This window comes from Limanda limanda, chromosome 2, assembly GCF_963576545.1.
Source record: "Limanda limanda chromosome 2, fLimLim1.1, whole genome shotgun sequence".
NCBI lineage: Eukaryota > Metazoa > Chordata > Actinopteri > Pleuronectiformes > Pleuronectidae > Limanda > Limanda limanda.
Genome location: NC_083637.1, coordinates 1,690,049 through 1,751,640, shown reverse-complemented (window position 1 = coordinate 1,751,640; position 61,592 = coordinate 1,690,049). Strand labels below are relative to the sequence as shown.

The 61,592-nt window shown below is 46.4% G+C and overlaps 4 protein-coding genes across 8 annotated transcripts; 3 read left to right on the top strand and 1 right to left on the bottom strand.

The window, feature by feature from the left end:
* The first annotated feature begins 1,460 nt into the window (after window positions 1–1,460).
* Window positions 1,461–16,294, top strand: socs7 (suppressor of cytokine signaling 7). Its single transcript, XM_061091730.1, has 10 exons — window positions 1,461–2,905; window positions 5,177–5,256; window positions 6,496–6,600; window positions 8,423–8,551; window positions 8,697–8,842; window positions 9,220–9,388; window positions 13,356–13,484; window positions 14,264–14,399; window positions 14,584–14,727; window positions 14,943–16,294. The coding sequence occupies exons 1-9, from the start codon at window positions 1,461–1,463 to the stop codon at window positions 14,702–14,704; spliced, it is 2,460 nt and encodes an 819-aa protein (XP_060947713.1). The 3' UTR covers window positions 14,705–14,727; window positions 14,943–16,294.
* Window positions 16,295–21,368: 5,074 nt separating this feature from the next.
* Window positions 21,369–32,204, top strand: sp2 (sp2 transcription factor). Of its 5 annotated transcripts, XM_061088650.1 has the most exons (9): window positions 21,369–21,419; window positions 23,377–23,453; window positions 24,771–25,337; window positions 25,455–25,520; window positions 25,759–25,977; window positions 26,279–26,576; window positions 28,100–28,274; window positions 28,512–28,705; window positions 28,791–32,204. In XM_061088650.1, exons 1-9 carry the CDS (start codon window positions 21,413–21,415, stop codon window positions 28,889–28,891), a joined length of 1,704 nt encoding a protein of 567 aa, XP_060944633.1. In that variant the 5' UTR covers window positions 21,369–21,412; the 3' UTR covers window positions 28,892–32,204. The 5 variants fall into 5 exon arrangements, with proteins under 5 accessions (XP_060944633.1, XP_060944609.1, XP_060944626.1 ...); XM_061088626.1 differs by having other exon boundaries at window positions 24,771–25,520; XM_061088643.1 differs by having other exon boundaries at window positions 21,386–21,423; window positions 24,771–25,520.
* A 1,467-nt stretch (window positions 32,205–33,671) lies between these two features.
* LOC133015876 (tripartite motif-containing protein 16-like) lies at window positions 33,672–35,351 on the bottom strand. The gene has a single exon (XM_061083167.1). The coding sequence runs from the start codon at window positions 35,349–35,351 to the stop codon at window positions 33,672–33,674; it is 1,680 nt and encodes a 559-aa protein (XP_060939150.1).
* Window positions 35,352–36,320: 969 nt separating this feature from the next.
* On the top strand, window positions 36,321–54,206 carry abcc10 (ATP-binding cassette, sub-family C (CFTR/MRP), member 10). The gene is made up of 22 exons (XM_061083232.1): window positions 36,321–36,349; window positions 38,222–38,435; window positions 40,344–41,721; window positions 41,843–42,070; window positions 42,381–42,537; window positions 42,650–42,807; window positions 43,702–43,781; window positions 44,184–44,355; window positions 44,597–44,695; window positions 45,886–46,075; window positions 47,033–47,110; window positions 47,196–47,387; window positions 47,810–47,930; window positions 48,351–48,543; window positions 49,295–49,638; window positions 49,864–50,033; window positions 50,117–50,277; window positions 50,359–50,612; window positions 51,053–51,198; window positions 51,688–51,785; window positions 52,284–52,396; window positions 52,819–54,206. The coding sequence occupies exons 2-22, from the start codon at window positions 38,260–38,262 to the stop codon at window positions 52,946–52,948; spliced, it is 4,638 nt and encodes a 1,545-aa protein (XP_060939215.1). The 5' UTR covers window positions 36,321–36,349; window positions 38,222–38,259; the 3' UTR covers window positions 52,949–54,206.
* Window positions 54,207–61,592: the final 7,386 nt, after the last annotated feature.

Sequence of the window (61,592 nt, the reverse complement as noted above, 5' to 3'; positions counted from 1 at the left end):
CTGAGATTAATGAATAAGGGCCATACAAATTTGATTGATTAATTGATGATTTGTTTTGTCTCTTAATCTCTTTGTAAACTTGTTTTTCCAGATTTGTTATGATTAATATTATAATTTCTATATTCTAAATTAGGTTGAGACCCTTTCCACTGACATTTGCTTTCTAACAAATAATTCGTTATGCTGATGACACCATGTTGTATCCCTCCATGACTCCAGCTGATCTTCCATCACTTATAAACCCGCATGGCACTTGTGTTATTTATCACAGAGAGAATTCCTGAAGTTATCTAACCATATATATTTTATCTTATCTCTTCCACGCAGCATCACATGCGACTCTCTGAGGTTTCTACGTTTCCTTTCCCGGGTTAGAAGGTTTTTTTAGTAGTTTTACTCTTGTACACACAGGATTTCCCACCTTGTTAAGATTTTTGAGGCAAACTGAGATGAATGAATATGGGCCATACAAATACAATTTTATTGATTAATTGATGATTTGTTTTGTCTCTTTATCTCTTTGCAAACTTGTTTTTCCAGATTTTTTTATTAATATTATAATTTTCATATTTTAAATCAGGTTGAGACCCTTTCCACTGACATTTGCCTTCTAACAAACACACCGTTCTTGCAGCTGAACCTGAAGATGTGAATTTTGGATCCAGATTATAATCCATCCTGTCTACAAGGATTGTTCTGGAGCGACGTGACGATAATGTTGATATTTGGTGAACTATTCTTGGCCCATTATTGTTTTTACATGTCACCTCTGTGTCACCGTTATGCTGATGACACCATGTTGTATCCGTCCATGACTCCAGCTGATCTTCCATCTCTATGTGATAATAACACAAGTGCCATTGATGATTTGTTTTGTCTCTTTATCTCTTTGTAAACTTGTTTTTCCAGATTTTTATTTTTAATATTATAATTTTCATATTTTAAATCAGGTTGAGACCCTTTCCACTGACATTTGCTTTCTAACAAATAGACCGTTCTTGCAGCTGAACTTTGGATTCATAAACCCAGCAGATGAATAAATCCGGTGCAGGATCAGAAGCGGAATGCATGTTCCGGGTCCGGTGTTCGGCGGCGGACGGGATCAGAGCCACTGGTTCCTGCTCCTCGGTGTGAGGAGCTGCTGCTGCTGGGGGAGGAGGAGGAGGAGGAGCGGGTGGGGCCTGGCTCTGGTCACTGACCGGAGACTCTCCTGGATTTGATTCGGCTGTGATCCGACCGCATGATGACCCAGGGCTCCGTCTGCTGCCGGGAGCGAGCCGCACTCCCCCCCCGCTCCATGTGACCGATGGCCGCGCTGCAGGAGGACCAGGGGAGCGTCGAGCTTCTTCTCCGCCGCTCGGCCCTTTCTTTATTTCTTTCTTTATCATAGGGACGAGTCATCCGCGGCTCGCTATGTGAAGATCATCCCGATAACTCTCATCTCGCGATCCTGACGAATAATGATGAACAACGCGCAGGATATGTCGCCGGATTTCGTGTTGATGCGCCTGGTGTCCGCGGCGGAGGATGACCGCCTGGACCCGGAGAACGGGACCGTGCCGCCGGGCGGAGTGGGTCCGGGGCTGGGGAAGGAGGTGCTGGGTCCGGGGCTGGGGAAGGAGGTGCTGGCTCACAGCGGCGTCAAGGCGGGTCTGGATCTCGGCGTCGAGCCTCCCGGGGGCCGCCTGAACAAAGGCCCGGTGCTCGGGCCGGGCACCGAGGCTCCTGCCGGCGGGCTGCCGGAGCGCAGAGTCCCGCTGCCCGCCCGGCCGCCGCCGCCGCAGAGCCCCATGGAGGCCCAGGGCTTCGCTCCCAGCCCCGGCCCCGGCCTCCGGCCTCAGCTGCTGGTCTTCTCCAACATAATGCGGAACGAGGAGGGGATTCTGGAGCTGGACCGACGGAACCAGCCGAGGGACGCGGTGGGTCTGGAGCCGAGCCCGGGCTCCGGCTGCTCCGGCCCGGCTGTCAACAACAACAGGCCCGGGGACGCGCAGCAGGAGCCGGGCTCCGGGTCCGCGGACCTGCGGGGAGCCGCGGAGCTGTGCCGCCGGCAGAGACTCCTCTCCACCCCGCCCGAGTGGCCCTTGTTGTCGGAGGGATCCAGCCCTCTCTCCGGGGTGGAGTCCTCCTGGGGCTGCGGCTCCAGGGATCGGGACGGGAGCGTGTTCGAGCTGGCCCGGCGCTTCGGGGAGCTGGGGGTCGGCGCGGTGCCCAAGATGCTGTTTAAAGCCGGGGAGCTCCCGCAGTGCTCGTGTCAGGGAGCCCACGGGCCCGGGGGGGGGCGAGGGCAGCCCGGGGACGACCCCACGGAGACCAGCGATGCCCTGCTGGTGCTGGAGGGGCTGGGCACCGGGGGCATGGAGCCGTGCCCCGGGGAGGACGAGCCGGACGACGAGGCCGGACGCCGCGAGTTCCTGCTCCACAGGAAGAGGGAGATCGTGCAGACCATGTCCGGAGCTTTCTCCATCAGCAGCTTCCAGGCGGAGCTGCGGCGGCAGGTGGAGGTGCTGGCCCCGGCCCGGGGCTGCAGCCTGCACGGGCCCGGGCCCGGCCGCCTGGCGCCGGGCAGCCCCGGGGACTCCGAGGTCCTGGCGCAGGTCTCAGCCGTGTCCCCGGTGCAGAGCTCCCCCTGGGCCGCGAGTCCGACCCTCAGCCAGGCCTCGACCCCCCGGAGGCGGCCGGAGCGCACCCCCCCGGGCCGGGCGGCCGGGCCGGACAAGAGCCTGAAAGTCCCGGGCAAGTCCAAAAAGGGCTCGTTGAAGATCCGGCTCAGCAAACTGTTCCGGACTAAAAGCTGCAGCGGCTCCAACCACCTGCTGGACAAGAGGCCGTCGGTCACCTACTCGGTGTCCTCGGCCGGGAGCCTGGTGGACATGGGGGGCTCTGCTGGAGCCGAGCAGGACAGGTGAGACCCCCCCATGACCTGTAGCATGTAACATGTAACATGACCCCGGGGTCAGCCCTATGTTCCCACAGACCTATGTTCCCAGATTTATTTTGAAAAATTAGGCCCCGATGTTCCCACATTTCTAGATTTACTGAGAGGGTTAGGGCCAGGTGAACCCTTAACTACCAGGCAGGGGTAGAAGTGTGGGAACTGTAGGAACATAGGGCTGTGGGAACATAGGGCTGTGGGAACATAGGGCTGTAGGAACATAGGGCTGTGGGAACATAGGGCTGTGGGAACATAGAGCTGTGGGAACATTGGGCTGTGGGAACATTGGGCTGTGGGAACATTGGGTTCTGGGAACATAGGGCTGTGGGAACATTGGGCTGTGGGAACATTGGGTTGTGGGAACATAGGGCTGTGGGAACATTGGGCTGTGGGAACATAGGGCTGTGGGAACATTGGGTTGTGGGAACATAGGGCTGTGGGAACATTGGGCTGTGGGAATACAGGGTTGTGGGAACATTGGGTTGTGGGAACATAGAGCTGTGGGAACATAGGGTTGAAGGAACATAGGGCTGTGGGAACATAGAGCTGTGGGAACATAGGGTTGTGGGAACATAGAGCTGTGGGAACATTGGGCTGTGGGAACATTGGGCTGTGGGAACATAGGGCTGTGGGAACATAGGGCTGTGGGAACATAGAGCTGTGGGAACATTGGGCTGTGGGAACATATGGCTGTGGGAATATAGAGCTGTGGGAACATAGGGCTGTGGGAACACTGAGCTGTGGAATATAGGGCTGTGGGAACATTGAGCTGTCGGAACATAGGGCTGTGGGAACATTGGGCTGTGGGAACATTGGGCTGTGGGAACATTGAGCTGTCGGAACATAGGGTTGTGGGAACATAGGGCTGTGGGAACATAGAGCTGTGGGAACATTGGGCTGTGGCAACATAGGGCTGTGAGAACATTGGGCTGTGGGAACATAGAGCTGTGGGAACATAGGGCTGTTGGAACATTGGGCTGTGGGAACATTGGGCTGTGGGAACATAGGGCTGTGGGAACTTAGGGCTGTGGGAACATAGAGCTGTGGGAACATAGAGCTGTGGGAACATAGGGCTGTGGGAACATAGGGCTGTGGGAACATTGGGCTGTGGGAACATTGGGCTGTGGGAACATTGGGCTGTGGGAACATAGGGCTGTGGGAACATAGGGCTGTGGGAACATTGGGCTACGGGAACATTGGGCTGTCGGAACATAGGGCTGTGGGAACATTGGGCTACGGGAACATAGGGCTGTGGGAACATAGAGCTGTGGGAACATTGGGCTGTGGGAACATTGGGCTGTGGGAACATAAGGCTGTGGGAACATAGTGCTGTGGGAACATTGGGCTACGGGAACATAGGGTTATGGGAACATTGGGCTACGGGAACATAGGGTTGTGGGAACATAGAGCTGTGGGAACATTGGGCTACGGGAACATAGGGTTGTGGGAACATTGGGCTACGGGAACATAGGGTTGTGGGAACATAGGGCTGTGGGAACATTGGGCTACGGGAACATAGGGTTGTGGGAACATAGAGCTGTGGGAACATTGGGCTACGGGAACATAGGGTTGTGGGAACATAGAGCTGTGGGAACATTGGGCTGTGGGAACATTGGGCTACGGGAACATAGGGCTGTGGGAACATAAGGCTGTGGGAACATAGTGCTGTGGGAACATTGGGCTACGGGAACATAGGGTTGTGGGAACATTGGGCTACGGGAACATAGGGTTGTGGGAACATAGGGCTGTGGGAACATTGGGCTACGGGAACATAGGGTTGTGGGAACATAGAGCTGTGGGAACATTGGGCTACGGGAACATAGGGTTGTGGGAACATTTGGCTGTGGGAACATTGGGCTACGGGAACATAGGGCTGTGGGAACATTGGGCTGTGGGAACAAGTGTGGGTAAATAAGCTTGTGAAGATGTAGGTCAGGACGTTAGGTGCGTCCTTCTGAAGGTGAGACGTGTGAGACGTCCTCTCAGATGTCCAGGACGTTTCACACCCGTGTCCTCCACCTGGCCGCTGCCTCCTAGGTGTCTCACTGAAGGAAGCGGTTCACAACACGTTCAGGAGGAGTGACCACCAGAGCATCGAACCGCCGACACACACACACACACACACACACTCACAGATTTAATTTTCTGAGCCTCTGCAGCTACTAACACTTCTTCTCTGCACTCTTCTTCTTCTTCCTCTTCTTCTTCCTCTTCTTCTTCTTCTCACTGTGCGTCCTGCAGCCACCACCAGCCCAGACTGACCCGGGCCCACAGTGCCTTCTCCCCCGCCTCCCTCTCCGCCTCCCTCTCTGCTTTCACCGGTAAGATCTGTCTCCCTCACTGGCGCTTGCTTTCCTTCTAACTTCACCTGAACCAGGGGACAGAACAGGGATTCGGATGAGGACAGACTTGGTTTAGATGTTGCGGATGAAGCCTGTGAACCATCAACCTGGTTCATCAAGCTCGACTTATCATCCTTTAAAGGTCCAGTGTGTAGAATGTAGTGACATCTAGTGGTGAAGAGTCGTGTTGCAGCTGAGCACTCCTCACCTCACCCTCCGCTTCCAAACATGACAGAGAACCTGTGGTGGCTTCAGGTGTCATAAAAACTCAAAAGGGTTTACGTTTGTCCAGTCTGGGCTCCTGTAAAAAAACATGGCTGCCTCCATAGAGAGGAGCCGCTCCTGATGTAAATATAAAGTATTTAAATATAAAGGGCACATTCCACGTTAAAGAAAACAACAATTCATACGATTTAGAAGAAACACACGAGTGAAAACTTCACTAGGATTATTTTATTTGTATTTTCTGCCAATAGACTCTTTCACCTGAGTTCTACACACTGGACCTTCATGGTAACAGAGCTGTCACCAGTCCGATTGTGTAACTGTGTGTAAGAGCTGAGGAGGTCTGGAACATCACCTCCATCACCTCCATCACCTCCATCAGGCTCAGGGACCCGGCTCCTGTCCCACATTACTCTTCAGCTTTGACTAAATTAGCTTCTTGAGACATTTAGATGTTTCTCTGTAGTTTGACGAACACATGGGACTCAACCCCCAATGAGACAGAAACATTAAAGCAACCCTGGTCCCATCGGAGGCCGGCCGACTTATTCGAAATCCTTCAAACCAAAAGTGGCGTGCAGCTCCACACGCTCCTGTTGTCCCGCCTGTGATGTCCTGGTGCCTTGGAGAGGTCAGAGGTCATGTGACTCAGGCCGGTTTCCTCCGACCAGACGCTCGGGATTCGACTCGTGCAACATTTGAGTTTGTTTCCCTCGCTGCAGAATTTCACTTTAAGTAAACAGTGAATCTGCAGCTTCTCAATTAGTGAGGATGATGGGATGTTCCTGCTCTTTTTTTTTTTTTATGGCGGTGATTTAGGCTGATTAGCTGGGTGTAATTTTCCATAAGCATCCTGGCTGCTGCAGCTTTAATGTCTCTCTGCAGCAACAGGAGGCCAAGACACAGAAACACAAACCGTCTTCTTCTTCTTTACTCTCACTTCCCTCTTTCACTTTCCCTTCCTTCTGTTTCCCTTCTCTCTGCTTCTCTCAGGTGAGACTGTTTCTCTGGTGGACGTGGATATTTCTCGGCGAGGGGCGAACACGCCACACCCCCCCACGCCGCCCCCTCCTCCACGCCGAAGTCTCAGTCTGCTAGGTACCTTTCTCGCCTTTTTCCTGCTTCCTCCTCTCTCCTCCTCTTCGTCATCTGAACACACACACACCCCCGACAGTGTCGTGTGTGCAGTGAGGGAAATGGCAGCAAGCAGCTGAAGTTACAGGGTTTACTGGAGAGGAACTCTGCTACTTTCTCTCTTAGTCAAATATTGTCTTCATCTGTCATTTCTGGAAACTCAGATGCAGAGCAAGTTTTTTTTGTAATCTGCTCTAATCTGATTGGAGGAGCTTTGAAAGGTCGGCTGCAAACTACAGATTTAATTTGAAATCTGGAGGAACAGACGATGGCAGAGAGAAAGTGGACGGCGAGGTGGCCACGGAATCTGGGGAATGAAAACTCAACATTCCACCTCCTCGGTTCAGGGACTCGTTGATCCACATGTTTGACTGAAAGTCTAAAGCGGAATAAAGGGAAGTCCAGATTCCTAATGCAGGCGCCCGGTCCCCGAACAGAAAGGAGAACCACTTGACGTGTTAAAACTATAGTTCTAAGTATCAGGTGTGATGGAAATCTGGAGATACAAGAGGCTGGAAACACCAAAGTTATCTAAGTGTATTTAATAAAGGGGGCTTTCTGCAGAAAGGATCAACACAGGGAAACCGCAAGGGTCTCATATAGGAGGACTAATCTCTCTCAGCCAATCAGGACTGGCTCTGTAGGGGCAGGGAGAGAGATATCTAAACACAGACAACTGATTTACATGTGTTTCCTTTGGAGATAAGGAGACATACATTCAGTTCTTTGGGGGTCTAAAGGGGTCTGACAGTGTTCAGGTCATACACAATTCAGACCCTTAAAACAGTCCAAGTCCTAAAGTATTTAGACAGGTTGTGTATCTATGTAGAAAGGTCATAAAAGCCTTTAGACACAGCTACACAAACTTACTTTCCAACTACAACATAGGTTTCTCACATACTTAGTTAATGTTTCCATTACACAGAGCTTTGGTCCATCCCCTCATTTCTAATTCCAGGACCAGGCTCTGACCTTTCACAGACTCTTCTCCTTCGCTCCGAGCCGCTGATGCTTGCCGACCCACATCCGCAGCAGCCCTTAAGCAGCGGGTCGGATTCTTTAAAAGCTGGAGATGGTGATACTCTGTGTTGTTGTTGCCGTGAACACAACCAATTAAAAAAACACCCGAACCAACGACGCGTTAGTGTGTCGCTCGATGTTGTCGAAGCCGAGACGCCTGAAGACGTGAGGACAGATCGTTGGTTTCAGGAAAGACGTGAAGAGTTTGATTCTGTAGCAAAAGTATCTGAAGCTGCGTCTGTGTTTATGGATGTTTTCATTGGTGGATTAAGGTTAGGGCTGCTCTGCTGAGTATGTGGGGCAGCGGGATAGTGTGTGTGTGTGTGTGTGTGTGTGTGTGTGTCTCTGTGTGTGTGCGTGTGTGTGTGTGTGTGTCTCAGCCTGATCAAAATAAAGTGCAGAGTGTGTGTGTGTTCAGAGTAATGAAGGAACATGTCACCCAGTGCGACAGTTTGGTTCACTGAGGTGTTTTTAATTGTTTTTGACAACAATGAAGTTCAGTGAGACACACACACACACACACACACACACACACACACACACACACACTGAGGACGACGACTGAGGCTTTCTGTCTGATAGTGTTGAAGATGTCTTCCTTCCTTCCTTGTTGTTTTTCATTTGTTTATTTGTTCCTGCCTTCCTTCCTTCCCTCCTTCCTTCCTACCTTCCCTCCATCCTTCCTTCCTTGCATCCTTCCTTCCTTGCATCCTTCCTTCCTGGCGTCCTTCCTCACTCTCTCCTCTCCTTGTTGTCCTTCCTCCAGATGACATAGCCGGGCCTCAGCCTGGGCCTTTCCTAGTTATGGGCGCCTCCCTGCAGTCCCTCCCCCTGCCTCTCCCTCCTCCTCCTCCTCCCTCCCACGCCACCATCCAGCACAGTCTCAGCCTCAATGGTAAGACCCGTTAGGGGGTGGGCGGGTGTGGGGGGGGGTTGACTTGGGGGGTGTGGACCATCTCCTCCGGACTTGATTGTAATTTATGGCGTGTTGATGTTACATCCTCCTCAGACGGGACTTTAACATGTTGTTGTTTGTTCAGACGCCTTCCTCCGGGCCCTCCCTCATTCAACCCCATCGCCGGTCGACGCGTTACCCCCGTCCAGACAGGCTCCGCCCCCTATGCTCTGTGCACTGCGGCGCTCTGAGGCCAGCAACTTCACCGCCAGTCTGAGGGAGCTGGAGAAGGTAAGACCGGCCAAGTGACACCCAATCACGTCGCTGCAAAACTGTCACAAGGTCCTCCTTCTGAGATGTGAATATTTGCTAATATCTCTGTGGTGAATTGAGTAAACAAAAAAAAATCATACATCTCCTTTAAATAAATCACCAGTTTTAATAAATAGACTTTAATTAAATTCTGCTTGAACTGGTTGTGAGCTGATGAAGAGGAGGCAGCAGCTCGGATCGGACTGGTTCCTCTGGTGCTGGTCTCGCACTGATCACTGGTTCCAGTTGTAGTTTTTCTCTCCACCTCTATGATAGTGCCAGGTCTCCATCTTACTGTGTGTAGATGATGTGTGTTGTGCCTCGGTGCTAAGTAAGATGTGTGTGTCCGGCTGCAGTGCGGCTGGTACTGGGGTCCGATGAACTGGGAGGACGCAGAGATGAAGCTGAAGGGGAAACCGGACGGATCCTTCCTGGTCCGAGACAGCTCGGACCCCCGATACATCCTGAGCCTCAGCTTCAGGTCGCAGGGAGTCACGCACCACACACGCATGGAGCACTACAGAGGTGAGACACACACACACACACACACACACATATGGACACATTATAGCAATTTTCAGAGACGCTGTGGATAACGTCTAGACCAGGGGTTTTCAACTGGTTTTGTCCCAGGGACCTGTGTGTGTGTGTGCATGTGTGCATGTGTGTGTGTGTGTGTGTGCATGTGGATAGAAGGAAGTTTTAACATTTGGTTTTCCATTTTGGTTTTGTTTAAAAACCTCAAACAAATCTAGAAAAATCTGTGCAAAAAACAACAAAAACGGTTGATTTTCAGTGCTTAAGAATTGGAAACAAAATTAAAATGCAGTTTGTAGTTGTACTGCATCTCAGAACCATATGTGCATCAATATATAACGTTCATGATTTAAATGTACAGACGTGTAGCTGACATGTTGAGAGAACGTTAAAGTAACGGTGATCAATAACAATCAACATAAACTGGGGCTACAACTGAAGAGGGAAGATGACAAAGTAATGCAGAATATGTCACAAATGATAATCATACAATATCACACAAACATTTGAGGCCTACTTAAGTTTAACCTCATGATCACCAGCACCTTTATATATTCAGTAATCTGGAAATGTGTTGAAATATCAAAGCGAATTTCGCGGACCCCCTGCAATGCCGTCCCGGACCACCAGGGGGCCGCGGACCCCCGGTTGAAAACCCCTGGTCTAGACGATTGGGTCTGGACATCTTCCAGAGTTTCAGCACGTCACTTCTTCTGGTGTTTACACAACCTGTCCTATATTTGGATGTGGAGCTGCAGTCATGTGACGGAGGTGAACGGAAGAAGCCTTTGAGTTAATATGTTTAATATCCTCCAGATCCTCTGGAGTTTACCATGTTTAAACTCGTCCATATCAAATCATACTTACTACATGTCCAAATATGCTCTTTCTTAATGGAAACACGTCAAATGTATAAAGATCCTTCTTCTCTGATTGGTACCAAGCAGCTCACTGACCATGAGACTCTGAGACACAGACTGTTATGACTCCACCTCGTCTCACCCTCTACTACACAGGGTCCGCACTATGACCTTGGTTGCTATGGCAACAGACACAGTTAGAGAAACACAAAGCAGGAAAACCTTCCTTCACATTTAAAATTAACCAGAAAGATGTGAAAAGAAAGTAGGACGCAGGAAACGCTCGTGTGTGTGACAACATCGACATGATCTTTTTTACCGTTGTTTGTGCTCCTGTGCTTTTATTGTGACATCCAGTGGAAGTTCTGAAGCTAAACCACGGAATCGAACTTGCTCGCTTGCTGAGTAGTCATTTGTGCGAATGTTGACATTACTGCACGAGCAATTCTTGTGCCTCCTATGAAATATAATCCTGGTAGCACCCGTGCCCCCCCGCAGGCAAGATGCAAACCTAACACAGAAAAGCCTGAACCTGAGGTTTGAACCCTCCTGCTGTGAGGCAGCGGTGCGAACCACTGTACCACCGTGGACTCGGAAATTTACCCAAACCATCACATCTACCTGAACTTTATCTGTAATGTAAAGTGACCTGAACTGTTTCTACACGCACGCACACACACACACACACACACACACACACACACACACACACACACACACACACACACACACACAGACACACACACACATGCAGGCACACACACACATACACACACACACACACACACACACACACACACACACACACACACACACACACACACACACAGCCATATGCTGGTCGTCCAACACTTGGGGCGTGTAATATGGACACACCACATGAATGACATTAGCATGATGAGTCAGACAGGACATGAATGTACACACACAGACACACACACAGACATCCTGTACCGACACACAGCACATGTTGTACTTCTTTACATTCAGCTCGTTCACAGCAGCAGATGAACTGTGTTTGACGGACAGAAGCAGTTTTCAAATACTCGACTGAAGATTTGTTCTGAGAATCCTCTGGATGACGAGTGAGTGATTGTTTCTCTGGTTCCATCGTCACTCTGCAGGTAAACAGTGACGTGAGTGATTTGTGAGATCAGACGCTTCCAGAGTAAGACTGTCAACATCAGAAGCAGTCGCCAGACATCACATGTCACGTGACTTGTCAATAATATTATTAATTATAATGCATTTTATTCATATAGGGCTCCTGTTCCATCAAGGCGTCATCGTTTTCAAAGCCTTCACAATAAGGGGCGGGGCGATTTCATCTGTCAACAATACACCTGTCGTTCTATTGGTTGGGTAATTTTGACAGACAACAGTTCTGCTCTCAAACTGAAACTGATTCAAATAAACGGATTATTCATTTATGAAAACACTGAAGGAAAAACAGTAGTTTGTCCTCATCAGCTGTTTGTCATTTATGCTTAAAAACAACTTTTCAATGATTGATGGGAACTGAGGATCAACTTTACTGTCGATCAGGAAACGCTACTGGTTCATTTAATCTATAATCTACAGAGCTGAAAACATTCAGATTGTTTTGTTGTGTAAAATCTGACAACTTTCAAAAATTTAGGACAAAGTTTGAGAAAAGAATACCTAAAATTGTCAGTGTTCCAAAATCGACTTCTCTCCGAAGTGAAACTCAAATTTTAGTCAAGAATATTTCATGTTTCTGTGATAACAACTTTTAATAAGTTACATTCGTCACTTTTGATTCGGGATCTTCTTCACAAAAACACAGTGGAAACAATCAGAGCGTAAGAAAAGGACGAGAAGAGAACAGCGTGAGAAACAAGCAGCGAGAGGATGAACACAAACACGACCTCAGAGCGATTCAATAAGGTCACACTCCAGAGCTGGAGCATGAATAATACTCACAACGCCATGTGTGTGACAACCAACAAGGTGATTCACACACACACACACACACACACACACACACACACACACACACACACACACACACACACACACACACCAGAACCTACAGAAAGGGGCTCTACTTTAATGAGTCATCATCATAAAGCTATAGAGTCATGCCTGGAAACACATTCATTATTCAGACGCTCAGCCTCGACTGACACAACATGTTCACATCAACACGACCGTGTCTGCATGAACGGATCTGGGCTCGACTAGATCCAGAGCAGGGGAGGTAAACAAGCTCTGAGCGAGTCCACACACACACACACACACACACACAGACACACACACAGACACACACAGACACACACAGTTTGTAGCCACGTTAGCACCTTGATCAGTCCTGGTGATGATCACTACTCTCTGTGTTATTTGATTGTTATTTGAGATCAAGCTCTGGAGACAACTGCTCCACTAACAAACCTCTGACCCCCCCCCCACACGCCCTGCAACAAACCAACATCAAACCCACAAACCAACAAACAAACCCACAAACCACTCAACAAATTCACCAACCAACCAACAATGAAACTATCCAACAATCATAAAACCAAAAACTGACAGGGATGAAAAATAAAACCTTAGATATTAACTAAGGATTTTATTATTAATTCAGTATTTTATATTTAAATATTTCACATGAACACATACAGTAAAATATATATATATTAATTTTTTTATAGGGATTATTTAAATTTAGTTGTTGATGAATTGTGATCAATATATAAACTGAGCGAAATATTTCACAGTTCAACATCCACAGCTGTCTCTATCTCATCTGGTGAAAAGAAGAAACGTCGACTTCATCCGTGACGTCGACATTAAAGACGCTTGATTCGCTCACAGAGACAAAACAGTTTCCAGGAAGTTGAAGTCATTTTGTTGTAAATAACCATCTCGTCCTCTTCAAGCCGTCCAGCGACTGCTCACACAGTCTCAGGGAACATTCCCACCGGACTCTGAACGTCCTCCTCCAACACATTTGCTTTGACGCACACAGAAAACTGTAACGATGTTTCATAATTAATGTGGGGATGGTTTATATATGATCAAATGCGACGTACGACACATGAAGAAAACCCCTTCCTCTCTCTCTCTCTCTCCAGGGACGTTCAGCTTGTGGTGTCACCCCAAGTTTGAGGACCGCTGCCACTCGGTGGTGGAGTTCATCGAGCGAGCCATCATGCACTCCAAGAACGGCAAATTCCTCTACTTCCTGCGCTCCAGAGTCCCAGGTAAGATATGGGTCATACGTCCTCGTGCATGAAACATGGATGTGAGCTGCCACTTAGTGAGAAGCGCCTGAGAGACGGAGGAGAGGAGGAACGTCTCTGATCCTGTGTCTGTGCTCAGCCGCTGCATCTTTCATGATTGTGAGAATGCAGTGAGTGTTTTACGGTAAGTTTGACAGGTTTAGGATTTGAATGAATCTGTGCCTCTCATCCGGTTAAAGCTGAGTGGGACCTGCATCTAGAGAAGGGGGAGGTTCCACTGATACACGCTCGACCAATCAGGAGTCGGTCTCAGCTGTCAATCATCACGTCTCAGCCTGTTCAGATCATCAATTACTAATTAAATCCATTCAAACATGAACAAACTCCTCCTACAGCTGCTGGAGATGCTCCGATCACATCTTTCCTTCCTGATACAGATTCTGATTCCGTTAAAAACAAACAACTTTGTGTATCTGACGTCATTTAGCCGCTGTACACAACTGTACACAACAAGTTTAACATGGCTCAAGTTAAACCCTCACACACACAGAGCGCATAACATAGAACTCCTTTTATCATTTCATTTGTATCATATAAATGTCAATAAATCTAAGAATACACAACAATTACTTCCTTTGAATGTCAGTTGAAGTTCAGCCAATTGAGAACTTTTAAACAGGAAACATCGACATTTTCAGGAAATCAAAGGAAAACCGGGCAGCAGATTATTGTTTAACAGGTGATAATGTGTGTGTGTGTGTGTCTGTGTGTGTCTTTGTGTGTGTGTGTGTGTGTTTCAGGGCTTCCTCCCACTCCAGTCCAGCTGCTCTATCCCGTGTCTCGCTTCAGCAACGTGAAGTCACTACAACACCTCTGTCGCTTCTGCATCCGGCAGATCGTTCGCATCGACCACATCCAGGAGCTTCCACTGCCCAGGTACTCAGCTCCGGTCACTCACTCGCTGGTCTACACACCTTCCTGATGTTTGTGTGGTGCAACGAGAAGACATATTTAAAAAACACCAAACCGACCTGTCTCTGAAATCAGATCTTTAGGACCGACTCTACCTGCTGTGAGGGAACAAACTGATTTTCACGTGTGTGTCTCCCTCTCTGTCCAGACCTCTCATCTCCTACTTGAGTAAGTTTTATTACTACGACCCGGAGGAGGAGATGTACGTGTCAATCAAGAGCATCCCGAGGCTGGTGGGGGCCGCGCAGGAGGCGGAGTCACAGACGTAGCATCGGAGATTTCCTCAGCTCAAGTGAGTCGGTTTTGTTTCAGCTGCTCTGATGGATTTGATTGATTCATTATAACAGAGTTTTCTTCTGAATTGAACTCAAATGGTTTTAAGAGGAAAGGGCAGCAATGAGAATTGAGTTTGACTGGAACGTGTCCAGTACTTACGGGTTTTTAGAAGAGAAAACCTGCAAAACTAATGATTAGCATGTGGCTAACTGTCCTCCTGTGTCTGTCCAGGTTTCTGTGTGGAGGACTGATCTGAACTGGTCTTCCAGCATCAGCCGATCCCAGTCCCTGAGAATCCCTGTGTCCGGTTGGACGGGGCCAGAACCGCCTCTCTGTTGATTTGGACTAATGAAAGGAGGGACAGTGTTTCCAAACTGAGGTTGTGCCGAGGACTCCGACTCGTCCGCGGAGGGACGGCAGAGACGCTCTCGCCTGCGGACATGTCGGTGGAAACGAAAGGAAATTTTTGAACTTGATTTGCAAATTTCCCCGAAACCTGCTGAACTGGACTCTGAAAACACAAATGCACTGGTCAGTTTTTACAACTGTTGTTTGCTGCCGTTTTCTTGTTTTTCCTTCCATTCTGTCAAGATGAGTGATTCTGGATGAACCGTCGCCCGGAGGATGGAAACACACACGAGGCAGGGCCGAGCTCGACCAGCGCCGAGCTCGACCAGCGCCGAGCACGCCACAGTCGGCACGGGTCGTAGAGATGGAGGCGGAGAGAAATGTGTCAAAATCAAGTTTCCATTGTTAGCAAAAATACTACGACTAGCAAAATGACATGACGGATTAAATGAAACCAGAACTTTATTCTGCTTGTGACACCAGCTGACCCTGACAGATGTGATGAACTCTTCCTAACTCCTCAACCTGAAGTTCATTTCTGTTTCTCTATCGGCTGATCACTCTGAGTCTCTGTTGAGTTTCACTTGGCTCTGATCCGACAGCAGCGACTGACGCCTTCCTCCTGCTGATGGTGTTTCTCAGAAGCTCCAGACGCTGCTGTCAGGAGCGTTTCTCCAACAATCAATGAAATACGCCAAATTAAAAACCATTATTTATTAAAGTCCACTTAACCCGGGTCTCCTAAACACTAAGGCTTCATCCACACTTAGAAACACATCAACCCTGCTACAGATTCCTCGTGCGTCCACACTGCTCCGGAGTTCTAGAGTGTCACTGGAGAACCAGAACCTCCAATCCTTATTCTTTTAAAGAAGTAGTTTGGTTAAAAATAATAATGATAGATGGAGGTATTTATCCTGACACCACCAGAGGGAGACACTTGATATCTGAGGAGTTCTTTCTAAACGTTTAACTCCTCAGTCAACAGGAGACACTAAAATTCACTTTATATATAAAACTATGTTTTTAACAGAGCTACAATGGCTTAGAGCAGATTTATCTTTTACAGTGTCACAGCTCATTGGGACTGAAGGCGGGACGATGAAGGAGTTTTGTAAATAAACATCAAATCTGTGTTGAGACATTGGTTTGAATTTGGAGTCGATGCATCGGGAGGTTTTGAGATTACACCCAGATGCCTGGTTCCTCCCCTCATGCCCTGCCTCATGAAGTGTGTCCGCCCCCCCCCCCCCCCCCACCCCCCTTGCTCTCCACCTGTTCTATCTGTTGAGAGGCCCGGGTGGGTTCTGTTCTGTTTCTCAGTTCCCTGAAGCTGCAGCGACCCGCTCAGCGTTTTCAGTAAAAAAGAAAGAGAAGAAAAAGACAAATAAACGTTGGTATGTGTCGTAATTTTTACTTTTGAATGTGTTTATGGAGAAATCGATTTTTTGAAATGAGTTGGTTGGAAGTTTTTTTTCTTCTGAACATTTAAAGTTTAAAAATATGAAACACAAGAGGGTCACTCAGGGGAGTTCATATCAGGAAACCACATTTCAATTCACTAAAAAGCCAGATTTTTATTTAGATCTGCATCAACTCACACACTATTTACTTAATATTCTGTATTTTTCCAAGATCAATGAATAATTCTCTGAGAAATCAAGGAAAAAGCTGAAAAACAAACTTCTTGGATCCGCCCCCTGATCCTCAGCCGAACCCCCCTAAAATAGAAAATTAAAACAAATTGAGCATCTCAGAAATCTATTCCCTCAAAGCTGAAAAAAAGTTTTATGTTTAAAAACTAAAAGGTTTTCACCCCCGTCCATTTGTTCTACACAGAAGCAAGTGAACGGATTTCCTGGAAACCTGGTGAAAAGGATGTGATCATCAGGGAAGTTGGACCTTACGTTAAAAACGTTTGGGCTCTGAACAGATGTTACAGCAGACGTTCATGTTCGGGACATTTTTCAGTAATACAGAAACTTTCCGTGGTTTCTTGTCAGATTGTTCAGGAAACTTTTAACTTTATTGATTCATGTTCTATTTCTAAAATCCAGGCTGTTGTCCTGCTTCCTCACCTCCACCACGGAGGTTTGATTGTTCGCAGGATCACACAATAACTACTCGTGAATTTATTTTTTATTTTCTATAACATTATTCCATAGGTCATCATCTTCCTTGGTTTCTAAGAGAGAATAATTCCTGGATCTTGATTGAGCAAATCTGACATATTATATTCGGTGCAGATCCAAATATGAATCAGGATCTGGTGACTGAATGTGGTTCCACGAGGAGCCTGTTGGACCTCGGTGCAGATCTCAACTCCGATGAGTCACTTTCAAGACAAATTTTTAGCAGATTAATCGATTAACTGAGTTTCAGCTGCAGTTAAGTTCGGTGATAATTATCCAAGCAGCAGCACAAACCATTGAGCGACCACCATGGACATGAATGTGAGAGATAAATGCAGCTGTGATTTTCATATCTGTGAGTTATAGTTTACCTCCTTTTTTTAAATCAGCTATTTCCTTTTTACATGTTTAAGGCTGAGAACTCGGCCTCGGCTCGCTCCAGGAGCCTGTTAAGTGAAGAAGTGAGATATCCCAGTTAAATTATGCAGCTCCTTCCCTGTGAGGCTCACCGCTGAGGAGCCAGGGGAGAAGGTGAGAGACGGAGCTGCCTCCTCCTCCTCCTCCTCCTCCTCCTCCTCCTCCTCCTCCTCCTCCTCCTCCTCCTCCTCCTCCTCCTCCTCCACAGCACCGCAGCACACTCGAGGTGAGGAGGGAGAAAAGGCTTCGGCTAAGAGCAGGACTCTCGTTCCCTAAGCACTTTAAAACGCTGGCCGTGCTGCAGGACGCAGCGGGAGCAGCAGGGATGTGAATAAGGTCAAGTGCACTCTTTGGGAAGAAGCCTGTATGAAAAGGGCCACATGCATTGTGGATGTGAAAGGTCCAGTGAGAAAGAGACTGAAGTGCTGGGGGCCAGCTGGGAGGATTGTTGACGACAGAAGGGACTGACGCTCACGACTGGAACATCTTCACTGAGGCACTGACCGACCTTGTTTGTTTTGTGATATAAGAATAATCTAGAGAAGACGAGTCTCCAGTGTTCAGAATCTGGTCCGAGTCCGAGTTACAATAATCTTCACGACAGGGAACATCCACCTTGTTCGAGGAGGATTATATTCTGTCCAACAAGAGCCTCGTCATCATTTCAGTGGCTTATTGTTCATCTAAGTTCCAGGATGAAAAACTCTCGAAGATTTCAATAATCACAATTAAATTTCTTATGCACAGACACACACACACACACAGACACACACACACACTATCCTTATTAGGACTGTGCATTGACTTCCATTCATTGTGGCCGGCCTAACCCAATCTAATCCCAAACCTTAACCCAACCAATCCATGACGAACCCTATAAACCTAACCTGACCACAACTGCATCTGATCTCTGACCTCAACCAGGACGTCAGAGCAGATGTTGAGCCTCATGAGGACCGAGCTTTGGTCCCATGAGGTCCACTGGTCCTGACAAGGTCAGTGTTTACATAGGAAAAGAGGTAACACAAATTAGTAAACACACACACACACACACACACACTTCTGACATATTTTGTGACAAATTTGTTATAAACAACTTGTTTGCATCAGTTTCACACTGACACAACATGAAAATCCCTTTGGAGCTCTGGGTCACATCCGATTCTGACTCCTGGTTCTGGGTCACATCCAATCCTGACTCCTGGTTCTGGATCACATCCGATCCTGACTCCTGGTTCTGGATCACATCCGATCCTGACTCCTGGTTCTGGGTCACATCCGATCCTGACTCCTGGTTCTGGGTCACAACAGATTCTAACTCCGGGTTCTGGATCACATCCGATTTTGACTCCTGGTTCTGGATCACATCCGATCCTGACTCCTGGTTCTGGGTCACATCCGATCCTGACTCCTGGTTCTGGATCACAACAGATTCTGACTCCTGGTTTTGCTCACATCTGATTCTGACCCCTGGTTTTGGATCACATCCGATTCTGACTCCTGGTTCTGGGTCACATCCGATCCTGACTCCTGGTTCTGGGTCACAACAGATTCTAACTCCGGGTTCTGGGTCACATCCGATTCTGACTCCTGGTTCTGGGTCACATCCGAACCTGACTCCTGGTTTTGCTCACATCCGATTCTGACTCCTGGTTCTGGGTCACATCCGATTCTGACTCCTGGTTCTGGATCACAACAGATTCTGACTCCTGGTTCTGGATCACAACAGATTCTGACTCCTGGTTCTGGGTCACATCCGATCCTGACTCCTGGTTCTGGATCACAAAAGATCCTGACTCCTGGTTCTGGGTCACATCCGATCCTGACTCCTGGTTCTTGGTCACATCTGATCCTGACTCCTAGTTCTGGGTCACATCAGATTCTGACTCCTGGTTCTGGGTCAAATCCGATCCTGACTCCTGGTTCTTGGTCACATCTGATCCTGACTCCTGGTTCTGGGTCACATCCGATCCTGACTCCTGGTTCTGGATCACATCCGAACCTGACTCCTGGTTTTGCTCACATCCGATTCTGACTCCTGGTTCTGGGTCATATCCGATTCTGACTCCTGGTTCTGGGTCACATCCGAACCTGACTCCTGGTTTTGCTCACATCCGATTCTGACTCCTGGTTCTGGGTCACATCCGATTCTGACTCCTGGTTCTGGATCACAACAGATTCTGACTCCTGGTTCTGGGTCACATCCGATTCTGACTCCTGGTTCTGGATCACAACAGATTCTGACTCCTGGTTCTGGATCACAACAGATTCTGACTCCTGGTTCTGGGTCACATCCGATCCTGACTCCTGGTTCTGGATCACATCCGATCCTGACTCCTGGTTCTGGATCACATCCGATCCTGACTCCTGGTTCTGGGTCACATCCGATCCTGACTCCTGGTTCTGGGTCACATCCGATTCTGACTCTTGGTTCTGGATCCCATCCGATCCTGACTCCTGGTTCTGGATCACAACAGATCCTGACTCCTGGTTCAGGGTCACATCCGATTCTGACTCTTGGTTCTGGGTCACATCTGATTCTTATTCTTGGTTCTGGGTCACATCCGATTCTGACTCCTGGATCTGGGTCACATCTGATTCTTATTCTTGGTTCTGGATCACATCCGATTCTGACTCCTGGTTCTGGATCACATCCGATCCTGACTCCTGGTTTTGCTCACATCTGATTCTGACTCCTGGTTTTGGATCACATCAGATTCTGACTCCTGGTTCTGGGTCACATCCGACCCTGACTCCTGGTTTTGGATAACATCCGATTCTGACTCTTGGTTCTGGATCCCATCCGATCCTGACTCCTGGTTCTGGATCACAACAGATCCTGACTCCTGGTTCAGGGTCACATCCGATTCTGACTCTTGGTTCTGGGTCACATCTGATTCTTATTCTTGGTTCTGGGTCACATCCGATTCTGACTCCTGGATCTGGGTCACATCTGATTCTTATTCTTGGTTCTGGATCACATCCGATTCTGACTCCTGGTTCTGGATCACATCCGATCCTGACTCCTGGTTTTGCTCACATCTGATTCTGACTCCTGGTTTTGTATCACATCAGATTCTGACTCCTGGTTCTGGATCACAACAGATCCTGACTCCTGGTTCTGGATCACAACAGATCCTGACTCCTGGTTCTGGGTCACATCCGATTCTGACTCCTGGTTCTTGGTCACATCAGATTCTGGGTCATATCCGATCCTGACTCCTGGTTCTGGATCACATCCTGAAACACTGAAACTCTGAACTCCAAAACATGTCTCCACAGTTTTGGCAGAATTCTACCAAACTGCCTGACAACCAATCAGATGAGATTCAATAAAACCACGAGTCACTGTTTGAAAATCATCAGAACAAATAGACAATTAAATTCTAGACTTTTATTATAAGGAGTTAACGGTGCAACTCCTCGCAGCTCATTGGTCCGCCCGGTTGTCACTCCAGCTTTGGCCGAACATCCTCCTCAGGCCTCTCATTGGTCAGAGCTCACGTCAATCAGCCGAGCTCCTGCTGTCATTGGACACTCGTCCGTCAGGGATTCTACACCAAGGACCCGCCTCCGCCGAACCCAACCTCGACACCCCATTGGCCGAACCCTCCTCCCCTAAGTGACGCACATAAACACCGCGTTTTGATTGGTCGCCTTGAATGTCAATCACAATCACGCCCGGAATCGATTGGCGAGCGCGGCCGTCACTCAGCGCCGCTCCGCCCTCTGATTGGCTGCGCGGCGCGGGGCGGGCTCCTCCCCGGGCTCGGTGTTCGAGGCCCGCGGACGGAGAATGTCGTCATGAGCGGTGGGTGAGGATTCAAACATCGGTGTTTATCTGTGTTTCTACTGCGCTGAGCGGGGATTCGACACCGGGACGCGGCGCCGGGCGCGATGAGCCAGGAGCCGGTGGGTTCCCCCGGGACGCGGGCCGCTCCGGGCACCGGGGCGAGCCTCGCACTTCCGGGAAGGGGGCTGCCTCTTTCCGTAACGTTATCAAAGAGTTTGCAGCTAGCTTAGTCCGCAGCTAGCTTAGTGTTAGGCTAGCGGGGCTAAGTGTGAGGCTAGCGGGGATAGGTGTTAGGCTAGCGGGGATCGGTGTGAGGCTAGCGGGGCTAAGTGTTAGGCTAGCGGGGCTAAGTGTTAGGCTAGCGGGGATCGGTGTGAGGCTAGCGGTGCTAAGTGTTAAGCTAGCGGGGATCAGTGTGCAGCTAAAGGGGATCAGTGTGTAGCTAGTGGTGCTAAGTGTTAGGCTAGCGGGGATCAGTGTGTAGCTAGTGGTGCTAAGTGTTAGGCTAGCGGGGATCAGTGTGCAGCTAGCGGGGATCAGTGTGCAGCTAGCGGGGATCGGTGTGAGGCTAGCGGGGCTAAGTGTTAGGCTAGCGGGGCTCAGTGTGCAGCTAGCGGTGCTAGGTGTGCAGCTAGCGGGGATCAGTGTGCAGCTAGCGGGGCTAGGTGTGCAGCTAGCGGGGATCAGTGTGCAGCTAGCGGTGCTAAGTGTTAGGCTAGCGGGGATCAGTGTGAGGCTAGCGGTGCTAAGTGTTAGGCTAGCGGGGATCAGTGTGGAGCTAGCGGGGATCAGTGTGCAGCTAGCGGGGATCAGTGTGTAGCTAGCGGGGATCAGTGTGTAGCTAGCGGTGCTAAGTGTTAGGCTGGCGGGGCTATGTGTGCAGCTAGCGGTGCTAAGTGTGCAGCTAGCATAGCTGAAGTAGCGGCTCTCACTGGACATCCTTTCAAGCGACGATCCCATTTCGGTTCGTTGAATGCAGCTGCACACGGACACAGTTAGCTCGAGCTAGCTGCTAGCTGTTAAGTCAGTGATGCTAGTTAGCTCCGCTGGCTAACGGTAGCTGCTCCTCCACAGCCGAGCTGGATCCCTCTGGGGCCGCTGTGGAACCAGTGTGCAACCAGTGGGCTGAACTGGTTCCTCACCTGTCAATCATATATTAATATTGTTGATACACTTTCTTTCCTGTGAAATGTGAAAGTTCCTGATCCAAAGTAATTGGTTGAGTGGAGGAAGTGAGATGTGTTATTTGTGTGAGTTAGAGATGTCACCTCATGGGCAGACAACCGGGCAGACAACCAGGACAACTTGGTGGAAGGAGGCCGTTCTGGGCAGAGCATGCATCAGTCATTCCTTTCCCCACTTTCTTTAATATTTGGAAATAAAAAACACGCTCAGTGATTTCTCAGAGAATAATTCACGCCTCTAGATGAAAACATCAGGAATGTTCCGTATTTCAAAAACCTCTTGTGTTTACTGGAGATACACCCGCTCTCAAACTCATGGGGCATCCTGCGCTGACTGTCTTCATAGAATCTAATATTCACAGTGCACTTCCTGTCTTCTTCTGTCATAATGCATCTGACCACAGTCCAGCATTGTAGTTCTTCAGAAAGCATCTGAATCATTGCCAGTAGCTTGATATTTGTTTGCTCATATGTTTCCAGGACCAAACTCAGCAACTCTCAGCTCAGTTTGTTGTTATTTTGCACGTTTCCTACATAACGGACGATCCAAATCCCAAAGCCCACAGTTCTGCTTCATGTTGTAAAGATCTAATCCATCAGTAGGTTTCATTCATTCTAAATTCTGTACCTCATCTGTGGTTAATGCCTTTATTAGCACTGGTGACCTGGTAGTGTAATAGATGCTCGTTTATATGTCAGATGTTTGTGGTGCTTTCTCCGATGTTTGTGTTGTGTAGGAATGTGTAGTTGTTGAACAGCCTGAATGTGACTGCTGTGTCTGTGTTTTCCAGAACAACAGGACAGTATGGCCACCACTGTTGCTGTCAGTCCCAGTGAATACCTCCAGCCCTCCACCGCTTCCACACAAGTGAGTGACGGCCGGATGTCGTTCCCTGCTTCTCTCTCTCTCTCTCTCTCTTTCTCTCCCACTCTGTGACTCCTGATCCCCGTGTGGCACTGGAGGAACATTTTAGATTTTATTCTAACGTCCATTTGTTGATGCATTTCAAACATGTAGCGTGATCTACATTAAAGAGAATAAAACCAGCTTTGTGACACAACACTTATCTGAGCATAAACAGTTTTGACCTTAGGGAACAATATCTGGAACAATAATAATCCACATGTCCACTTAGAAGCTTTTTCTGAGCTTTCACAGGTGACTTCAGCTTCGACTGAAGGTGTAGTGGGAAACCCCAAAAGACTGAGTGGACCTTTGAGTCTGGAATATTTTGTCAGGCAAGACTAAAAGTCATCTTGGATTTTGGTCACTGGAATATTGAGATAAACGTTAAATTATTCTTCTCAGCATTTTTCTGGAAGATTTCCAGAGGGAGATCACAAATGTCTGAGTCGGTTGCTCCACACATGTTCCTCCAGCCTCCTTAGAAAGGGTCTGGAAAATGTCCCAGTGGGTCCCAGCGAGTCCCAGCGAGTCCAAGCGAGTCCAAGCGAGTCCCAGCGAGTCCAAGCGAGTCCCAGCGAGTCCCAGCGAGTCGCAGCGAGTCCCAGAAAGTCCAAGTGAATCCCAGCGAGTCCCAGCGAGTCGCAGCGAGTCCCAGAAAGTCCAAGCGAGTCCCAGTGAGTCCCAGTGAGTCCAAGTGAGTCCCAGTGAGTCCCAGTGAGTCCCAGTGAGTCCCAGTGAGTCCAAGCGAGTCCCAGCGAGTCCAAGCGAGTCCAAGCGAGTCCCAGTGAGTCCCAGCGAGTCCCAGCGAGTCCCAGCGAGTCCATGTGAGTCCATGTGAGCAAATACAATACAATTTTCGTGGCATTTTTCGAGTTGATGTCCGGAGCAACTGACTCGGACAAGGGATCATTTCAGGAGGATACACCCTGAGTTCAGTAAGTGTCATGTCGGTGTCCCTCAGCCCGGTCAGAGGCTTTTCATCCTCGCTGATGGCTCAGGTACATGAAGTTGTCCAGTGTAGATAAAGTTCTTAAAATAGCTGGAGCTTCCTTGTCCCGCAGCTTGAGGATCACACACACACACGGACACAAAACCTTTGCAGGTGGAAACTCACATATACGACACTGTATGTGCTTCTCATCTCTCACCATCTCCGTATCTCTCTCTCTCTCTCTCTCTCTCTCTCTCTCTCTGTGTTGACCTGTTTCTGCTCAGGTTGGTTGTAATGCCGACTGTGTGAGTAGCATCTGAGTTGTGTGATTGTGTATCTGCCTGCAGGACACCCAGCCCTCTCCTCTGGCCCTCCTGGCTGCAACCTGTAGTAAAATCGGCCCTCCTGCTGCCCAGGCTCCCGTCACATCTCCTCCATCGCAGCCGCAGCCTCGCAGGCTCCTCCCTATAAAGCCGGCTCCGATCGCCCCGGCGCCGCCCAAGAACCTGGGGTTCCTCTCCACCAAGGGCAATGTTATCCAGCTGCCGGCCGGCCTGGGCTCCACGGCCCCCGGGAGCCCCATCGTCCTCACCATCCAGCAGAGCCCGGCTCGCAGCAACACCTCGGCCCCCGGCAACATCCAGTACCAGGTGATGCCGCAGATGCAGGGACCCCAGACTATTCAGATGATGCCGCAGGGGGGTCAGTTCCAGCTCATACCCGGCACCAACCAGGCCATCCTCACCACTCCAATGACCGTACCGGCCCCCGCGGCGGCCACCGCTCCGGTCACGCCGCAGAAGACTGTCGCCATCAAGCCGTGTCCTAAGTCGCGGAGGCCGAACAGCTCGGCGGCTCACATGGTGCAGCTGCCCGGGGGGCTCACGCTGCCGCTCAACGTGGCCACGGGAGAGGTGGGTGGGACTCAGATCATCACAGAGACGGCCACTCTCACTCCTGGGAAGGGACGACGGGGGAGGAGGAAGAAAGTGGTTCTGGCTTCACAAACTCCACTGTCTCATCCTGCACAGGCCGCCTCCCCCCCCCCGGAGCAGATGGAGACCATCCTGATCGAAGCTGGCGACAACATCATACAGGTAGATCTGAGCTGCAAAACAAGAATCCAATGTTGTGTCGAACAATGTTAATGTGAAGTTTCTGGACTTGTAGGGACCAGTGACTTCCTGGGTAAGACAGTTTATTTCTATAGTGTTCATGTCAGGACCTCTTCATGTGTCCGAGTCAGGTGTCAGTCACTCACCGGTTCAGATGTAAGAGTGGATCTAAAGCCTGAGCATCACAGTGACCTCTCTCCTCCTGTGTCTGTGCCTCCAGGCTGGCAACAACCTCCTGATCGTGCAGAGTCCCGGGCAGCCGGCCATGGTGCAGCAGGTGCAGCTGGTGCAGCCCAAACAGGATTCTCAAATGGTTCAGATCCCGCAGCAGGCACTGAAGGTGGTGCAGGCCGCCTCCGCCACTCTGCCGCCCGTCCCCCAGAGACAGCCGGCCCCCACCAACCTGCAGGTCTCTCCCACAGATCCGTCGCCAACACAGGTATCCAATCACACGGACTCTTAATGTGACAAGTTACCGTTTGAACGCATCGAACCGTGAGTGAGTTGGTGTGTTGACGACTTTTCGATCACGCGGGGAAGAGGCGTAACTGAAAAAGCGGGAAACACCAGAGAAAGTTCGGACCTCATTTTGTGGATATTCGCCGAGGTTCATGTCGGAAAACGTCTCCGTTACATATCGTTGTTTTTATGTATTTTTTTTGGTGTTATTAAAATATTTATCCATTGTCTCTCCAGTTATAAGAAAACCTCTGACATCATTAAACATTTCTTCTCCTCAGATCTTCTTCAAAACAGCGTCGGGTGATTGGCAGTCAGTTCTGCTCCAGGACTCGGTCTCCACCACAACAGCCCCCCCCACCACGTCTGTCGCCACCGCTACGACTTCGCCGCCGGCCGGCACCAAAAGGACGCTGGCGGGGGGGCGGAAGGAAAGGACTCTGGCAAAAATTGCCCCGGCGGGGGGGATGATGGCGCTGAACCCGACGCAGCTCCCCTCGGCTGCGCAGGCGGTGCAGACGATCAGCATCAACGGGGTCCAAGTGCAGGGAGTTCCTGTCACCATCACCAACGCTGGGGGTGAGTCCCGGGCGCCGCGGAGTCGTTTCACTTCCTCACGAGAAACATGGAACCGGAATCATTTGAGTTATGGAGCAATCCTGCTAAAAAACAAGGAAACAAACAAGCTATTCATCGCACGGGGGTGAAAACATAACCTCCTGATGGAACGCGTCACTAAGACATCAAACAGGAAGTGAATTATACTAAAGTCTCTAAAACTTTGAGAATCAGTTTTGCTTTTTATTAAAATTTGTTGGACAGAACTTTGAGACTAAATGTTGTGGATCTTTAATCACGCTACATCTGAAAGTCTATTATTTTTTCAGTGTTTTATATATTTATAAAAAAAGGTCGTAGGGACATTTTATTCTCTTTGAAAATACAAATCTCACGTGACAAAGTTATCGTGATAACTCTACTTAAACACAACATACAGTAGTCATTGGGGTTGCAAAATTCCGGGAATTTTCAAAGTTGGAAACTTTCCATGGGAATTAACGGGAATAAACGGGAATATACGGGAATTAACGGGAATAAACTGGAAATGTTGTGGGTAATTTATAGTAACTGTGTTTACCTTGTCATATTCAGACATAAATATAAACATTTTGTTGTGTCATAGGCTGATTTGAGCCCTGAGGAAACTTTGGGCACTTGACTATATGCTCCTGCATCGTTGTGTCATTCTTAACATAGGTCTTTGCACAGTATTTGCTAATGTTCACAGCCTTTCCTTCTACATTGGATGAGGTGAAATGTCTCCACACATGAGAGAGTGCACGTGGCATTGTTCTGTAGAAGAAGATGAGAAAAAAGTTTGTAAAAAAACACTAATGCAATGCCAGAGATATAAATAGTTAGCCAAACAATTGGAATCGTCTGTAAACATATTTTACAATTGATGGATAAATGAATGGAAATAGGCTAGATGAACAGATGAACAATCCTCAATCAGCATGCTAATATATTTTCCCCAGTAATATCATGGAAACTTACCTGACTAGTCCTGCACTCTACAGCAGGCCTCAATAGCCCTGCTGTAGAGTGAAGCATGCTGGGAGTTATCTGTGCATGTGCTGGAAGAATGACCAGTGGAGGGTTGAAACTCAACGTTCCATACGTCTTTAAAATAGAGTTTTGAATGATGTTTTTATTGCTCAGCCTTTAATTTGCATAGTTTTGTTTTTTTCCAAAATTCCCGAGCTTAATATTCCCGTGGAAAGTTTCCGGAAAGTTTCCGAAAATTTACCGGAAACTTTCCGCCCCTTTGCAACCCTAGTAGTCATACAATGAAAGTTGTGTGTTTTAGTTGTGATGCATCATATTGACATATACTACAAGAGCAACATTTGATCCGGAGAGATTTGAATCCTTTCATGTAAAAGCCACAGCCCATTACTTTCATGTCAGTTTTATATTAATGTTCATTAACCATTGATTCGAGTTCCTGTCCGACGTGACGCCGGCTCTCAGCTGGTCGTCTCATCAGAGGCTCTTGGCCGCTGCGTCTCTCACACTGCGTCTGTCCCCGTGTCCCTCAGGCCAGCAGCACCTCACCATGCAGGCCATGCAGGGGGGGGGGCTCCAGCTGGCGGCGCAGGGCCAGGCCGCCATGCAGGTGGACCAGACCCTCACTCTGGAGCTGCCCGGTCAGCCAGGGGAGAAGAAGCGACGCATGGCGTGCACCTGCCCCAACTGTAAAGACGCAGACAAGAGGTCAGTACAGTTTAGCACAATACCATCGATTCTCTCGTCCAGGTCTTTTGGGGGGATGTGGTTCTGGAAGAAACATTTAATAAAGAGAGGAGAACAAATATTTAGATGCTCGAGGGAACATTATCAACTGAAGAACTGATTCCTGGACAGATTTGCAATTGGAAAATCAACGTGTTTGCACCTTGAGATTGTTTGAAAGATTTTAAATCTTGCTGAATGTGCTTGTGTACGCTGCAGGCCCGGGGAGGTCGGGAAGAGGAAGCACATCTGCCACGTCCCCGGCTGCGAGAAGACGTTCAGGAAGACGTCTCTGCTCCGAGCTCACGTCCGGCTGCACACCGGAGAGAGACCCTTCGCCTGCAACTGGGTGTTCTGCGGGAAACGCTTCACGCGCAGTGACGAGCTGCAGCGGCACGCCAGGACGCACACAGGTGCCGTACACAAGTCTGTCATTGTAATAGACTTTGTTATTAAAAACCATGATCCCCCTCCTCACTGTTTGTGTTTCCCCCACAGGAGACAAGCGCTTTGAGTGCAGCCAGTGTCAGAAACGCTTCATGAGGAGCGACCACCTGACGAAGCATTACAAGACGCACATAAACACCAAGAACCTGTGAGCGCACCGTGCACTCGGCGTGTTCACACACAAACTCAAGACTGTTAGTGGAGCTGCAGAGGGGACGAGACGAGGGGAGACTGAGACTTATCCCATAATGGGAAATACTCCAAAAACCAGTCCCTGTATCTCCGCTCATTCCTCGAGGACGCTGTGTAGTGTGGTGTACAGAGAGATCCCTTCTGATGGACTTCAAACTGACCCAGCACATTTAATAATAGAAGATTATTTTTGTTTGTTTTATTTTTCCCTCTGGTCCGAGCGGAGTCCAGAGCCAGCGACGACTGAACGTGTGAAGTGACTCGAAGAGGAGTCTCCAGACGCAGATGCACCACTCTGCCTGCTTATTTATGAACTTCTTTGGTAGAAGAATAATTCAGACTCCCACTCCCGAGACCACAGGACTCACGGCTTCACCGAGAGTTTCCACCGCTTCACTTTGAGTTTTTTCTTCCCCTACAAATCATTCTCCACTTTTTGTTTTTTTTCGTGGAACATCGGGAACTCTGACAAATTGTCTGTGAAGAAGCAAAAAAAAAGAGAATTTGACGCAGTGTTTTATAAATTTACCAAAAAATATCTTTTACCTGGAAATAATCTATTTGTGTTTTAGCAGAAGTTTTTTTTGCTGATTTACCCAAAAAAAGTTGGGGACCACAAGACTTTTTCAGTTTACATTGGCTATTTTTAAAGTGTGTATATGCGTATTATTATACATAATATTAATAATGATAATAAACTATTTATATATTTTTTTCATACAGTCGTTACAAATTGATTTGGAATAGGATTGACATAAAATCAAAAGAGACTAAATGAGAAAGTTTAGAACGAGATGTTAAAAAACAATAAGAAAGAAAGAGAAGTTCGAGACTCAGTCGAGAAGAAACGAGTTCGGAATGATTTCGGACTCTGGAACAGTTTCACCGTTCGGGGCCAGACGTCACTGTGCCTTAAAAGTTAGCATTAATGTTTTTAAATCATTTTTCAAACATACCACAAACCAAGAGATTCTGGACTTGGATTAGTTTGGTGATGACTTGGTGAAGAGCAAAGTTCTGAATGTGACAAGAAGAGGGAACAAATGTGAAGTCTGCAAATGTTACAGACGGCGACTGGACCCAGATGGTTAAAGAAAACGTAGAAATGTGGATTGTCCTGCAATCACCTGTGGAAAATACCGTCTGGTTGCTGAAGTTTCCGTGGCAGCGTCGTGGAGAAAGTTTCAACTTTGAATATACAGAAAGTATTTTAGGCTTTTGTACAGGCTTGAGTTTTAATTGGATTATAACAGGACCGGATCCTTGCAGTGTGTCACAACCAGGTTGAGATGAAAGGTCTCAGGTGAAGGATCGTATTAAACGTGAAGGTGTTTACAGGACAGATTAATAACCGGTGAGAGTGAACGGTTCCAGGTTGAATTCTGTTTAATAGATTTAACACACGTGGCAACTGTACTAACAACCTGTCACGTATGAAACTATAGCATGTGTACTACCTAAAGTTCTCTACGTTCAGAGAAACGCTGCAACAATATTCAACTCTCAGTGCAACGTCTTCATTTCCTGTGTAATCGAGGGCGACAGGCTCTGGGTGCGTTAAGCTGAATTCAGTGAGATGTTATTGACACGCTCTCTTCCCTCTGAAACCCAGCTGCTACCCGACGGGTACGCTTCCGTCTCGGGCTGGGCATCCAACTTCAATATGTCTTGGTACCAAATGTTCCACCGGATTCACCAAATAGTTATTGATTCAAATACAACTTTCACATGTTTAATCGAAGTTCACCAACGGCTGCTTCTGTGAGGACGAACCAACGTACACCCGATTCTTTAATTAACCGATAAAGTGTTTCAGTATTTTGTATATTTTTTAAAAACATGTTTATACTCCTAAAAAAACAAACAAAAAAAACAAATTTGGTAGCTGAACCAAATGATTCCCAGTCCAACCGACTCCTCGAGTAAACACGATTCCAGGGTAACTGCTCTTCTGCTTTATCACAGTATAGTTTTCATTCGGTGATTTGTAGCCTATGCATTGCTGAAAATACGATCAGATTTCAAACTCTTTGCTCTAACTCGACAATCATGTCACAAGATGCAAAAAAAACAACAAAACGCTTTCTCAGGCCTCAGCTTGTGTTTGATTTTCTTTTCCAGCTATGTGATAGCTTTAATTCTGACGTTTCCCTCTGATGACCAGCATTAGGCCGACTGTACAGTATTCACATGTCACTTATCATTTGCTTTATAGCAAACAAACTGTTGCTGATATCGTTTTTTGATATAATGAAGATGTTCTCTAACAGGTCCTCAGTCAGTTTGACGCTCGCTTTTTTCTTTTTATCCAACAAATACAGTGAATTATTTTATTATAAGCTTTTTGGTCAAATGAGCTCGGTGCCATGACACAGTTGAGTTTTCACTGTGGCGTGTTTTAATACTGTGACATGCGTGTGCAGTGGAAGGTGCAGCCTCGCTGAACACGATCCAACAACCACCTTCCTCTCTGCACACGACACAGAGGTTTGACCAAAAAGCTCAAAACAGGTCAGACATGTTTTTAGTGCACTTTGAGTTTAGTACTTCACGGCGGCGGCAGACGGTTTAAAGCGTAGGTGGCCAATATTTGGTGTATTTTTTTAAGAATGTGTCCGGAGAATATGCGATGCCATTGGGACGGATAGAAAGAGCCTGCTCATATTTATGTTCACGTCTGACTATGTAAATACAGTGTGTGTCTGGGAGACACGGTAAATGTAGGATATTAAAAAATGCAAGTTAAGCTGCCCAGTGTTGAGGTTGGTGCGACCAGCCCTGAAGAAAACAGACTTTGTACAGCGTGCAAAGAATAACATATAATGTGACATCGTTTAGCTTCATTCCTGCTTTGTATAAGACTTGTAGATCTTCTTTTCTATTGAATTTAAGATGCCTTAGATAGCTACACCCAGTATTTCATGATGTTTTCTGTCTAATTCCAGGTAACAACATTTGTAAAATTCCTTCTGTTTTTAACTTATGTTACATGCTAATGTCATGTGCACTGATCAAAATCACAGGTTCCAAAATTTGTCAATTTAACCTCCGTTGTCATTCAAACGTAATGAGATTTTTTTAAAATTGAGACGTTTCTCTGAGAGCTTTTCTCCTTCTCCACACACGTGGTCACGATGTGATGCAGCCGGCGCTGCGGGTTCATCAGGAGAAGCCAGAGAACCAGGAGTTTGTTTTATAACTTGTATAAAGTTGCTAAAACACGACGTTTGCTCCTTTTCTACTTCACCCCCTCAATAAACAACTCAAACTGTTTCTGCGTCTCTTTCGATTTTTGTTTTGTTTAGTGTTTATTGACAATTGTTGATATATGTAAACGTGAAATCACAGTTTGTCAAGGGGAGAATCCAAAGGTACAGATTTGTTTCAATCACAGAACCTGTTAAGCCTTTAAATAAAATAAAGTGGTAAATAAGACATAGATATCATTCTGAGAATATACATTTTTCATGTTAGTTTGTGTATTCTACACTTTATATTTAAATGTAGAGCGTTGCACCTGTTTTGATAAATTATGACAATGACACGTGTTTTATTTCGTTGCAGAAACAAACGCTGAAGAAACATTGAACTAATTGAAAAATGTCATGTAAATTTCAGTGTAGATTATAAATCTTTTAAAAATTCCTTTAAGCTATTCTTGTAACGTTGTGCCTTTATTTTGCTATTTCTTATTCCTTTATTTAAAAGCTGAAGCTCAGAATTTAAATAAAAACTTTAATTTCTTCCTCAAAATAATTGATTGATTCATGAATGTTTAATAAAACATTTCAATGGAAAATAGTTTATGATAAGATGAGATAATCTTAATTATCTTATCTCATGGTGTCTTATAATAAATAAACTACAAGGACATTGAAGGAGAAAAACAGTGAAACATAAATAAACGAGCACAGGCAGTTTCAAGCCTGTTGTGGTCGGTGAAGAGTTCGATGACCAAACGCTCGTCTCTGCGTTGCATGCGTTTGTGATTTTTAGTCATGGTGTCTTTGTAGATGTCATCAGGTCGCGACTCTTGTCCTACATGTCTAGTTTGAACTTGATTGGACCAAATATGTCTGAGATACAGAAGCTTGTGTTTTGATAGCGTGTATCAAACTTTGACGCCAGGCCACGGTCACACGGTATGATGAAAGCAAGTATACTTAGGCGGTTTATATCTCCATCTTGTTGAAATGACATTCCCAGAAGTTGAAGATGATCTGATGAAAGCCGAAGGACAAGTTCGTCAAAGTACAAATGTGGAAAACGGCCAAAATAGCCATTAAAGTAAAAATGGCGGGCTTCCTGTTTGGTCTAGCATATCTATCCAAGAGACTTATTTGTTTGTTATGAAAAGACACATGTCCCTATAGATTTTTGTAGATGTCGGCCAATCGTAGTGCTGGGGCTGCCCTTTAGGGGGCGCTAGTCAGTTACAGCAATTTCGCCCTGAAAAATCCCCAAAATGGAAATGCAAATCCTTCAAACTACAACAGGGCCTCCCACCGCTCGGTGCTCGGGTGCTTTCAAACACATTCATGTCATTGTAATTATATATTTCTGTCTTTACAAAGTGAGAACTAAATATGTGTGATGAAGGAAGGTCAGTGTTTGATTGACAGCTGATCTCTGTGCGGAGCAGAAACGTCACCACGACGAACGTTGATCAACAAACATCGAGACAAAAGAAATTAAAGATTTACACACAGAATCTAAATCACTGCTTTTAATGACTCAAGTCTATTTGAGTTTACAGAACTCAGCTGTGGATTCATAACCATAAACCCAAACTCCAGCATAGAGAGGCTGAGTGAATGTGGTCTGGACTCTGTGGAGGAGAGTCATGGTGCCAGAGACTCTGTAGAAGGACAGAACACCTGCACTGTGATCCAGGTACACTCCTACTCTGGAGGACACAGGACCTGACACTGGAGTCTTGATTCTGTTGTAATAAAAGCAATAACTGTTTCTATCACAAGATAATGACCAAGATTTATCATTGAATCCAAATATACATTCATCTGAGCCTCCTGCTCTGGTGATATTCTTGTATGTGACTGCTACATCAACTCCTCCCACCCCCACCTTCACCTTCACCTCCCAGTAACAACGTCCAGTCAGACTCTCTCTACTCAGGACCTTAGGCTTATAAATGAATCTGTCTGGGTGATTAGAATAATACTGTCCTTTTCTCATATGTCTTACTTTTCTGTTTCCCTCAGATAATAACAGATGTTTGAATGTTGTGTTTCGATCCATTGTGATTTCCTGTGAATATTTTAAGAAGTCAGCTCTGGTCTCTGGCTCTGGTTGTCGCAGTAAAACATCCACTTGAGACACAATCTGTAAAATCTGTGTCTCTGTCTCACTCAGAATGTCCTGTAGTCGACCTCTGACCTGTGATACAGCTGCTGTCACGTCCTCAAAGTTCCTCAGAGGACGGATCCTGAAGCTGGATGAGTGTGTAGATCCACTGAGTGGTGACAGTGAGGGGTAGTTGTGTATAAACTGGTTGTGATCCTCTGTGTCTGAGAGCTGCTTCAGTTCATGGTCTTTCCTCTTCAGCTCATTGATCTCCTGCTCCAGTCTCTCCTGAAGCTCTCTGACTCGACTCACTTCAGTCTCCTGCTGGGATCTGATCTGCTGCTCCACATCAGAGCTTCTTTTCTCCAGCAGACGGATCAGCTCAGGGAAGATCTCCTCACTGTCCTCCACTGCTTTATCAGCAGAGCCATTGAGGGCCTCCTCCTCCTGTTGAAGCAGCTTCACGTCTTTCTCTGTGTCCTGGACTCTCTGCTGGATTGTTTGTCTCCTCAGCCCGAGCTCTCTCTGCCTCTCAGTCCTTTCTGCTGCAGCTGACACTGTGTCGTGGTCTTTATGTTCCTCCACAGAGCAGAGAGAACAGATACACTGCTGATCAGTGCGGCAGAACATCTTCATCACCTCGTCGTGACGAGAGCAGATGTTCTCCTGGAGCTTCTCCGAGGGCTCCACCAGCTTGTGCTTCTTAAATGCAGCTGACTGAAGATGAGGCTGGAGGTGTTTTTCACAATAAGAGGCCAAACAATTCAAACAGGACTTGAGAGCTTTCAGTTTTCTCCCAGTGCAGACATCACAGGCCACATCTTCAGGTCCAGCAGAGCAGTGATCAGCAGGAGCAGCTTGGAGTCCAGTCTTCTTCAGCTCCTCCAGTGAATCAGCTAACATGGTGCTTGTCTCCAGGACAGGCCTCGTTGTGAAGGTCTGTCTACACTGAGGACAGCTGTAGCTTCCTCTCTCCTCCTCTTTGTCCCAGTGGGTGTTAATACAGCTCTTACAGTAGCTGTGTCCACAGCCAGTAGTCACCGGATCCTTCAGTAGATCCTCACAGATCCAACAGGAGAATCTTTCTCTGTCCAGGTGATTTTCTTGCTGCGCCATTTCAGCTGCTGCCAGAGACTGTAGAACAGATTCACTTCATCTGAACATAAACAGATCTCTGCTCCTCCCTCCCTCCCTCACTTCCTCTTTTTGACACACTATTACTAACACACTATTGAAAAGAAAGGTAGCTGCCTTTGAACAGTGTAGCTGCCTTTAAACTAACTGTTTAAAGGCAGAACTATAGTAAAGAAAACGAAGACAAAAAAATGGACACATAGAGCTGTTCAGGCTTGGACTCATGAGACAGAAGTTTTGTGGTGTTAGTTTAATGCACAGCGGACGTGTAATAAATCCCTCTTTTTTGGTGAATCCTTAAAATGTCAACGGTCACACAGTGTAACGTACATGTTAAAAATTCTCCTTTTACCCTCAATCATGAACTAAAGTTATCTCTCAACATTAATTGTCAAACATCTGTAAGTGTTATTTAGTTCCCAACACATTAAAGTTGTGTGAACGAACTCTTTAGCCCTGGGAAAGAAGATTTGATCCTTGGTCAAACCATGGTCTTACACTGCCCTCTAGTGGCTTAATATTGCAGCAGCAGCTCAATCGTCTTGATTTGACTCATCAAACTTTGACGCCACGGTCATACAGTATGACGAAAAGTTAAAATTCGAGTACATTTAGATCTACATCTTGTTGTGATGAAAGCTCTACGACAAGTCAAAGTAAAAATGTGGAATATGCCACGCCCTTTTCCAAATACTCAAGAATACGTAAATTGTCACCACTTTCTAATTTACTGCAAATTTTAAAAGATTTTTGAGCACGTTGAAGCCTCAAAAAGCCCATTCATTGGGGTCGTAATAATAAAAACAAGAATAATTCTTACAATTCCAATAGGGCCTCTCACCATTCGGTGCTCGGGCCCTAATTAATGTTGAATTGTGGAAATTCTTTTTGTGATTCAATGAAACCTTTACATGGAACTCTTATTTTGAAAAGTGTCCACGTCATCAGAAGGGGACAGGACATCAGCTAGCCGGAAGCCGGTGATGTTTAAATGTTTAAAAGATGTTTAGCTCAGTTTCATCGTTTCGTCGAGTTGTACTTTACACGTGCGTGACGCGTCACTGTTGCGTGTTATTTGCGTGTTATTATCGCGGCGGTCAGTCTGTGCTAGCTGAGCTAGCTAGCTAGCATGGTTTGTTTACATGTGTTGGCAGCTGGAGGCTCTGATCGATGCTGCTGGTTTCAGGTCAGAGGATTGAAACGGAAGCTGTGTTTTGTTTCACAGTTTCTGGTGTTTTCACCTGTTGTAGCTTCACCAACTCAACTTCCTGCTTTGAGAGAAAGAACCACACAAACTGGTTCTTCCTGTAAAAACCAGTTTAAATCCGTGAAGAGAAGAACATGGAACCATTGAAACCAATTTCGCTTGAATGAGCTCTTTTCGGATTTATAATCTATGAAAGGATAGCTGTATTTTCTAGAGTGGTATATGTTTAAATTTAATTTCAAACTTTTAAAATGCACAGAGAGGTCTGGCTCTCCTGTTGTATAACTGATTAGATTAGATTAGATTCAGCTTTATTGTCATTGCACAGTACAAGTACATATGCAACGAAATGCAGTATAGCGTCTAACCAGAAGTGCAAAAAAAAAAAGGCAGTAAAGTGCAGAGTATTGTGCTTATTAAAGTGAAGATGTGAAAATGTTTGTGCATATCAAAGTGAAAATGTAATAAACCAATTTCGCTTGAATGAGCTCTTTTCAGATTTATAATCTATCAAAGGATAGCTGTATTTTCTAGAGTGGTATATGTTTAAATTTAATTATAAACTTTAAAAATGCACAGAGAGGTCTTGCTCTCCTGTTGTATTACTGATATATGTTAAATAAGTTCATTTCTAATAATCTTTATTTGGATCTTACTGAGGCCGAGAGAGCACGTTAAGAAAACATCTGCAAATTGTGAAAACGACATTGGAAACAATAAAGTGACGGAGCTGCTGAGGTTCCATGTTGTGTGAGAGAGACTTCCATAACTTCTCAAAGCTTCACCAGAAATCAATTCAAACTTTGAGAAACGTCCTTTTCCTGGATCCACACCAAACTTGAATGGGCTCATATTTGGATCATGTTCCACTCGCCAACAAAATTTCCTGGAAATCGTTTGAGATGGTTTTGCATAATTCTGCTAAATAAGTAATAAACAAAATCATTAATGTTCTGTGAAATCTGACAAAACTAAAATGAGCAACGTTATGATTTGATTAGACGCTGATCTCTCAGTGGCCAACCGTCCCTTGAAAAACGGAATCGTCCCGTATTTGGGAACATAAGCACCTGTCCCGTATTGAGCTGAAAAGAGACGCACTTTGTCCCCTTATTACTGTGAGATTTAAAAAATGGTCAGCGAAATGCCAATGGAAAATGAATAACATGGCGCTTTATATGAAAATTTACGGTAAACTTGTTCCCAGGCAATGTCCTTCTCTGGGATCAATGAGCTGACAGCATATTCATATAACATGTTCTGTTTGCATTTTTGTTATTGCACAAAAAAATATGCACTATTTCAGGATGGATGTTCTGCTTTCTATCTATTGTTTTATATTAATGTATACAGTTTTAAGTTAAGCAACACAGGTTTCTGTTTAAGAAAGATTCTTATTTTATTGAGTTAATTTTGTTTATTATTTAAGTGAATTGCTGGATAATAATTTGTTTTCCATGTGTTCATGTCACTCAAAAAAATATGCATCTTAGTCAATTCAGGGTCAAAAAGTTAAAAAATTGTTTCACTCAGAAAAAGAGGAGCTAAAATGAGGTGTGCCTTATTTATTTTTCAGGGAGTTGGCAACCTTATGTCGAACCCGTCTCCTTCAGTCAGTTATTCATGTTGTCCTGTTGCTCTCCAGATGTTTTCTGGACTGACGGAGGGGAAGTAGGAGGAGGGATGCCTGACCTCCGACCAGCCCAGCTGCTGTCGGGCCTGTGCCACACGGACCCGGACGACCCCTTCCCTCTGTGGACGCACGGACACGTCAGCTCCTGCTTCAACCAGCTGGTCCTCGGGGCGCTGTCTCACGCTGGGATGGCCGTGTTCAGCGCCTGCTACCTCGGCGTGGTCAGGTTGGTGATATCTCAGTGTTATCGTAGCGTGAATGAAACATTATTTGTGTCATGTTTAGGGACGGGAATCAGCAGGGACCTCCCGATACGATACTATCACGATACTTAGGTGGCGATACGATATGTATTGCGATTCTGTAAGTATTGCGATTCGATGTTACGATTTCCTGGGATTTCTTTTGGTTATTTATTTTTTTTAAATACCGGACCATGGAAAAATTTTGAATCATACCTTCAAATATAACAGTCAAATTCACTTAGAGCCTTACCAGTTTTATTTCAAATATTAACATTAACTTAATGACTGCCGGGCAGCCAATAGAGAAAATAAATAAAAATGTGCCCTATTATTGTATAGCCCCTGTCAACTGCACACAAACTGACAGATTAAGAAATGTAAGCTACTTAGGCTACTTTTAAACAATAAATAAAAGGTAAATTAAATAGAATGAATAAAAGTTTACTTAAAATATAAACTTTGAAATAAACAAAAAGTAGGCTATTGTTGTTTGCATGTAGGCGATGCAAAGCTAGTGCTTGGGTGTGTTTAGATTCTTGTGCAAAAACAAGAGCTGGTCAACATGCTCTGGGGTGATGTTGCTCCTCCCATATATCCCCCCCCGGTATAAACCAAGAAATATGTTGTTTTTTTTAAAATAGATTTGGGAGGCAGCATGGCGATTTAAAATCGTCATTCACAAGAATCGCGATTTGTAACTGAATCGATTTTTCCCCCCATCCCTAGTCATGTTTCATTTATGATGGTGATGAAGCCAACGACTCCCATGATCCCAAGCGGCTTCATGACATCATCAAACTCGCTCTTTGACGTTGTAAACACTAAAGAAAGCACATTTACATTTATACGGAACAAAAACATGCAAGAGATGAATTCATGAAGACAAATGAAATGAATTCCTCTTTAATCTGAGAAGATAACGACGCTGAGAAAAATCAAACCTTTAGATCCACAGAGAAAATCTCAAATAAATAATAAGGTCAGTTTTGTTTCATTTAATTTATAGGAATTTAAAATGCAAACGCTCACAAATCAATGACTGAAAATGATGAAGTTTAAAACCACCCGTTGTCTTGTGCTCATCTGGGCTCGGGTCAGGTTCTGCTCTGAGCTCCTAACCCGTCTCTGAAGCTGAGCCCGGACACTAGACCAGGGGTTTTCAACAGGGGGTCCGCGGCCCCCTGGTGGTCCGCGACGGCATTGCAGGGGGTCCGTGAAATTTGCTTTGATAGTTCGACACAATTCCAGATTACTCTTGAATATCATGAAAAATATATATAATAAGAAAAATATGTCTAAAATAATATAAAGGTGCTGGTGATCATGAGGTTAAGCTTAAGTAGGCCTCACATGTTTGTGTGATATTGTATGATTTTCATTTGTGACATATTCTGCATTACTTTGTCATCTTCCCTCTTCAGTTGTAGCCCCAGTTTATGTTGATTGTTATTGATCACCGTTACTTTAACGTTCTCTCAACATGTCAGCTACATGTCTGTACATTTAAGTCATGAACGTTATATATTGATGTACATATGGTTCTGAGATGCAGTACAACTACAAACTGCATTTTAATTTTGTTTCCAATTCTTAAGCACTGAAAATCAACGGTTTTTGTTGTTTTTTCACAGATTTTTCTAGATTTGTTTGAGGTTTTTAAGTAAATATAGATTTGTTTGAGGTTTTTAAATAAAACCAACATGGAAAACCAAATGTTAAAACTTCCTTCTATCCACATGCACACACGTTGGCACATCAGTGGACCGCGGATTACTTTCTAGTCAGAATGGTCCCTGGGACAAAACCAGTTGAAAACCCCTGTGTTAGACTAAACTAAACCTTATGAAGTAGCTGAAGAATCCAGATAAGGTCTGACTCCTGCTCCTCAGATGCAGCCCCCTGCAGACGCCTCCTCCCTGTGGCTGGACCCTCCGGCTGCTGTCGGCTCTGCTGGCTGCGCTGCTCTTCACTGCAGACCTGGTCCTGGTGGGCGTCCTGCAGCAGGAGGACATGTACCTGGACCTTCTGACGGACAGCTGTGCCATCCTGGCCTGGCTGGTCCACCTCGGTGCCATAGCAGCGCTCCAGAGAACCGTCTCCAGGAGAACCAGAGGACCCCTGCTGCTGCTTCTGCTCGTTCTCCTGTCCATCCCCAACCTTGTCTTCACCCTGATTATTTACTGTGAAAGTGACGGATACTTGAACCTCTCAGAACCTCTCAGACTGGCCCGATTTGTCCTCGCCGCCGCCCGGACACTCCCTCTCCTGATGTACCTCCTGGCGTTTGCGTTCCCGTGCATCAGTGACGCCGGCTACACCTTGTCCACCAACGCTGTGGACGGGTCCCTGCTCCTCCCGGAGAGCGCCCACGCAGACACAGGGGAGATGGTGGCGGAGGACGGGAGCGGCTGCACCTCTCGACTCTTCTACCTGTGGTTGACTCCGCTGCTCAGGCGAGGGCAGCGAGGAGAGCTGGAGAGACCAGACGATGTTTATCATCTTCCTCGGAAACTTCGGACTAGTGTGGTCTGTCGATACTTCCATCAGTGCTGGGAGGCCTGCAGACGAGGGGCCGGGGGCGGAGCCGGAGCCGATCGGGATCAGTGGCCCCGGCCGGTGAGCAGGAGCCTCCTGAACGGCACCTGGAGCTCACACCACCTGGAGGAGCCGCTGGAGCTGGAGGGGGAGGTGGGCCTGCTGAGGGTCCTGCACAAGGCGTTTGGGTGGAGGTACTACATGCTGGGTGGGCTGAAGGTGGTGGTCAACATGCTGGGCTTCACCGGCCCCCTGCTCCTCAGCAGTCTGGTGAGCTTCATGGAGGAGGACGACGCCCCGGTGAGCAGAGGAGCCTTGTGCGCGCTCGGGCTCTTTGCCACCACGCTGCTTTCGTCCATCCTCCGAAACATCTTCGCCTTCGAGGTTTCCAAGGTGGCGCTGTCGGCCCGCGCCGCTCTGGTGTCGGCCATCTACGGCAAAGCCCTGCGGGTCAGTGGCAGCAGCCTGGCCAGGATCAGCATGGGAGAGGTGGTGAACTTGATGAGCACCGACACCGACCGGGTGGTCAACTTCTTCAACAGCTTCCACGAGCTGTGGAGTCTGCCCTTCAGCTTCAGCATCGCCCTCTACCTGCTGTACCTGCAGGTGGGCGTGGCCTTCCTCGGCGGGCTGGGCGTGGCGCTGCTGCTGCTGCCGCTCAATAAGTTCATCGCTTCACGAATCATCAGCAACAACAAACACATGCTCGGGTTCAAGGACAGCCGCGTCAAAGTGAGACCTCTTGTTTTTTTGATAATAATGAAAACACACAATGACAACCGGACGTCACCAGAGGATCAAATCATATTGTCGTCTTTTTCTGAGACTCTGAGACTTTTCTTCTCTTTTCCAGCTCATGACAGAAATCCTCTTTGGCATCCGTGTCATTAAGTTCTACACCTGGGAGCCTCACTTTATTCAGAAGGTGGCCGACTGTCGTAAACAAGAGCTGTCCCACCTCAAGGTCATCAAGTACCTGGACGCCATGTGCGTGTACACGTGGGCCGCGCTGCCGGTGGTCATCTCCATCCTGACCTTCGTGACCTACGTGATGCTGGGACATCAGCTGACTGCAGCCAAGGTAGAGAGTGTGTTGTGTTAGTAACAACAATAGTGAAATGATGAAGGTTCCTGTGTTGTTGAGAATCTCCTGCTGTGACCAGAAACCTCTGGAGACTGAATCCTCTGGAGTTCCTGTCTGAAAAAGACTTGATAGTCGAAGGTTAATTTGTCAGAATCAGGTCCAATAAGCTGAAGAGTAACTTTGAGCTGTAGATCAGTTAAAAAGACGTGAATCTTTATGCTACCACAGAAAACTAGTTTAACAAACACTCTCATGCAACCCATGTAAAGTTGTCTCTCAGACGTTTGAGTCCGTCTCTGTCCGGTAGGTGTTCACCACGCTGGCTCTGGTGGGAATGTTGATCATCCCACTCAACTCCTTCCCCTGGGTCCTCAGCAGCGTCCTGGAGTCCAAGGTTTCTCTGGAACGAATCCAGCGCTTCTTCAAACTGACCAACCAGGATCTGCAGGCGTACTATGCTCTGGGTAAGTTCGTGTTCAACCAACGACTGGAAACAGGTCCTGGTGTTTTATTCGGTCCCACTCGGACGTTCTGTGAAAGATTAAAGTATTTTGTGTCGTCAACATCTGTCCACAGTCTCTCCGGAGGACGACCAGACGTCGGTTCTGTTGAGCCAGGGGACGTTTTCCTGGCAGGGGCCTGGTGGTCCGGACCAGAGCAGAGAGGCAGGAAGTGAACCTGGAGCCGCTGAAGGGAGTTTGATGCTGCACAGCCTCAACCTGCACGTCACCAAGGTACAAGACAGCAGCTAAACCTCTAATACCACTTCTAATGGGGAAACTACAGCTTTAATGTCTGTCTGTCTGTCTGTCTGTCTGTCTGTCTGTCTGTCTGTCTGTCTGTCTGTCTGTCTGTCTGTCTGTCTGTCTGTCTGTCTGTCTGTCTGTCTGTCTGTCTGTCTGTCTGTCTGTCTGTCTGTCTGTCTGTCTGTCTGTCTGTCTGTCTGTCTGTCTGTCTGTCTGTCTGTCTGTCTGTCTGTCTGTCTGTCTGTCTGTCTGTCTGTCTGTCTGTCTGTCTGTCTGTCTGTCTGTCTGTCTGTCTGTCTGTCTGTCTGTCTGTCTGTCTGTCTGTCTGTCTGTCTGTCTGTCTGTCTGTCTGTCTGTCTGTCTGTCTGTCTGTCTGTCTGTCTGTCTGTCTGTCTGTCTGTCTGTCTGTCTGTCTGTCTGTCTGTCTGTCTGTCTGTCTGTCTGTCTGTCTGTCTGTCTGTCTGTCTGTCTGTCTGTCTGTCTGTCTGTCTGTCTGTCTGTCTGTCTGTCTGTCTGTCTGTCTGTCTGTCTGTCTGTCTGTCTGTCTGTCTGTCTGTCTGTCTGTCTGTCTGTCTGTCTGTCTGTCTGTCTGTCTGTCTGTCTGTCTGTCTGTCTGTCTGTCTGTCTGTCTGTCTGTCTGTCTGTCTGTCTGTCTGTCTGTCTGTCTGTCTGTCTGTCTTTGTGTCTGTCTTTGTGTCTGTCTTTGTGTCTGTCTGTCTTTGTGTGTGTCTGTCTGTCTTTGTGTCTGACTTTGTGTCTTTGTGTCTTTGTGTGTGTCTGTCTGTCTTTGTGTCTGTCTGTCTGTCTGTCTGTGTGTCTTTGTGTGTGTCTGTCTTTGTGTGTGTCTGTCTTTGTGTGTGTCTTTGTGTGTGTCTGTCTCAGGGCTCCCTGGTGGTCGTGGTTGGTAAAGTCGGCTGTGGAAAGAGTTCCTTACTGGCTGCGCTCACTGGAGAACTCAACAGGTACGACTCCTCAAGAATCTCCTCATAATATTCAGATTCTACTCAGTATAAAAGTTGGTCAATTATATAGACTGTGAATAAAAATGGACGGAGACTAAAGTGAAGCCAATACAGACGGGCCTGAATCCTGTATTCTCTGCAAGGTCCAGCAGGGGGCGACTCCGCTGGTAGATTCTATAGAAAGTGATTCTACTTCTCACTTTATAACGTCAGTAAACATTAAGGAGTTTCTGTCTCAGTCTCTAGTTTCAAGTCTGGTTGTGTTGGGGGGGGGGGGGTGGATACAACAGAGTGATTGACAGGTAGCACCGTCCAATGGGTGCAGGTGTAGGTGGGCGTGTCTTGTACGAGCTTCTTAGTTAATGGTGAGTTGTGCGCTCACGGTTCCTCCTCTCGCTGCAGGACGAGCGGCGTGGTTTACGTTGCGGACAGAGACGCCGGCTTCGGGCTGGCGTCTCAGGAGGCGTGGCTCCAGCACGCATCAGTACGAGACAACATCCTGTTCGGCAAAGACTACGATCCCGCCTTCTACCAGGCCGTGGTCGACGCCTGTGCTCTCGCAGATGACCTCAACGTATGATAAATTACCTTTTATATCTTATGTTTTCTGTTCTGCATATTTATTATATACGGTAACTCTACACATCACCATGGTTACCGTCTTTTAAAGTATTTTATTTTGTCTTTGAGTGATGATTGGTTGACCCAACACTTTGGTCCTCAGGGGACAGTTTTTTAGCAAACTATTTTCTGTAAAATCTGAATATTCTTGGTCCCCAGAGGATGAACATTTCTCTAATCCATTGCTCCTGCAGGTTTTGCCGAATGGCGACCGGACAGAAGTGGGTGAGAACGGCGTGACGCTGAGCGGAGGACAGAAGGCTCGGCTGGCGCTCGCCAGAGCTGCGTACATGGTGAGTCCCCGAGCGGCCGTCGGCGAGTTCCCTCCGGAGAACGTGTTCGTCTGCGAGGAGCAAAACATCGGAACATATTTTGAAAATGTGTAGATAACAATTTCTTTATTTTGGTCACAGTCCAGATGCTGATTTCAATTTTTTTACGAGATAATGAAAACATTGAAGTAGTTAAAAGATCCTTCTCTTGCTGGGGATGTCACAGGTTTGATTCCCCACAGCATTCACCACTACTGTCGATGTGTAGGACATAGGGTTGCAAAGGGGCGGAAAGTTTCCAGTAAATTTCCGGAAACTTTCCGGAAACTTTCCGGAAACTTTCCATGGGAAGTTTAGCTCGGGAATTTTGGGAATTTTGAAAAAAAAAAAAAAAACTACACAAATTAAACGCTGAGCAATAAAAACATCAAAACTCTATTTTAAAGATGTATGGAACGTTGAGTTTCAACCCTCCACTGTGCATTCTTCCATCACATGCACAGATAACTCCCAGCATGCTTCACTCTACAGCAGGGCTACTGAGGCCTGCTGTAGAGTGCAGGACTAGTCAGGTAAGTTTCCATGATATTACTGGGAAAACATATGAGCATGCTGATTGAGGATTGTTCATCTGTTCATCTAGACTATTTCCATTCATTTATCCATCAATTGTAAAATATGTTTACAGACGATTCCAATTGTTTGTCTAACTATTTATATCTCTGGCATTGCATTAGTGTTTTTTTACAAACTTTTTTCTCATCTTATTCTACAGAACAATGCCACGTGCACTCTCTCATGTGTGGAGACATTTCACCTCATCCAATGTAGAAGGAAAGGCTGTGTACATTTGCAAATACTGTGCAAAGACCTATGTTAAGAATGACACAACGATGCAGAAGCATATAGTCAAGTGCCCAAAGTTTCCTCAGGGCTCTAATCAGCCTATGACACAACAAAATGTTTATATTTATGTCTGTATATGACAAGGTAAATACAGTTAGTATAAATTACCCACAACATTTCCAGTTTATTCCCGTTAATTCCCGTATATTCCCGTTTATTCCCGTTAATTCCCATGGAAAGTTTCCAACTTTGAATATTCCCGGAATTTTGCAACCCTAGTAGGACACAAAAAGAATCTGAACAAACCCCTCGTCAGATTACAGAAAGTCCAACATCGTGACCTCACACATGTGTTGTCACCTCAGGACAAAGACATCTACCTCCTGGACGATCCGCTGGCGGCCGTGGACGCGGACGTGGCCGAACACCTGATGCAGAAATGCATCCTGGAGCTTCTCCGGGGAAAGACCAGAATCCTTTGCACCCATCGTATAGAGTTTGTGGACAAAGCTGACATGGTGGTCCTCATGGAGAATGGAACAATAATCAAAACAGGTAGAAACTCAGCATTGGCTCAAACGGGTGTTAGAGTCGCACTCGGCTCACAAGCTTCTCTAAATGTTGGTTTTAATCATATAAACCAGGGGTTTTCAACCGGGGGTCCACGGCCCCCTGGTGGTCCGTGACGGCATTGCAGGGGGTCCGCGAAATTCGCTTTGATATTTCAACACATTTCCAGATTACTCTTGAATATCGTGAAAAATATCTAAAATAATAAATATGTCCAAAATAATATAACGGTGCTGGTGATCATGAGGTTAAACTTAAGTAGGCCTCAATTGTTTGTGTGATATTGTATGATTATCATTTGTGACATATTCTGCATTACTTTGTCATCTTCCCTCTTCAGTTGTAGCCCCAGTTTATGTTGATTGTTATTGATCACCGTTACTTTAACGTTCTCTCAACATGTCAGCTACATGTCTGTACATTTAAGTCATGAACGTTATATATTGATGTTCATATGGTTCTGAGATGCAGTACAACTACAAACTGCATTTTAATTTTGTTTTCAATTCTTAAGCACTGAAAATCAACTGTTTTTGTTGTTTTTTACACAGATTTGTTTGAGGTTTTTAAACAAAACCAACAAGGAAAACCAAATGTTAAATCTTCCTTCTATCCACACGCACACGCACACGCACACGCACACACACACACACACACACACACACACACACACACACACACACACACACACACACACACACACACACACACACACACACACACACACACACGCGTATGCACATCAGTGGGCCGCGGATTACTTTCTAGTCAGAATGGTCCCTGGGACAAAACCAGTTGAAAACCCTTGATATAAACTTCAGGTTTATCTCTGATACCTGAGACAGAAAGAAACTTCTACATTATAAAACACGACATTATTCAATAAGAATTTTTTACGTTGTTAATATTGTCTCCCTGAATTGTCCCATCGCTGTTAAACAGGTTCTCCAGCAGAAATCCTCCCGTTGGTCGAGGCTGTGCCGAAAAACCGGAAGAACGACCAGAACGCGAGAGAGAGAGGTGAAGATGGATCTGCTTCTGCTCCTCCGGTCGCTCGCTGCTGTTCTGAAGTCTGAAACACTTTCCTCTCTCTTGGTTCTAACAGGTGCAGCGAAGCAGGAGGAGGAGGAGGAGCCGGGGGCGTCGCCCGATCTGTTGGTGGATGATGACCCCGAGCAGATGGGGGCGGAGCAGAAGCAGGCGGGCGGGCTGGCGTGGACCGTCTACCAGACCTACTGGGCAGCTGTGGGCGGAGTGCTGGCCTCCTCCGTCCTGATGGCGCTGCTCCTCATGCAAGGTGGTGTCTTCAGCTTGATTCTCTGAGACGACTCTCGGCCGATGCTCCGTCTGAATTCCTCCAGACTTAAATGCTGTGATTCTCATTCTGCTGCTCAAATTGGAATCTGTGGACGTCAGTTTATTCCTCAAGTCCATCGCAGGTTTGTCTCAAAGGACGTTAGAGACAACGAGCACAGTTGCATCCAGAGATCAAACTAACCTAGAAGGACGTTCTGAGAGCTCTCACCTCCTCCAGGACGTTCTTTACATCTTCATGTCCTGAGTCTGAACCCTAACTCCTGCTGCCGCTACAGATTCAATGAATTCTGTGGGAATTGAACCGGTTTCCTCCCGAACCAGCCTGGGCTCTGTCTCTTTTAATTCATTTTCCCATTGACGCTGTTTGTTAACAACCACGGTTGTGCTTTGTTTGTGGTTCAGCCTCTAAGAACGTCTCTGATTGGTGGCTCTCTCACTGGATCTCCGAGCTGAGGAACAACGGTTCCACTCCAGTTTCCTTCCTCTCCTCTCAGCTGCTGCTCTTCTCACCCGCACAACTCATGTATGTTACACGTTTTTATATCTATTACATTTAATGTTTCTTTTATACTTTTGACAGTTTCAGTTGCTATTTCACTCACTGGAGTTTGATTGTGTTTTCCTTTTCAAAGCAGTTTGTAATTCAGCTATGGAAATATTACAGACATTGCTATTGTTCGTGTATATTTCGTTTATATGATTATTATGTCTTAAATGTATTCTCAGAACAACGTGTGGTTTCCACAGAGAGTTCAGAGGAGGCGGAGAACATGGGATCTATTGATATTCACTGAATAACAGTTTATAATTAAACATGTGAATCATCAAACTCTATTTTAAAACAAGCCTTTTATGATAATCAGCTTTATTAACAGAACCTTCTCCTCTTATCGATTAGTCTTTACTTTAATTTACTTTCAAACCTCCACATCCGTCCCTGCAGGTCTCCGCTGTCGGCGGTTCAAACCTTCTCGTCCAGCAACCTGAGCTCCGACGTCCGCTTCTATCTGACCGTGTACGCCTCCATCGCCGCGGGCAACACCGTCTTCACTGCCCTCCGATCCGTCCTCTTCGCCTACGGAGGGATCTGCGCCGCCACAGCCGTCCACAACCGACTCCTGGATCGGGTCCTGAAGGTGCGTCACTGTCAGAGTCCCACAGCGACTGTCAGATTGAGTGTTTGTCAGGTTTGCCAGCACCAGCTGAAGTTTAGGGAACCAGGCGGGTGACTGAGAGGAGCCTGGATCAAACTCTGGATCCTCATGGTCTGCTCAGCTCAGGACCTGCGGAGGACTTCATCTCCTTACCTCATTATCGTGTGGTTCAGTCCCACTGCTCCCGTCCACCAGCAACGTGTAAATAGACTTTTGATGGATTAACAACATCGTAAGACTCTGATATGTCAGTTTGTTGTGGAGTTTGGCCCCAAAAATCCATAATTACACCGTTAAACCATAGGCTGTGAGTAAAGATGGACGACACATCTCCACTTCCTCCCACGGTCCAGAAAAGAAGCCAAAACCTCTCAGATAGGAACGCTGCCATCGTGTGCCCATGGCGTCATTCACAGTCAGTCTGTGGAACCACAGCTCATCAGCTTCTGAAGCCGCTTGTCTTTTGGTCAGAAATGTGAAACCATAATGAATAGTTCCGTGTTGGTGGTGAAGAGATATGAGAGCAAGAGGCTGAACCACAACCGGGGAAGCTAACGTGCTCCGTAGAGCTACAGGGGAACTGGTCTGGTGATGGTTTCATCAAGAGTCAACTTTACAAACAAGTAACCATGTGATTCAGCTTCTAGATAAAACTATATTTAAGATATTTGTTTCCCCTTGAACGTGTAGTTAGTTTGAAAGGTGAACCTGTTCCTGTTTGCGGCCCCTCCAGGCCACGCTGACGTTCTTCGACACCACCCCTCTGGGACGGGTCCTGAACCGGTTCTCCTCGGACCTGTACAGCGTGGACGACAGCCTGCCCTTCATCCTGAACATCCTGCTCGCCAACCTGTTCGGCCTGCTGGGCATGCTGGTGGTGATGAGCTACGGCCTCCCCTGGGTCCTCGTGCCCCTGCTGCCCCTGGCTCTGCTCTACCACCGCACGCAGCACTTCTACCGCCACACGTCCCGGGAGCTGAGGCGCCTGTACAGCCTCACGCTGTCGCCCGTCTACTCGCACTTCTCTGAGACGCTGACTGGGCTCGGAACCATCCGGGCCAGCGGCAGCTCGGCCAGGTGAAACACAACAACACCTTTTTTTTAGATCCCGAACAATACTTGATTATTGAGGCAGATACTGATATTAATTTGTATTATTCTAGAGTTTTCTGGAGCAGCTAACAAACGTCTTGACGACTGAGAACTAGCCACTGATGTGATAACTGTCAAATTCATTGTGTCCTGAATAAGTCGTTGGAATCAGAATGACACTAAACCACAGGAACGTCTTTGCTCCTCCAGGTTCGAGGAGGAAAGTGCTAAACGTCTGGAGCAGAACCAACGCTGCCTCTTCCTCAGCAACGCCGCCATGCAGTGGCTGGACATCCGCCTGCAGCTGATCGGAGTGGCGGTGGTCACGGGCCTCGGGGGGATCGCCGTCGTCCAGCACCAGTTTCACGCCGTCGATCCAGGTGAGATATCGGCTCCGTTTTGGAGCTGTGCCCCTGAGGGTGAGTCGTCTTGTTCCATGACGCTGGTTGTGTCGTCCCGTCAGGTCTGGTGGGTCTGTCCCTGTCCTACGCTCTGTCCATCACGTCCCTGCTGTCCGGCCTCATCTTCAGCTTCACGCAGACTGAGATGCAGCTGGTGAGCGTGGAGCGGACGGAGGAGTACTCCACCGGCCTGCCCACCGAGCCGCAGCACCAGGACGCACAGGTCAGACCAGGAGACTGACATCAGAGGGGGTAGCAACCAAGATCATGAGCTGTAAGAGTCCAAATGTTTCTGTCTGTCCAGCTGTCCCCTTCGTGGCCCGAGCAGGGCGGGCTGGAGTACCGCGGCGCGGTCCTGTCGTACAGGGAGGGGCTCCCGAACGCCCTGGACGGGCTGAGCCTGGTGGTGCGGCCCGGGGAGAAGCTGGGCATCGTGGGACGCACGGGCTCCGGCAAGTCCACGCTGTTCCTGGCCCTGTTCCGTATGGTGGAGCTGGACCGGGGTCAGATCCTCCTGGACGGGCTGGACATCAGCACGCTGGGCCTGGGTCAGCTCAGGTAGGACCGGGAATCAAATAACCGTTCACCTTCAGGACGCTTTCACCCCTGAGCCGAGCTTCATGCGTGTGTTTCTTTTGATGTTAGTTTTGGTTTCACATCGTAGTTCAGGGAGAATTTTGTCTGACACCCGTTCGTCCTGCGTTGACCTGTACTGGACATTTAGAGCCGTCTCAACTTCCTGTGATCAGAACCAATCAGAACCAATCGGAATTTCCTCTGGTTGCAGAAACTGAAATGACTCGAGTCTCAATATTCATTGTAATGTTTTTGAAAAAGCAGAATCGGGCATAACGATTGTTTTCAGTTTCTCATGTACTTAAAATCATCTAAATAAATCATCATGAATACCCATCACAGCAGTGACTGTAAACCTGATCCTTTAGTTCTGAACAAGGCAGAGTTCTGACTTGCGTTTTTGCTGCTGGCGCCCCCTGCAGGTCCAGGTTGGCCATTATCCCTCAGGACCCCTTCCTGTTCAGCGGGACCATCAGGGAGAATCTGGACCCGTGTGGACGCCACTCAGACCAGCAGCTGCTGGACGTCCTGGACCAGTGTCACCTCAGCCCTGTGGTGGAGCGGATGGGTGAGAGGGGGGGGGGGTGGGGGGTGATGATACGGAACACAAGACGAGGTGTGGCTGTTTAAAAATGAAAAGCACCTGACTCACGGTGTCCTAATTTAAAAACCTGCACCCTTCGCTGTCAGCTGCTCATATTTACACAAGATTAACTCATGGACTGAATTTACGATCTTTCTCTTCTTCTCATCCTCGTTAAGCGTGTTTTTATTTATTCGTCTCTTCAGTGGGAAAGAGAAGAGGTGGAAGGAGAACAGGAGGTTCACAGAGAGAAAGATGCCGTGGCACTTAGACTCAGTTCAGATCATAAACTGTTGATAAAAAACAGACTCAGGGTCGGAAGTGAAGCCAGTGTGCAGGTGTCTGGAACCTGTGTTCCCTCGGAAGACCTGCAGGGGGCGACTCCCCTGGTTGCTTGTATTGAAGACTATACTTCTCACTTGATTTATAACTATAATATAAATATCTGTGTGTGTGTGTGTGTGTGTGTGTCAGGTGGTCTGGATGCTGAGGTTGGAGAGAGAGGGAAAAGCTTCTCCGTGGGCCAGAGGCAGCTCCTGTGTCTGTGCAGAGCTCTGCTGACTCAGGCCAAGGTGAGAGAACTTCTTTATTTATCATAAAGGTTTAAAGTATCAAGCCTCAAGTACATTTCTTTGTCTTAAGGGTCATAACCACATCTTAGGAATCCTCTACATTTTTTAATAATATGCCGATATGTTGGTATTTTGATATTTTACTCCCTAATCCGGGTATCGCTCAGTTGAGCTCGACTGGGACTTGACTCTAACTGAGGCCTGGTGGTTTCTGGAAACTCTTTCCTGCTTGTGACACTGAAGAAAGGAATCGATAGAGCAGCTGTGAACTTGTAAAACTATCTTTGAACCTGTTGTTTTACCAGGTCGCTGCAAGAATAAGCACAAACACACTTCAAATACAGAATAGAGGGTCAATGAATTTACTACAAACTGCTTTTTGAGTGCAGTTCCTTTGAGTGAAGCAGCTTTAAACCTTTTAATTATTTCACTGCTGTAACGTTTGTATTTACTGAATCCACCGAGATCACAACACGTAACTAAGACTGTGTTTTGAAGCTGCTGTGCATCGATGAAGCCACAGCCAGCGTGGACCAGAGGACGGACAAGCTGCTGCAGCAAACCATCCGGGACAAGTTCCAGGACAAAACCGTCCTCACCATCGCCCACAGGTGAAAAGTCTCCTGAGTCACACGTCTATAAAAAGTCGGTTTATGATCCCGGCTATTTAAATAGATACAGTCACATGATCTCATTGAATTAAAGTCAAACCCAGATGGATTCTCCATATTCAAAATGTCGTATTTGTTAAGAGGGAGTTCCACCGTCCCATCATGTGATCATCATGTCTCCAGAACGCCTCCAGGGAAGTTCTTCACTTTCAGTGCAGACGTTCACTCAGACCCTTGGATTATAGTTAAACAAAACATGTGACCTCGTCAGTTAGACTTCAGAGGTCAAAGGTCAAAGGTCCCAGTGACCTCATGAGTCGGGAGAATAAATGTGTGTGACTGAATCAGACTTTCTCATCAGAGAAGTCATTTTAAACTCTTGATTCTTCCTTCGTGTTTTCCGTGTGCGCCCGTGTCCTCAGGATCAACACCATCCTGGACTGTGACCGCGTGCTGGTGATGCATGCTGGGAAGGTGGTGGAGTTCGACACGCCGGCCGCTCTCTGCCGAAGGGACGACTCCATCTTTCAGCGGCTGGTCGCTGGGAGGTGAGGCCGAGACAACGCAAAGACCCGGAAGGAGGAGATCTCTCTGAAGTCGTCCAACTTTTCTATCACAGACTTTAAACACTTTTATTTTTTCACCCTGGAACGGACGGTACTTCTTTTATATGGACATTTATTTCTTTTTTAAATGGACATTTATTTCTTTTTTTAAATGGACATTTATTTCTTTTTTAAATGGATTATTTAATTTAATATTAAATCTGTGTTTTGTTGTTCAGTAAAAATCTACTTTATTCTCTCTCCAGTTGCAAAGCTGCGTTCACACAACTTGAGGCCGACCTGGACTTTATTAGGGATTGTACAAATTCAGATATTATACATTTGTCGATATATATCGTTAAATCGGTCGGGCTCCATATCTCCAATACAATAATTTATTTAAAGTTATAAAAACTGACGCATCTGAAACTTCGATCTCCTTTGATGTTCTTTGTTGACTCGGATGTTTTTGCTCGGCTGCTTTGTTTCCTCCGGTGGTTTTTCGGTGGAGGATAAAGTAGCTGAGTGGTTGTGTTCACTTCTGAATGTTTTGGATATAACTTGAACTATAAGAAGCAGATTTCCTGTTGGGCGGGGGGGGAGTCGACACTGGTCGGAGGGAATGTTACTTCCTGTCTTGTTACGTTTGAAAGTCTCAGGACTTGTCGCTGCTGTGTAACAGAGAGTTTATGGTCAGAAGATGCATGAGAAGCTGCTGCAGGTTTCGTGGCCTGAAGGAGTCTGACACTAATTTAAATGAAACGTCAGTAATATCACAGTGGCAGTTAAAGATTAATTTAAAAGGTTAATTTAACCTAGGTGCAGTTATCTGACTGTAGATCAGTTGCCTCAGCTCTGCTCTACAAGCGACTCTTTGAAATAATAACAGACTCTATAAGTTCCTCAGGGAAGCTGTCTCTGTGACTCTTGTGTTTTATCTTCAGAGACTAAAGTGTGACCTGATATCTGGAGCTACGCTGATGATGCACTGTTCTACGTTTATGTGGAAACAAATGAGGCAATGAAGCTGCTCTGTCTCTTTATGTCAATAAATGGGTAATTTTGAAAGAAGTTAATTATCTTCTAATTTACTTTTTCCATTAGGAGCAAAGGAAGCGTTTGTGGCTCTGTAGCTGAAAACGATGAGCATGAAAATTGTATAACTTTATTTTAAGTTATAAATCTCATTTAAACAATGTGATTAAACAAGCCGTTTTTCCCAGTTTCATTCAATTCGCGGCTTAACTTTGGAAAATTTGACCAAAAGACGATTTCTTTCTGTCACTTAATTAGTTTTATTATTTTTATAAATTGTACGTGTTGAGTCACATGTTCAGATTTTCCTTGTTTACAATATTCACTGATATTTTTTCCTTGTTTAGTTTTTTTTTTATGAAAAGCACATCCACAGCACTTTGTGGATGTTTGTGTAAGAATATTATTATAATTATATAAGATCATAAGCTCAGAGATTTCTTGGTTAATTCATCAGTTATTTTATTTCTGTTCCCTCATCACAACTAAACTACAACTTTTTTTTTGTAATGAAGAAACTCGAGTTCTGTTTTTATAACTCGAAGGAACCTGAATCCGTCTCGATCGACTTTGTGTTCGTCTCTTTTTCAAACGATGAGAAATGATTTTTACAAACTCGTCAACAGAAACTTGCTAAATTGAGTCAACTGGTTTGAACCTCGACTGTTTCATAACAAACAATTATTTTCATTATGTATTTATCTGTTGATTGTCTGTAAAGCGTCTAAACTGAAGATTTGAAGAACACGGAACTTCACTTGTTTAGAAACGTTTGCTTGAAAAAGAAGTCGACACAATTAACAGATGCTCAACTCGACGACTCGAATGTAAATGTTGAATTAAAGGATTCAAACTCAAACTGTTCTGCTGATCAATGTAACACACAAACAACTTCTTTAACTCATCTGCTTGTGAATAATGAAGATGATAAAACTCCTCCTCAGAGGTTATTAATATTGTTGTCGTACCTGTTTAGCCTCAGCAGGTTAGTGTGGGAACGTTGTTGTTATGTTACCATTTGGAATCACACTCAGACTATTGCGTAATAACTGTGAATGCACCTGGACTCCGTGTTTCAGACGAGTGATGATGAGTCACAGTGAACGCCCGCCGCGCCCTCGGGTCAGCTCAGCATTTCTCTCCTGTTCCCAAACTGATCGTGTTGTCAGGGGGTGTGTTCATGTTCCTGAGCCTTCAAACCTTCAGCTTCCATGCATGACCCTGTGTGTGTGTGTGTCTGCGTGTGTGTCTCCTCCTGATGTGTGTTTGTGTGCATGCCGGCCGCAGGCATGTGGTCGTCAAGGTGTGTTTGCACGAGGGCGTGTGATGTGAATGTGTGTTGACAGTTAACGGAGGCGGGACATTTAACGTTCAACCTGTTTGTCTGCTTCTCCTCAGGCATTGGTGCACCTGCCGGGCGGCGCCTCACCTCAGAATCCAGCTGCAGAGCGGCAGCGTGGACTGGGACTGGGACTGGGACTGGGACTGGGACTGGGACTGTGGAACTCCACCAGCACTGAGGCCAGATGTGTGCAGCTGCCTGAGGGAAGCTGGGCTCCGTCTCCCCGGTGAGTTCACTGTGAGGCCTCCACCTGTCGGGGGCCCGGTTCTGCAGGGGCCCGGTTCTGAGAGTCGGCTGAGACTCAAGTTTCTGTTTGATTGTCCATCGTGGACGAGTTTATTCCTGGAGCTGAATCTTTTACTTTACTTCTCACACCCTCTATCTTCTCTCTTCTCTTCTTTCCACCGCTGTTTTGAAATCGTTGGACTTTTGTCGTCCCTGAAATGTGCTGATGAGTCACAGAGTTTGATCAAGATTGAGTCTAATATTACTAATAATGATAATATTGATAAACTTTATCATATAGCAGCTTTTAAATCCCAGGTACAAGCTGCTGTACAAGTTGAAGATGAAACATGTAATGTACACAACACCACTTGTATGTTACCTGACGGATTCCCCTTCATGTGCACTTTGACTCGGCTGTAAAACCTTTAATGTGTAACCGTGCGAGTCGTAAATCTGCTGCTTCCTTTGCTCTTCGTAAAAAAAACGATAAACTCCAGATTCTTGATCATCTTGTATTTTGAATCATGGAATAAGTGCAGTGAGTTAGTTTGGTGGATTTGCAGAGTTTGTGCTGTAAACCACCCGCTGACGGAGGAAGATAATAAAAAGGGAAAGTAGTAAGAGTAATAGTAGTAAACATACTGGAAGAACAGAAGTAAATATAAAACATGCGATGATATATACAGTGTAATAAATATTACAAGTTTGTTTTCTGCAGATTGTAATAAATAAGCAAAATTTACCCAAGTCTGTCCCATCTGAAACTCCTGATAATTGTTGTGTATTACTGCAGTACATATACTGATATATGTGTATATATACTTTCTAACTCATCATGTGTTACGTACTGTGTGTCGTAATAAGAGGTGTTTGTGTCTCCTAATCTATTCATGTGTGTATTTATGATATAATATTCTATCCCTATTTGTCTAGAAAGGCCCCATGAAATACAAATTATTATAATTATTAATGTTATTTGACTTAAAAGGGGATTGTCTCAGTTCTCAGGATTCCTATGAAGAGAAAGCTGTGGGTGGGTGTGGTTACTTTTACCTTATGTGCCTCCAGAAAGGAAACGCCCAACAACAGAGCACAGCAGGACTCTGGATAAACCGGTTGGTAGTTTCCCTGAGTCCGGACCCACCGGCCCGAGGCCATGACTCAGAGACCTGCTGCGCTTCCTGTTTGTCACTCGTCCGTCTGCAAACTGGGACGCTGACGCCCTCTCGCTTTTAGTTTGGGAGTTTTGAATCTTCAGTAAAAGTATTTTTTATCTCAGGTCATGAGCTGATATGAGAATCATTTTTAAAACTGATGTAAATAAAGTCTTACTCTCATTGTCAGGGGGAGTGTTCATGTTTCTGTGCCTTCAAACGTTCAGCTTCCATCCTTGACCTTGTGTGTGTGTGTGTGTGTCTGTGTGTGTGTGTGTGTGTGTCTGTGTGTGTGGAATACACGTGCATGTGGCAGCAGGTGTGTTGACGTCAGGTCACACATTTAAATGGAGCTGTTCCCTCCTGATGTGTGTTTGTGTGCATGCCGATCTCATTGTGAGATATCAGATAATAGTGAATTTGAAATTCAACTCTTTCTGCTCTTTGTTGTTTCTCGTGCAGATTTAGTCAAACAGAATTTCTCGACACTTGGACAGAAACACGAGGATCATGGTACGAACGTTTGAATTCTCTTTTGTTCCCACGCTGCTTTTTAAAGTCTTTGGTTTTGTTTTTAACACTTAACGAAACGTCTTGTCCCGCAGCCGGGTCACCGCAGAGGAAGGAGTCTGTCGGACGCCATCACCCTGGAGCGGTCAGAGGACGGAAGCCGGCTCATCTCCAGCAACGGCCAGCGTCTGGAGAACGGTGCGAACTCTAAAAGTTTAACACAATAGTGTCTAAAGTTGTCACTTCACAAGAATGTGCCTCAAAAATTAAAGAAATTAGGCTTTATTGTCATTTTTTGTGTTTTTTTATTAACAGTAATGTAAAAAAAACTCCAATATTTCCGGTTCCTGTCATGATTCTGTTGCATGAACCCTCTGAACTTCTAAACCTCCTGGTTTTGTTTGTGCCAGGTTCAAAGTCCTGGAGCAAGTTATTGTTTTACACAGAAATCTGAATTTTCCTTTGTCAGGGGATGAGGTTTTGGGGGAGCTTGATGACAAAGTCCCAGTCCTCACCAGGAGCAACCTGAGCAAGAGCCTGGATAATCTGGACCAGTGTGCGAGTCCCAAGACGGTAACCGATTTATAACTTTGTTTATATCATATATGTTCTATCTTTTTTTTTATGCCATAAACTGTGTTGCAAGAATTCTTGTAGATTAGTTGTGTTTTGTATTCGTAGATGCTGAAGGATTCCTACAGCAAACTCTACAATGCCAAAATCAAGAGGTTTATGAAGGAGGATTTGCGAGGGGCCGATGAAAGTCGTGGACAACTGACTGTGGGCGGCTCGCCCAAGATCGGCCTGAAACACGACGTGGACCTGCCTCGCCTCGGAGTGGACTTTGGACTCATGAAAACCAAGAGACGCCAAACATCCGAATCTGAAGATGACGCTGATTCAGAATCCGATGACACAACGTTAACATACGGCAGCAATCTGAATCTGCCACCGCTGGGTCTGGGCTCGAGTGGGGCAGCTCGGAGTGGAACCCAAGAACCGAGATGGAATCTGAACACGGACCGTCCATCAGTTGACCTGTCACTGCCAAATATTGAAAGACCTCAGATTGGACTGGAAGGTAAAGGAACTTTTGAAGCTCCAGAAGCAGGAGCGTTCGGTGAAATGGGGATGAATCTTAATCGGGGAAATATCACTGGTCCATCCCTTAACGCTAGCTTTCCCAAAGTGGGTTTTGAAGAAGCAGAGAATGAATTCAAAATGCCAAAATTCAATGTGCCTGACCTGGGTCTCTCTGGACCTTCTCTAAGTGGAACAGATTATAAACTGGAGACACCAGATATCAATATCCCAGATGTCCCTCCACGTAAAATCAATGTCAAGCATTCCAAGAAACTGAAAAAGCCAAATCTGAATGTGGATGATTTTTCCGGTAATGTGGAGTCACCTAAATTTAGTCTATCTGGGAGATCCCCTGACTTTGATCAGCTTGATCTCAATGGACCAGACATTGATATGAACTCACATGAATTCAAAACGTCTCTTAAAAAGCCAAAGATTGATCTTAAGTCTCCAGGTTTAGATTTGGATGCTCCAGCTGGTAAACTCACTACGCCCAAATTTGGATTCTCTGGGAACGGTGAAGCTAGAATGCCAGATCTCAAAACACCAAAGATAAGAGGTGAGATTCATGCCCCAGATGTGAATCCACTCAAAACTGACCTGACGGCTCAGGCTGGACAATACAAGGCTCCGAGGTTTCATATGCCCAAATTTGATTTACCAGACGTAGAAGTTCCAGATTTGAATGAAAACTTCGAGGGACCAGATCTGCATTTGTCTGCACCAAATCTCCGAGCTGGAAAGGTAGACCCAAACTTAAACTTCCCCTCAGCCGACATTTCAGGTCATTCTGGAAAAATCAAAATGCCAGGCTTTGGTATTTCTGCTCCCAAGTCGAAAGGAGGCATCGATCTACCGAGGATTAACCTCAAAAAACCAAAGCTCGACCTCAATTCCCCTGACATGGATATTAATATGCCCTCTGGTAACTTAGACCTTGATGCAGATGTTCCCTCTGGAAAAATTAAATTACCAAAATTTAAGCTCTTTGGAACGTTGCCAAAGCGTAAAGATGTGGATGTGAACGCGGGGATGAAAACACCTGAGCTAAATCTAAAATCCCCAAAGCTAAAAGGCATAGATGCTCCTGATGTGAGTTTACCAAACATGGACCTAAACGCTCCAGATGTAAACATCGGTTCACCCAAATGGAAATTCAGTAAACCAGGGTTTGACATTGATGCACCTTCACTTGACCTGAAAGGCCCGAGGTCAAAGCTGGAGATGCCGAATGCCGATATCGGAGGTTTTTCAGGAAAAATGAAGATGCCAGATTTTGGATTGTCAGGACCGAAGATGAAAGGGTTCGGTGGCGAGGTGAACACTCCGGACTTTGACCTTTCAGCCCCCAAATTACAAGTTGGTTCCCCAGATCTGGATTTACCTGAGATGCACTTTAATAAACCCAAACTGGATCTTTCTGGTCCAGATGTCGACTTAGATTTGCCCTCAGGTAAATTCCAAGGACCAGAAATAAAGAAACCGAACTTTGGCCTGAATGCTCCTGACGCTCCCAAGGGCAAGTTCCAGATGCCTAAATTCAACCTCTCCAGCACAATGCCAAAAGGACCAAATTTGGACATAAATGCAGACCTGAAATCACCAGATCTAAATTTGAAAGCACCAAAGATAAAGGGGGGGATTGAGACCCCTGACTGGGACTTACCAAACATGGACGTTAAAGCCCCCAAATTAGACGTTAAATCTCCAGATGTCAACATTGGTTCACCCAAATCTAAATTTAAACTGCCCAAATTCAAGATGCCTAAGTTTAGTGTTCCAAGTTTAAAAGGACCCGACATCAGTGGTAATTTAGATGGTCCAGACATGGACATCAATGCACCGAAGCTCAACCTCAAAGGTCCTAAAGGGGGTTTAGACTTGCCAGATTTTGATATTTCTGGTCCATCTGGAAAATTCAAAAAGCCAAATTTTGGGCTTTCTGGTCCAAAGTTAGGTGGACCTAAGTTGGACCTCAGATCACCTGACCTAGATCTGTCTGGTCCCAACCTCAGCGGTGGGATAAATGCACCAGACATTAACATGCCAAAGGTCGACCTGAAAGGTCCCAAACTGGACTTAAATGCTCCTAAGTTAAATCTAGACATGCCGTCAGGTAAAATGAAAATGCCGGAGCTTCATGCTCCAGACTGGGATGTGAAAGGTCCCTCGGGCAAATTGAAAATGCCAAAGTTCAGCCTCCCAAGCTTAAAAGGACCAGAAATTGATGGGAACTTTGATGGTCCAGACATGGACATCAATGCACCTAAGCTCAACCTCAAAGGTCCTAAAGGGGGTTTAGATTTGCCAGATTTAGATATTTCTGGTCCGTCCGGAAAATTCAAAAAGCCAAACTTTAACCTGCCTAATTTGGGGCTTTCTGGTCCAAAGTTAGATGGCCCCAACTTGAACCTGAAATCCCCAAACCTAGATCTCTCTGGTCCTGAATTCAGTGGTGGGATAAATGCACCAGACATTAACATGCCCAAGGTCGACCTGAAAGGTCCCAAACTGGACTTAAATGCTCCAAAGCTCAATTTAGACATGCCGTCAGGTAAAATGAAAATGCCGGAGCTTCATGCTCCAGACTGGGATGTGAAAGCTCCCTCGGGCAAATTGAAAATGCCAAAGTTCAGCCTTCCAAGCTTAAAAGGACCAGAAATTGATGGAGACTTCGATGTGCCAGATGTTGATTTAAATGCACCTAAGCTCAACCTCAAAGGTCCTAAAGGTGGTTTAGACTTGCCAGATTTAGATATTTCTGGTCCGTCCGGAAAATTCAAAAAGCCAAACTTTAACATGCCTAATTTGGGGCTGTCTGGTCCAAAGTTAGATGGCCCAAACTTGAACCTGAAATCCCCAAACCTAGATCTGTCTGGTCCTGAATTCAGTGGTGGGATGAATGCACCAGACATTAACATGCCCAAGGTCGACCTTAAAAGTCCCAAACTGGATTTCAATGCTCCAAAGCTCAATCTAGACATGCCGTCAGGTAAAATGAAAATGCCGGAGCTTCATGCTCCAGACTGGGATGTGAAAGCTCCCTCAGGCAAATTGAAAATGCCAAAGTTCAGCCTCCCAAGCTTAAAAGGACCAGAAATTGATGGAGACTTCGATGTGCCAGATGTTGATTTAAATGCACCTAAGCTCAACCTCAAAGGTCCTAAAGGTGGTTTAGACTTGCCAGATTTAGATATTTCTGGTCCGTCCGGAAAATTCAAAAAGCCAAACTTTAACCTGCCTAATTTGGGGCTGTCTGGTCCAAAGTTAGATGGCCCAAACTTGAACCTGAAATCCCC

Bases quoted from the DNA above. Each gene is read 5' to 3' on its own strand.
- abcc10 (XM_061083232.1), top strand. From the start codon at position 38,260: ATGCCTGACCTCCGACCAGCCCAGCTGCTGTCGGGCCTGTGCCACACG. The intron at 38,436-40,343 runs GTTGGTGATATC...CCTGCTCCTCAG, and splicing joins TGCTACCTCGGCGTGGTCAG to ATGCAGCCCCCTGCAGACGC. The intron at 42,071-42,380 runs GTAGAGAGTGTG...TCTGTCCGGTAG, and splicing joins ATCAGCTGACTGCAGCCAAG to GTGTTCACCACGCTGGCTCT.
- socs7 (XM_061091730.1), top strand. From the start codon at position 1,461: ATGATGAACAACGCGCAGGATATGTCGCCGGATTTCGTGTTGATGCGC. The intron at 5,257-6,495 runs GTAAGATCTGTC...TGCTTCTCTCAG, and splicing joins CTCCCTCTCTGCTTTCACCG to GTGAGACTGTTTCTCTGGTG. The intron at 13,485-14,263 runs GTAAGATATGGG...TGTGTGTTTCAG, and splicing joins CCTGCGCTCCAGAGTCCCAG to GGCTTCCTCCCACTCCAGTC.
- sp2 (XM_061088626.1), top strand. The intron at 25,978-26,278 runs GTATCCAATCAC...TCTTCTCCTCAG, and splicing joins CAGATCCGTCGCCAACACAG to ATCTTCTTCAAAACAGCGTC. The intron at 28,275-28,511 runs GTCAGTACAGTT...TGTACGCTGCAG, and splicing joins TGTAAAGACGCAGACAAGAG to GCCCGGGGAGGTCGGGAAGA.
- LOC133015876 (XM_061083167.1), bottom strand. From the start codon at position 35,351: ATGGCGCAGCAAGAAAATCACCTGGACAGAGAAAGATTCTCCTGTTGG.